At 47.8% G+C, this 70,348-nt stretch overlaps 3 protein-coding genes across 4 annotated transcripts; 1 reads left to right on the forward strand and 2 right to left on the reverse strand.

Annotated features, from left to right (window-relative positions):
- The first annotated feature begins 5,535 nt into the window (after positions 1 to 5,535).
- Positions 5,536 to 8,754, forward strand: Tcl1a (TCL1 family AKT coactivator A). The gene is made up of 3 exons (XM_071606232.1): positions 5,536 to 5,751; positions 8,158 to 8,328; positions 8,704 to 8,754. The coding sequence occupies exons 1-3, from the start codon at positions 5,536 to 5,538 to the stop codon at positions 8,752 to 8,754; spliced, it is 438 nt and encodes a 145-aa protein (XP_071462333.1).
- A 21,186-nt stretch (positions 8,755 to 29,940) lies between these two features.
- On the reverse strand, positions 29,941 to 30,680 carry LOC114104708 (chromobox protein homolog 3-like). 2 transcript variants are annotated; one of them, XM_071606451.1, is made up of 2 exons: positions 30,561 to 30,680; positions 29,941 to 30,477 (listed from the first exon to the last, which is right to left on the reverse strand). In XM_071606451.1, the coding sequence occupies exons 1-2, from the start codon at positions 30,582 to 30,584 to the stop codon at positions 29,950 to 29,952; spliced, it is 552 nt and encodes a 183-aa protein (XP_071462552.1). In that variant the 5' UTR covers positions 30,585 to 30,680; the 3' UTR covers positions 29,941 to 29,949. The 2 variants fall into 2 exon arrangements, with proteins under 2 accessions (XP_071462552.1, XP_034493233.2); XM_034637342.2 differs by lacking the exon at positions 30,561 to 30,680 and having other exon boundaries at positions 29,941 to 30,534.
- A 14,030-nt stretch (positions 30,681 to 44,710) lies between these two features.
- Tcl1b (TCL1 family AKT coactivator B) lies at positions 44,711 to 50,329 on the reverse strand. The gene is made up of 3 exons (XM_071606241.1): positions 50,159 to 50,329; positions 45,136 to 45,315; positions 44,711 to 44,764 (listed from the first exon to the last, which is right to left on the reverse strand). The coding sequence occupies exons 1-3, from the start codon at positions 50,327 to 50,329 to the stop codon at positions 44,711 to 44,713; spliced, it is 405 nt and encodes a 134-aa protein (XP_071462342.1).
- Positions 50,330 to 70,348: the final 20,019 nt, after the last annotated feature.

Genomic DNA, 70,348 nt, shown 5'->3' on the forward strand with positions numbered 1-70,348 from the left:
AGGGTGAGGCAAAACATCATGGCGGGAGAGTGTGGTGGAGGGAAGCAGCTTACATGGCGATCAGAAAGCAGAGAGAGATGCCAGATACAAATATGTACCCCATAGCCTCGCACCCCACCTGCCTCCAGTTACCACTCAGGTTAAGACTACACCCAATCATTTCTCCTCCAAACCTTCTTGCATTGTCTCACACAGGAGTTTTTGGGGGACACCACATCTAAACCACAACATGATGGGATATGAACATAGGCAACATGATTCCAAACCCATGCCTGTACCCCCAAAACACTGCATATCTGGGATATAATTTTTAAATGAGGATTGCTATCATAAAACACTTGCTTTCCATTACATGAAACACTTGCTTAAGAGACAGATTGACATAGGGGTATATAAGTACTGGAAAAGAAAAGCAGGGGAGGGGCTGAGGATGCGGCTCAAGCGGTAGCGCGTGCGGCCTGGGTTCGATCCTCAGCACCACATACAAATAAAGATGTTGTGTCCGCCGAAAACTAAACAATAAATGTTAAAAAAAAAAAAAAAAACAGGGAAAGCTATAATTTGCTGCTAAACCAATCATTGAAACTAATACAAGAGGGGCTGTGGCTCAATGGTAAAGCGCTTGCTTCTTACTTGTGAGGCACTGGGTTCAACCCTCAGCACCAAATAAAAATAAATAAACAAAATAAAGATATTGTGTCCATGTATAACTAAAAATTATTTAAAAAAACATAAACTAATATAAGAGTTTAGCCAGGCATGGTGGTGCACACCTGTAATCCTAGCAATTCAGGAGGCTGAGGTAGAAGCAAAGCAAAGTGGAGGCCAGCCTTGGCTAATTGGTAAGACCCTGTCTCAAAATAGAAAAGGTTGGGGATGTCGTTCTGTAGTAGCCCCTCGGTTCAATCCCCAGTACCTGAAAATTTGATGAATTTTTAATTCATGAAAACAACAATTGTAAAATATGAAAACAACAAAATCGTTAAACAGGAAGAAACACACTAAACAAAAATATGCAGCACTTCCATGGAGGATATTATAAAGTTCAATTAAAGAAAAAAAATTTCCCCAATGTATAAATTCAGTGAAATGCAAAAAAAAAAAAAAAAAAAAAGTCTTGAGAAGACATACAGAAATGCAAAAGTTCACCAATAGCTAAACGATTTTGAAAAAGACTGAAAAGGCGGTAGGAACTACCCCACAAGGTATTCCAAATTCATAATGATTTCTCTGGAAGTGTGTTTTTTGTTTGTTTTTTTTTTTTGAGAGAGAGCGAGCGAGCCCAGAAACAGCCCCGTTTCAACACAGGAACTATGTATCGAATAATGGTGGAACCTACTTAAGATTAATTTCTCTGTGTAGAATAATCTTTGAAATCTTGTGTAGAAGGACAGATTGTTCAGAAATCTTATATAAAAGGATACATTATTCAGCAGTGTTTGGGAGACTGGCTAAACAGTTGGAAAAATAAACAAGCTTGTTCCTATCCAACCCAGACCTATGGAGCATATGTCTATACTGCCCACATAAAAACAAGCCCCACACATATTAATCAACTAGAATTCCATATAAAAATCCCTAATATTAAGTTAGGTCATGAGATACTTTGCAAATACAAAGGACATTTTCAGTGTAAATCTGAATGAAATCCATAGTCAAGATATTATATCAGTTTATCTAGAAACATGAAGATTGTGAGCCAGTTTTTGAGGAGGAATAAAAAGATGCAGTATATGAAATATGTTTCTGAGGGAAAATTACTATAACCAAGTTAAATTTAAAGAAAGATTAAGAGTGGAACTAGAAGAAAAAAATAAGTTGATATGAAACACCAAAAATACTGTAGGAAATTTCCAAAATGTGCAATAATCTCAGGGTCAAGAAATGAATGACACAAATTCAGTGCTCACTCTACAGCTTCTCAGCGTCCACTTTGCATTTGTTTTGTGCATGGGGACAGGGTGGAGTTAGAGCCTTGCCACACAGTGGTGGTTCATAGCACATCAGAATTAGCCTCACCTAGAAACGTTTGAAAAATGCAGAATCTCAGGGACTGCCCCAACCCTACCAACTCAGACTCTGCATTTCAACAAGATCCTCGTGTGCACCTGAAAGTTGGAGAAGCACTTAGAACTTAAAGAAAACTCTTGCTAAGTTTAAAGAGAGAGATGGTAGCTAAGCGGTGGTAGTACTAGGACCAGTCCCCAAGTTCTACTTTAAATATCCTTGTCCCAGATTCTCCATTAGTCTAGAGGTACAATTTCATCCCTTATGTGTAAAGGTAATAGCATCGTTTTACCCTCACTTCATCTACAGTTTTAATTAACTGAAATATGGCCCAGATCTAGGAATAACCAAAAATCCCACTCCAGGCTGGAGCATGGAAGCTTGACATGGACCCTTCAGGGCTTCTAAGACGTGCCCAGTGGCAAGGCCTCAGATGCTCACAATGCCAATAAAGTCAGTGTTCTGGTTCCTTGCCCACAAAAGATTGGAAGCAGCAGATTTAAAGTAGGTCAAAGGGGAAAAAGTAAAATATGGGGTTGGGATGAGGGATACAAATGAGAACTGGTGGTAGAAAGAAGAGCTTTGAAATTTTCATGGTTAGTTTTATAAATCTGTTCATACCTCAAAACCAGCAACTCAAATCTAAGTGGTCCTCACCCCTGGCTGCATGTGAAATCACTCAAAGGGTCATTAAAAAATTAAGAAGAATACACAAGCCTGTTTCAGAGATTCTGAACTACCTGGATCGGGCTGGTTCCAGGTTTAGGCATTTTATGCAAGCTTCCCAGGTGATTCTTAGTGGTATAGGTCCAGTCAGAGCAGGAGCCAGAGGCCTGGGCACTGAAGGCCTTCTAAGCACGGTCTTCACAATTTGTTGCAATCACTGACAATAATTAGCTGGGTTGACTTTGGTTACTAGGATTTTCTTCTAAGAGGAAAAGCTGTACATTAGATGTGATTTTAACAGAAAACGAATAGCCTAGAGCTAAATGATACAGAAACACATATCTTCATCTTGTGTCCTCGAGAGAGCAAGCCAGCATTAGAGGATGAGCCATCTCCTCCCCCGCCCCACCCTTGTACGCCCACAGATCACCTGGTAGTCTTGTTATGATGCAGATTCTAATTCAGGAGGCCTGGGGAGGCTGGGATTCTGCAGTCCTCATGAGCTCCAGGTGATGCTGTGGAAGCTCCAGGGTCCACACTTGGTATACCAAGGCTGTAGATCATCCTGCTGACGGTGACTCATACTTAATCCCCTTCTTGGGAACCCAAACAAGAAGGATGGCTTTCTCACTCCAGAAGAGTGAATTTTGCAGGGGTCCTTGATATCCAGAGCCCTCAGTCCTGTAGTCTTTCCTGAACTAACTTCACAAGCTTCCACGTTTTATCAAATCCCTCCTCCCTGAGCCACTCTGTTGAAAGATCAGAGACTATTGAGACAGAAATGGACACACAGAACCTGGCCCATTCATTTCAAAAGTGGGGCACTGAGGCCGAGCTGGCAAAGGATCTTCCAAGCTGACAGGCGATAGTGGTCAAGTCAAAACTAGGCCTAAGGCAGGACTGAGAGCTTTAGCTAGGGAAAATAATTCGTCAAACATCTACTTCCATATTCTCAGGGGACCCTCAGACTAATAAGGAAAGAGTCAGAAGGGAACAGAAAGTTCAAAAGACTGACATTGGAGCTCTAAGACAGGCAGATACCATGCTGGGAGGCTCCCTGTCTACTAGGCCACACCAAAGCAGTTGTTTCCTCTGGTAGAATTTCCATGAAGAAGGGCCAAGGCCCCCACAGCAGCTGCCCAAAAGGCCTCAATCATCCTTATTTCATTTCATTTTTTGGAACCCTTTCTCAAGTAAGTTTCTAAATCCCACACAAGAATGGTACATACTCTTGCTCCATATTAAGAAGCCCTTGTGCAAAATTAAAGAAATATTCTTTTTCAAAGTGGGGGGAAAAAAAGGAGTCATTTTCCCAGAACATTCAGAAACTCACCCAACCAAGTGGATCTGATTCTTGGCCCATTATTTATTTCTTTATGGCCTCTTAGAAAAGCAGAGTGGTTGAACAAAATGGACAAATTCAGTAGCATTCTGAGTCCTGGGGCCATGGCTGTGGCTGGATCAGTGGCTACACTGGTTCCTGGAGGACCCCCTTCCCATGCCACAAAAGGCCATCCCGAGGCCTTTAAACTGGATTTAACATTTCTGACTTCAAAGCTTTGGACTTGGCTCAGACTTCCCTGACAAGAGCTTATTCCTGAGGTTTTCATCTCGTTGTGTGGCTATGTGGGACTGGAGTCAAAAAGCCATCCACAGGGAAATCGGCCTGAAAACCTCAAGTCTGAACATTATATACTCACATCACTTAGAGCTGCACGAGCAAAGATGGTTGCTGGGCTCACAGCTGCTCGGCCTCCAAGCTTGGCTTTGCTGTTGTCTTCTACTTGTGTTCCTGGTTAATCTAAGTATACCTCTCTGACCTTGAGCTACCTCAGCTTCTGCCAACCTGGGAACTGGGCTGTCTGGATAAGCGCAGAAGCAGAAACTCACCTGCCAGGTGGAGCACATGCCCCTTCCTGATCTCTTATTTTCACTTGAGTGGCATTTCAAAGATCACTAATGGTTTTCTCAGTACTTCTTCAGAGAGGAAAGAGCTAGAAGATGAGGCACCAAACTGCTACCAGCAGTGATGTTTGAGCAACCAGCCTGGAGCCGATCTTACATGTTTTTCATTATGCTTTACTTACTTAATTGTCTTAATGGGCATGTGTTACTGCAAAATAAAGTGAAATTGTTTTCCTTATTTGTTGTAATTTACAAAGAGATGGTTTGAATCATATAACCTAGGGACTTTTCAAATCCATTGATCTTGGGGTGGAGAAAGGGGTTTCTTTTTTTAAGTATTCATATTAAATGATGCGTTCACTAATGAACTCAAAGCATAAAGGGAAAAACCCACGTGTCCGCAACACCAAGTTTTGCAATAGCTAATAGATGACCACAGCATCCTCAAAGCCATGGAAAAGGCATGTCTTAGGGTGGGGGGTGCTTCCGGAGTTGCAGTTTGCCAAGGAAATTGATTGTGCCACACAAAAGCTCAGGCTGAAGGTGATTTAGTGAACCTGGGAAAACCTAGGCCTGGTTCAGGCTCCTGTGGGTTTCTTCTAAACCCCCAGGCTCTGGGTTGCTTTCTCAGTGCACAGATGAGTTCTGAGCCAAAGCCCCAGGGCCCCAGCAGTGGGTAGTGCCCAGAGGGCAAGGCCGGGTGGGAGCCTTGGGGAAGCCCCGGGGCCTGATGGGACCGGGTCTGCACTCCTAGATGCTACCAGGGTTGCAGAGACCAAGGCTTCGCGCCCCGCCCCTATCCCCGCCCACGCGTCTCGAGCCCCGCCTCCTCCCGCCCCGCAGCCAGGGGGCGCCGGCGCTGGAGACTATAAAGCCCAGCAGTCCTGCAGCCCAGCATTAGCGGGCAGCGGCACCTGGCTCCGCTCCCGTCTCTTTTGCAGGGCCACAAAAGGTGTCATGGAAGGGTTCCCATTCGAACCGGATTACCCCCCGGACCCCGACCACCTGTGGAGGTGGAACATGCTCTTGTTTGTGGACGAGACCTATCGAACCTGGTTGCCCATCATCATCAAGGTACACCTCGTGAGCCCTGGGCGGGCCCTGCCTGCGAATGAGCCTCGGCCCAGCCCCTCGCGTTCCTCGGGCCCAGAGGAGCCTCTCCTGTCCCGCATGGTGAAGGCACCGCCCGAAGACTTAGAAGGCTGGTCCGTCCAGGGCGGCCCCAGCTGAAACTTTTTAGAACTGGGCTCTGTAGGATGAAAAAGAGTTCTTCCAGGAGGCTGGGAAAACTGCTAGGGCATGTTGGCCAAGGATAGGGACCTATTGTCTCGGAGCATGCATGATGCTGAGCAAAAGAGGACTCTTCAGGGCTTCAAGGTCCTAGTTTATATAAAATGGGAATATCTTTAAAGGAAGTGATTAGTGCATGGGTCACTTACCAGAGTCTGCTTAGGTGGGCCCCAGAAATCTGTATTTTAAAAAGCACATTCAGTAGATAGCTATAAGCTAGTGTGAGAAGCTGTGCCCTGGACGGCAGGGTTTTTGTATCCCCTGGAAGCTTTGGAACAGATAAACTTAGCAGGCAACAGCAGTATCAAACTTTGACTTCATTTTATGTATGAGCCCTTAAGATTACTCTTTAGTGTTAACAGGTCTTTGTAAGAAATATAACTCTTATTTTTTTTTAAAAAGGTACTATCCATCAGAGGTTGGATTTGCTCAAAGAAATAGAAGCAAAAATTGTTGCAACTCCATACATAAACCTTAGAACATGCATGTAATATAGTATACAGGAAAAGGCTATTAAGGGTTGACTATGTCTCTAATTTGCTAATGAGAAACTGAGGCTTAAACATGTAAACCTGTCCAAGGTAGTGCTGCTAGCAGGTAAGATAAGGTTGCAACAGGCTCTTACTACCACCTAAATTTGCAATTTTATTATTCTTTAAAATGTCTAAGTATAGCCGGGCCCAGTTGCTCCAGAGGCTGAGGCAGGAGCATCAAGAGTTCAAAGCCAGCCTCAGCAAAACCAAGGCGCTAAGCAACTCAGTGAGACCCTGTCTTTAAATAAAATACAAAATAGGGCTGGGGATGTGGCTCAGTGGTCGAGTGCCCTGAATTCAATCCTGGTACCACCCCCCCAACCCCCCCCCCAAAATTTCTAAATATACATATAGACCTTTTCCAAAATCAAGTTAAATATTTTCTTTGTTTTAAGTCAAGTATCTGAAAAAAATTTAGGCAAATATCTTTTTTTAATCTCTAGTTGGGGAACATCTGCTCACCAAAACCACAAGCCAGACAGTTTTTCACAATCACGATAAATGCTACCTGAAAAATAACACATCCTCACACAGTGGGGCAGGATCTGACTCGCGTAAATCCAAGAACCAGTATCTCTAATATGGAAGGATTTTCTTAAATTAATAAAAAGGAGGAATAATACAAAATGAAAATAGTTAAAGGATATAAAAGACTATAAACACAAGAATGGTGATTTCCAGGGCACCGACACCTTGCACTGTGATCCAAATATTTTTTTTTTGACAGTGATTTGTAACAATTTTATAGAACTATTTTTCACTTGTGGAGAAATACTGGCTGAACAAATGTGAGTGCCTAGTTTATATGCCAAGTACAGTTCTGGGCTTGAGGATTTGCAGTAAAGGTGACAGAAACCCACTGTATCAAAATAATGAAGCTAGTACTAAGTTGTGCAGGAGAAAAATGGGGCTGAGAGGCTGAGAGTCCCTAGGGTTGGGCTTTGTGGATATTTTTGTCCTTGAGTTGGTGAATGAAGCTGATGTGCAGTTATTGATAAAACCAGTGGGTTTCGTCTCCACTCTGTCACATTGCTTTGTTATATTTTAACAGACATGCATTTGAGTAGAGACCCCTAAAAGAAGGGTGCGAGTCCCGTGTAGCTTTGGGGAGAATGTTCCAAGCGAGGAAGGCAGTAGATGCAGAGGATTTCTAGAAGCAGGCAGAATGGTACAGGTCCCAGAAAAGCCAGGAGCCTGTGTGGCCAGAGTGAGGTGGAAGGTGGCTAACAGGGCAGGGCAGCAGGGGCCTGGCTGTATGGGCCTTTGGGACTTTCAGAATTGTTCTGCCTGTGCTGGGAGGTGCTGGGCAGAGAGCAGGCACAGGCCCCGGCAAGTCAGGAGGTTGTCACCACAGTCCAGGCAGGAGACAGTGGTAGGTAGGGAGTGAGGTTGGTCTGTCACCAGACTGGGGAGCTGAGATACTGTGTTTAGAAGAGGATCTTGGACAAAATGTTTAAAATGAAAGGAAATAAAATCCCATGATGGCTGAAAGGGCTCCAGGCAGAAGGGCCCCCGGGTCTAGCCTAGCCACTGGCAGCTTGGCTGGAAAAAGTGTGCTTTTACGGCCTGCCTGGCTGGCTAGACTACTGGCCACCAGAGTCCCTGAGAAGAGCATATGTGGCTGGAGCTGAGTGTTGGGGGCAGTGACCGCCAGCCTCTCGTGCTTGGCCCCTGTAAGTCTAGGCCAGGGCTGCTGGGTGGCCTGGAGGAGCTGGTGAGCGGGACCTGAAAGTGTTCCCTACTTTTTCCTCTGCAGATGGAGGGTAGCCTCCAGGTGCTCATGCGCCAGGAAGACTACCCCTTGGATAACCCTCTGAGTCCCACTGAGATGACTCCGAGCCTCCTGCCTTTGTTGTATCAGCTGTACCCTGAAAGAAGATACCGAGGCTCAGACTCCAGCCTCTGGCGCATAGTGTACCACATCGAGGCAAGCACAGGTCTCCCCCGGGGACAGAGTGGGGGACCTTGGGCAGCCCTGCTCCCACCCCATGTTGGCCTCTGTGTTCTGTGTTCCCTGTCCAAGCACCAAAGTTAAAATAATGGAGGGGATTAACAACGTGGGTGGCAACGGGCTGGATCAGAAAGTAGTTACAACTGGAAGACTGGTTGTCCTCTCAGGTCCCCAGGGAGACCCTCTTTGGCCAACAGTCACAGGCCAAGCCTGAAGGGGAAGACCTGTGCCACCCAGGTCCCGCCTGCTGCCCAGGCCACTAGAACGCCTAGGCAGGGATGGAGGGAGAGTTGGCAGGGCGCTGGTCTGATCACTCCTTGTTTCTCTCCCTTCCTGCGTCCCCACCCTCAGTACAACAGGGTAGAGGACATGCTCCTGGAAATGCTGCCGACCCCTGAATGACATGGTGAGCATCCTTGAGGGCTTAGTGGACCCCTCCCCACCTATTGCCCAGAGGGTCCCGGGGTTGGGCCAGGCTTCTGGAGGCCCACCCCCCCCACCCCAGGCTTTCCTTTGCCACCTAGAGAGTCAGAGCCCTCTGGTAAATTTTTGCTTCACACCCATCTGAGCAGGGCTGCACAGGTCACAGCTGACACTTTTATAGACATCACTGTATTAAATAGCCGTGTGACTTGATGGTCCCATCAGCCTAGCTGGGCCTTTTAGACGTCAGAGGTTACAAGACCAGTTTGAAGCACTACAGTGACTTCTGGTGGCAGAGCCAGGTTTCAAATCTAGGTCTTCCGACCCAGCCACCCCCACCCCCACCCCCCTTCATGCTTTGCCTGGTGCCGATGCCAGGCCTGAGCCTCCGGGGGCCACGCCCCCAGCAACCCCCACCCCAAACCTCCGTCCTGCGGTCTGCCCTCCTGGCGCTGAGCACGTCTTCTCTTCTCTCCCTTCCCAGGTCCTGCGGTTCCTGCCTCCACTGGCCCCAGGCCTCCAGTGGGGGCTCTTTGTGTTGTGTTCACCTCGTTTGCTAGTCCGTGTGTTCGTTGCCACGCGCTGTGGTCCAGGAGGAAGCAGATGGCTGAGGACGAGCCCACCCAGGCTGCCGGACCTGCCTGCAGCCCCCTTGGCTCCCTCAGCCCTCAGGACTCCGGGATCCCTGTGGGTGGTGCCAGGGAGCCCTGGGTCCCTGTTGCTTCCTCCAGGTGTCCATCTGCACCTGTGTCTCTGGTTTTCTCAGCTGACAGATAATTTTTAGCCTCTCTCTCCCCCTGTGTCCCTCAAAGCAATTAGCGTCTTGTGCGGACACTCAGGGGTGTTTTTCTTCTGTTCCCCTGGCTTCCTGTGCCTCTTGAGAACAAGATCTACTTGCCTGAGCAGTGGCCTTGGAGACCTGGGCCAGCCATGGGGTGTTGTAGCTGCAAAACCCCACCCACCTGCGAGGTTCAGGTGCAGTTCAAGGGAAAGCCTGAGGGAAGCCATGTCTGTGTCCAGGACTTGGAATCCTGCTGGCCAGTGACTGCCGCCCACCAGGTAGCAGGAGGCCAGGTGAGTGGGCACTGCCTTGGCTCTCAGGTTGCCCACCTCCAGAAGAGAGAGAGATTGTGTTTACCCCCTGACAGGTGCCCTCACACTTGGTATCATGAGGTTTCATGTGGCATCAACACGTTGTAACATTGCCTGATTTAAATGTAAGAAAGTTCATCAAACTTGTGCTGTATCAGCTTCTGTCCTTGACCTGGGGCTAGTGGGGAGAAGGGGGAACAGGCAGTTACCCAAGAAGAATACCCACTCTTTCTTTTCCTTGCCCATGGACCAAGTTCTGTCCTTTTCTCCTTCCCAGCAGGAGTCCCCCCTGCCTGAAACTGTCCCCTAGCACTCATGCCCAACTGGACTCCCTCCCCCACCTCCATGACAGCAGTCACAGCCTATCCCACCCTGATTCCCAAGATCCGCTGCCCTCCTGCTCTTTCTAAGAGGATGTCTTCTAGAGAAAGGATCTGTGAGGGAACTGTGGAGTCCTGGGTCCTTGTCACACAGATGGGGTGGAGGAGATGACACCTAGAGGCTGCTCTGAGGACTCAGCAAGGTGCTGTAAGGAAAATGCTCCCAGCATCTACTAAGAGAACCATGTAGGAAACGTGAGTGTTCTCCCAGCTTGGTCTTGTCCCAGGTCCTGACTGGTACTAGGCAGATAAGCATTGCCATCGCACACTACAGCTTGTATTGCTTGTCATTGTAACCCAGTGCCTTGCACAGGGCCTGGCAAGCAGGTTCGGTCTGTGGGAACAGTGACTGATAGACACCTCTCTGTGGAGATAGTGTAATGCCAGACTCGAGGGATGCCAATAGACCTTCAGGAGCCAAATCCGATGCAATCACACAAGAGTCTTTATTGCAAGCTCGAGCCTGGACTCAAAAACGTTCCGACGCAGCTGTCCCAGGGAGTGAACCCTGGTCCGTTGTTCAGTGAGGATTTTTATAGGTTTTCAGAGATACTCTACGTGTCACAACATCACACAGCAAATCATTTCATACTGTGGGAAAGCCAAACAACAACTCTTAACATTGATTAAGCACATTCACTGGTGGAACAAGTTGGGTAGGGGTGATTGGTTAGTACAAGAGGGGGATTCCTTTGAACTGATTGGTTTAGGCCACGAGGGGTGTATGTGCTAAACTACATGGTTTCCCAACATGTTATCAACCACCATAAACTACTGTGGGGTGGGGGGGGTCGTTTGGCATCCCAGGTATTTTCCCTGTCTCATGCTGATTGGTGGTTGCTAGGCGGTTGCTATGGGTCCTTGTTGGGAAAAGTATAAACGGCAGCCATACCCCAGAGAAAAAACCCCAACATGGCGCCTAAGCACCTCTTCTTCCTACCTTCTTTTCTGCAGTGGCGCGAAAAGTTCCCGCCCGTGTGAACTCTCCCGCCGGCGCCAATTTCAAATCTCGCTGGCGGGGAACCTTAGCCCCAATGAGAACTAATTCCTGGGCTCCGGAGCTGATATCTGAAAGAACTTGCCAATAAACGGGTTGCCTGCCATTTATCTAAGCCCTACCATCTCCCCCTTAGTTCTATATAAGCACACTGCTTTTTGCAATAAAATTGGAATTCTCCCGGCGAAGTGTCTTTGCGTGGGGAATTCTTTCAGTCCTCACTTAGCCTAACTGAGTCAAAGACACCTGGAGCTGCAGATCTTTCCTGTTATTTGCAAACAACTCAGCAGGGTGGGTATGTGCCTAGGAGTGCTCTGTGGGTCTTTCCAAGGACAAGGGTCACGCCCCCTTCCTTGGACAGGCTTTGCTCTGAGGTAGAGGCTGGTTTCTCAAAAATGGAGTCACATCAGTTTCTCAATAGAGCAGGAGGAGAGACCAGCTGGATGCCTCCTTTTAGTTAGAAGTCTTTAGTTAGGAGCAGTCCTTGCAAGATTGTTGACCAGATAGATATTCACCACCTCCAGGAGCTGTGCTGGGCACTGGGGACACAGCAGTGAGCAAAGCAGAGGCCCTGTCGACATGCCCATGTTATTCTGGGAGAAGATAAAGGAGAAGCTTAGAACCTGCAGAATCCCAGAAGAAAACAGAACTGGTGGCTTGGGGCTGGGCTGGGCTGACTGGCTAAGAACTGCTTGCCTGAGCAGGTGGCCTTTAAGATGAGCCTTGAAAATGAGGGCAGATTCATGAATCCAGAAGAGAGATTGGCAAGGCCTAGGCCGGTATAATGTGTCATTTAGAAAACGGAAATACAGCAGAAGGATTTCTTTTCACTGGAAGCAGTGCTGTTTTGCAAGGAGGATAAGTGGCCCTAAGAAATGAACTGTCCATGAACTTGGTGTTGGGAAAAGTATAAACGGCAGCCATACCCCAGAGAAAAAACCCCAACATGGCGCCTAAGCACCTCTTCTTCCTACCTTCTTCTTTTCTGCAGTGGCGCGAAAAGTTCCCGCCCGTGTGAACTCTCCCGCCGGCGCCAATTTCAAATCTCGCTGGCGGGGAACCTTAGCCCCAATGAGAACTAATTCCTGGGCTCCGGAGCTGATATCTGAAAGAACTTGCCAATAAACGGGTTGCCTGCCATTTATCTAAGCCCTACCATCTCCCCCTTAGTTCTATATAAGCACACTGCTTTTTGCAATAAAATTGGAATTCTCCCGGTGAAGTGTCTTTGCATGGGGAATTCTTTCACTTGGAAGCTGTTTTCCACAATAAGAATGACCTTAGGGCTTTGGTTGGAACTGCTGGGTGAGCCATGGGGAAGGGTCAGTTTGGGCAGGGAGAAATCAGGAGTTCTCAGGCTGCATTTGAGATTCCCAGAACCCCTCCATTTGGAAGTGTCAATCGGCCTTTGGTTGAATATGATTGTTCTAGAACTCAGGTCAGGACCAAAACAATTACATTCAGGAGTCTAAAATATAAATAAATAAGGGGACTGACTGAGGTCTAATGTGGAGATGGTGACTTCAAGCAAGAGAAGTTGCAGCTGTGTGCACATGTGCAAGAAGGGTCTGCAGAAAGGGGTCATCTGATGAGAGCACAGATAGCTGGGTCCCAGGCAGACCCTCGTGGAGGGACCCTGAGCCACAGTGGGTATGTGGGCATCTGCCTGGCAATCCTCTGTTCTGCCACTCTTGTTCTTCCCCCAAAGTCGAGGTTTACTGTTTGGTTGAAATCCTTTAAGTACTTCATAATTTCAAGTACTGTACATGAACATTTATTTACATTTTCTTTAATTTCTTTCAAGCAGGTGTTGCAGGTTTGGGGGCTTAGGGCTTGCAGTTCTTTTATTAACATGATTCCTAAGTATTTTATCCTTTTTTATTGTGATTTTTTTTAAAAAAAGATTTTGAGAACTTTTTAAAATTTCATGGCTAAAACTCTAGGCCTTTGGAAGGGAATACCCTATTTCCCCTCCCTTGCCCCGGGCAACCACCACTTCATTTTCTGCTTCCCTGAGTTGGAGGACTTTAGCTACCTCATCTGAATAGAATCCTGCAAGTATTTGCCCTATGATCAAGGCTTATTTCACTGAGCTTGTTGCCTTCCAGCTTCCTCCACGTTGAGTGGCACAGGATTACCCTATTTTCTAAGGCAAATAATATCCCACTCTTCATTCATTCAGTGGACATTTGGGTAGTTTCCTTATCATTGATCATTATAGGTAATGAATGCTTCAGTGGACGTGGGAGAGCCAATGTCTCTGCAAGTTTGGGCTTTCAGTTCTTTTGGATAAATGCCCAGAAGGGAGATTCTGGTACTTCTGTTAATTTTTTGAGAGAAGAACCTCTATCCTGTTTTCCATAACAGTTGTACTGTGACAGCCTAGGGGTGCTGGGTTTGTTGTCTCCCTTCAGCAAAGAATTGAAGAGCAGGACACAGAGAGAGCAAGCAAGCAGCAGGTTTATTGCCAAAGCCACAGAGACAGACTTCTCTACAGAGAAAAGGCCCCAGAGCTGGGAGTCCAGAGCAGAGTTTGGCCTGTTCTTTTTATGATCTCTGGAATTTCCTCCTTTTCTTGTCACACCCCCACCCTCCATGCTCTCGTCATTATTACTGACAGGTGCCTCCTCTGTCCACACGCTTATGTTAGTTTTTCTGTTGGATCCCCCACTTAGGAGCACAGGTAGGGAAGTGTCTGTCTGAGTGGGTCCCCTGCTGTGTCCAGGAGGGCTTTCATCAAGCAGGAAGTTGACCTCATTGGAAGGCCCTCTCCAGGCTCCTTTGTTCTGGCCCTACCCCGACATCCTCACTGCCATCTCGCCCCCACATGCCTGCACCCTCCTCTCTCTGCCTTGAGAAACCAGCCTCTACCTCAGAGCAAAGCCTGTCCAAGGAAGGGGGCATGACCCTTGTCCTTGGAAAAAACCCACAGAGCTCTCCTAGGCACATACCCACCCTGCTGAGTTGTTTATCTACAAATAACAGGAGAGATCTGCAGCGCCAGGTGTCCCTGACTCAGGCTAGGTGAGGACCCATAGCAACCCCCTAGCAACCACCAATCATGAGACAGGGAAAATACCTGAGATGTCAGGTGACCCCCCAGTAGTTTATGGTGGTTGATAACATGTTGGGAAACCATGTAGTTCAGCACGTACACCCCTCGAGGCTTAAACCAATCAATTCAAATGAATCCCCCTCTATACTAACCAATCACCCCTACCCAACTTGTTCCCAACAGTGAATGTGCTAATCATGTTTTAGAGTTGTTTTATGATTTTCCCACGGTGTGTGATGATTTGCTAAGAGATGCTATGATGTATGTGGAGTCCCTGTCTTCCCCAAAGAGTGTTTAAAACTGCTGCAAACCCTGGACTCGGGGCCTCTCAATGTCACCAGTTGCTGTGTGCACACGGAGGACCGAGCTAGCTCGCAATAAACACCTCTTTGCTGCTTGTAAGGGTCCGGCGAATGACGGAGAAAGAGACCACCAAGAGACCGACTCATGCAACAGCAAAAGGGGGTTTATTGCAGATCCAGCGCGCTGGGGCTCCAGGCTCACTCAAGAAGGGAGAGCGGCCAAGAGCCCCGAGCAGGGGTTGAGCAGTGCTTAAGTACACTTTTTTAGGGAGGGCAGGGACTTTACATACATCACAGTCCCCTTTAACAAATCACCATACACCGCGGGAAAATCAAACAACAATTCTCAAACATGATTAGTACATTCATTGGCGGGAACAGGTCGGGCTGGAGTGATAGGTCAGTCCTAAGGAGGGGGATACATTCAAACTGATTGGTTTGGGCCCTGAGGTGCCAAGCTGCACAGGGTCCAGGTTGTTAAACAACTAAGTGGTCAGGGGGAATTATCTAATGGGCAGTCCCGGGAATTGTCCTAACAGCTACAGGAATTTCAGGCTTTGAGTGTAGCTTAGAAACTTAACAATACCTGGTCCTTTACATTTTAACTCAGGCTTTGCAGCTTAGAAACTTTACCCTTTCACTGCTTACATCGATCTTGGTCTTTGGTGGCCTTTTGGGGGTCCCGAATTCAAGCATAACAGCCTCAGTGACATTTTACATTCCCACCTACAGTGCACCAGGCTTCCATTTTCTCCTTGTCCTGCCTCACCCGTATTTGTTACTCTCTGGGTTTCATTTTTTTGTTTGTTCTTTTATTTGTTTTGTTTTGATTTTACCGTAGTCATGCTAATGGGCAGGAGGTGATATTTAATTTTATCTTTTCTTTTCCAGTCTGGATGTGAGAAACTGATGTGACTCCATTTTTTAAGACAGCTTCAATCTCAAGGCCTGTCCAGAGGGAGGGGGCATGACCCTTGTCCTTGGAAAAATCCACAGAGCACTCCTAGGCAAAAACCCACCCTGCTGAGTTGTTTGTCTGTAAGTAATAGGAGAGATCTGCAGCACCAGGTGTCCCTGACTCCCTTAGGCTAGGTGAGGACCCATTAGCAACTCTCTAGCAGCCACCAATCAGCATGAGACAGGGAAAATACCTGGGATGCCAGATGACCCCCCCTCCCCAGTAGTTGATAACATGTTAGGAAACCATGTAGTTTAGCACGTACACCCCTCACGGATTAAATCAATCAGTTCAAACCAATCCTCCTCTTGAACTAACCAATCACCCCTAGCCAACTTGTTCCCTCCAGTGAATGTGCTAATCAACGTTAAGAGTTGTTTGACTTTCCTGCGGTGTGAAATGATTTGCTGTGTGATGTTGTGACTCATAGAGTATCCCCAAAAAACCTATAAAATCTCACTGGACAAAGGACCAGGACTCACTCCCTGGGACCACTGTGTCGGAAACAGTTGTGAGTCCAGGCTCCAGCTTGCAATAAAGACTCTTGTGTGACTGCATCAGATTCGGCTCCTGGAGGTCTGTTGGGGTCCCACGAATCTGGCATTACAGAAGGCTTTTCTTTTGTTTTCTTGCCTGGGTTCTTCCCTGGCTAGAGCCTCAGTACCATATTGAAGAGGAATGGCGAGAACAGTCATTCTTTCCTTGCTCCTGATCTTGAGGGAGGAAAGCTCAGCCCTTCCCCATTCCGCAGGATATTAGAGAGGTCTTTCAACACTATTGTGGGTGGGGGGAGGAAATTCCCTTCTGTGCCCAGTTAGTTTAGTGTCTTATCATGAAGGGATGTTGGATTTTGCCAAATGATTTCCTGCTTCTATCGAGATGATCATATGGGGCTTTTGCCCTTTATTCTGTAAATATGTCACAGCACAGTGGTTGGGTTCTGTATATTTGACCACCTTGCTTTCCTGGAGTGAATCTGATGAACCTGTTATGCGGGATTTGGGGAACCCAAAAAAAAACACCAGGAGCCGAATCCGATGCAAGCACACAAGAGTCTTTATTGCAAGCTCGAGCCTGGACTCAACTGTTTCTGATGCAGAGGTTCTGAGGAGTGAGTCCTGGTCCTTTGTTCAGTGAGGATTTATAGGTTTTGGGGGGATATTCTATGCGACACAACATCACACAGCAAATCATTTCATACCCCAGGAAAAATCAAACAACAACTCTTAACATTGATTAGCACATTCACTGGTGGGAACAAGTTGGCTAGGGGTGATTGGTGAGTTCAAGAGGTGGGGGCACGAGGGGTTGCAAGGGTGTATGTGCCCACGGTTTCCTAGTATGTTATCAATCTCTGAGACTCCTGGGAGGGTCACCTGGCATTCCAGGTATTTTCCCTGCCTCATACTGATTGGTGGTCGCTAGGGGGTTGTTATGGGTCTTTCCAGGAACTAGCATAACTGAATCAGGGTCACCTGGCACCACAGATCTGTCCTGTTATTTACAGACAAACAACTCAGCGGGTGGCTAAGTACCTAGGAACTGCTCTGTGGGTTTTCTAAGGACAAGGGTCACCCTCACCCTCTTGGACAGGCTTTGCTCTGAGGTAGAGGCTGTTTTCTCAAAAATGGAGTCACATCAGTTTCTCAAACCCAGCCTAATTCCATCTTAAGATTGGGAGCCATCTCGTCACAAAGTCACAAAAAGTTCATTTCTGTTTTACTGTAAAATACTAAGATTTCCTTTTGGTCTGACCATAAACTTGTTTGGAATTTCTGCCTGTGCTCTGAACTCACCTATGCCTGGCTCTCCTTGACCAGATAACAACCCTCCCTAAAACCTCAGCGGCTCCTCGTGAATTCCGATGTTAGAACCTCAATTTACTCTCTACTTTTGATAGACCCAACCTGATCTTTTCTTAAAATTGGGAGCAATCTTGCCACAAAGCCATGAAAAAGATAATTTCGGCTTTACTATAAATTACTGCAAATTCTGAATCTGCTTGGAATGCTTGCCCGTGCCTTGAACTCACCCATGCCTGGCTCTCTGACCAGATAGCAGCCCTCTCTGAAACTTAGTGACACCTCATAAATATTGGCCTTCCCTGGCCAGACAACGACCCTCTCTGAGACTCTAATGGTCCTCATAAATTCTGATGTTGGGGCCAGCAAAAAATGTAAACTACCATTAGTGTGATGCTTGTCAGAGTTCTGTTATCTGTAACCCCCCCTTTGTGTAACTTTCTGGGCTATAAAGCTGGGCTGAAGGAAAGCTGGGGTGCTGTCTTGTTCCTGCCGTTTTGGGAGGGAAAGGCAGCCCGGCCGGTCGAAATAATAAGCTTGCTTTAATTTGATTTTAATTGGAGTCAGTGGTCATTTCTTGCGTCCTGGTCTAACACTTTGAAATGTTAAGCCACATAGATCAGTGACCTGCTATTTGCCCTTGTATTATGCTTGCCAGGAATACATAATATTATTAGCATATTAATAATAATAATAATAATAATAATAATACCTGTTAGCTCTAAGTTTCCTAAGACACTTGCCTTTGGAAATTTTTGTTATAAAAGCCTTCTACCCTTAGATTGGGGCTGTTCTCAGCCTGGCTTTTGGGTGAGACAGTCGCTGGCCAGCTCTCTTGTGTACACAATATAAACTAACTTTAATTTGGTTTAAAATTGGAGTCTTGTCTTTGCGTCACGGGTTCAACAAATCCCACTTGATTACAGTGTATTAGTCTTTTCATGTCGTTGGATTTTTTGATGGTATTTTTCAAAGGAGTTTTATATCTATGTTCCTAAGGAGTAAGTGTTCTGTAGTTTTCTCTCCTTGGATGTGTTGGGGAAAAGTATAACGCAGCCGCACCCCAGGAAAAAACCCCAACATGGCGCCTGAGGAGCTTCCCTTCCTGCTTTTCCCTTTCCCTCCGGCGCGAAAAGATCCTGCGGGCGCCAACTCTCCTGCGGGCACCAATATTTCAAATCTCGCTGGCAGGGAACCTTAGCCCCAATAAGAACTAATTCCGTGGGCTCCGGAACTGATATCTGGAAGAACTTGCCAATAAACAGGTGGCCCACCATTTATCTAAGCCCTGCCATTTCTCCTTAGATCTATACCAGCCCACAGCCTTTTGCAATAAAGTGGAACTTTCTCCAGTGAATTGTCTGCATGGCTGCTTCTTTCAGGATGTTTTTGTCTGACTTTGGTAGTATGTAGATTTTTCAGATTGCAAATTTTCTTCTATTCACTCTATGCCATACCTCTGTCATTTTTATTATTTTCTTTCCATCTCCCCCAGATCTATGAGGTGTTTAAGAGAGTGTTTTAAATTTTTTAGGGAGGGGTAGAGCTCAGTGTTGGGGTAGCTGGTGCAAATAGCCACGAGAGACACAGATCTGAGTTCAAGCAAAGGGTAATTGACAGAGAATATCTGCCAGGCTACCCTTCTGCAAGGCGCAGAGCCTGCTGGGAAAAACTTCTTAACTATATAGTCATGTACAATGGAGTAGTTAAAAAATAATCCATCTGGTCCTGTGATTGTTATTTGGAGCCTTTGCTATAATTTTGGTAGTTAGGGAGCCTGTGGGGGTGGGGCTAACAGGAAGGTCATGCCTGATGGACAGGTGCTAATTTTCAAAATGGAGTTACATTGGCCTAAGGACCTAACACTCAGTGTGCTCAGCATTGCAAGCCTGTCTTGAGTAGCACTATTAATAATTATTCAGAAATGGATTGTCTTTAAATGCAAGTGTATATTCAATCACACCAATCATCAAATATAAACAATTAATGCTAAAAGTGTTGTGTGTGCAGGAGCACCCCAACTAGCATTCAGTGCACACCAATTAAACAGTATAAGCAAATCACATAATCCTAGGTCAACCATGAGCCCCAAAATACCTCCGAGGCCACAGGACTTCTCCTAGCCAAAGAGCAGACGTTGTCCTTGTCTGGTGGTTCTCTCCAGCTGGACGTCTGGGAATGGTGGAGTCAGTCTCACCCAGATACCTTGGAGCAAAAACTCTTCAATGTGGCAGGAGCAGCAATTTAAATACAATTCCAAGTTGGTGGTATATGTTGGTGATTGGTTATACCAAGTGAAAGTCAGTGTCCTTTGGCTATGTCCAGTGAGGTGATGTAATTGCAGCTGGGCATGTTCTTTGCACATGTCCATGGAGCTGTGCTCCCTATCAATTGTAACCAGTCATTGCTAAGCATGCCTGTGGCTAGTGCCCCTTACAGCTCCTTATCAATTACAAGCAGACATGACTAAGCAGTCCAGTGGCTGCTGTTCCTTATGTCTATGCATGTCTATGGCAGCTGTTCCTTACACAGCCTTTGGGTTAATCCCTAGTACTGTTATGGGGAACCGCTTCAGAAAACATTCTAAGGCCGAATTCAAATCAAAGAGAACTTTATTTACCTGGCCAGGGACTGTCACCCACCCGTAGAGTCTGAAGCTCTGTGGGAGAACAGCAATTTTCTGGCCTGTGTCTTGGTAATTTAAGGATGAAAACCACAGCTCAGGGGCTTTTCTCAGCATCATGCAAGCAAGCCAATAGTAAGCAGGACCTAAGCAAGACTGGAATGTTCCAGTTAGCAAGCAAGCAAGTTACAGAAGCTGAAAAAAGCCGTTAGCTTAACTGCGTCTTGGGTCCGAACAAGTGTTAGACAACTGTATCCTGAGTTTCAGCTGAGCGGGGGGCAATGATCTATTTTAAAGTCATGTAGACCCATAAATGTACTCAAACCCAGGATGTAGCCACTGCAACCACCACCGTATCCTGAGTTGGGTACATTCTGTGGGGTACAAAGTACAGAAAAACAATTTTTTTTTTAAAAGAAGACAGCTTTCGTTTGTGTTTTTCAGAAATGGGCCCTCCCACAGTCCTCTCTTCACAGAAGCAGTAACAGGAAAACTAAGACGGAGTCTGGAACAGCTAAGATGGAGTCCCTATGGCCACACCTCTTGTTCAGAGAGCCACAGTGACTCCACTCCTGCTGTCCCGTGCGAGTAACTTATGTGATGCTGGCAGTTACCTCATTTACTCATCGCTTTACTCCTGATATCTATAAGCCTCATGTCTACAAGATCAAGCTGATACAATTGTTCACAACTATATTGATTTAACCTTGTCCATATCTGTATTAACCTACCAGCCTACATTGATCTATTACTATAGTGGCTACGGACTCGTCACCTTTCACTGTTCCATATCTGTTTCCTGTGGCTTAAATCCTAAGTCTTACAGTTACATGATTTTATTACCATTACTTAGCCTTACTCCTGATGAACTTAACTGTGTCTTACCGTTGCTTATCTATGTTTTCTAACCTTATTCCTATGATCTGTAACCTATGACTATGACTTATTGATTACACTGATCAGTTCACACCACAACACTGGCCGTAAAGGTGGTGGAGGCCAGGCAGGGCCAGGCAGCTCTCGCAAGGGCCTTCCACAAGCTCCTTTGTATTCAGGTAGCCATTCGGGGCGGTGTGGACCTCCTCAGTGTTAACCTCCTCCCTCCGATGGAGAGTCCCCAAGGACAAAAGGTGGGGTTTGAGAGCACACAGATGCCTCCCTGGCCTTCTAATAAGAAAGCTAGGGCACCCCGATTTTTATCACGACACTGACCAAGAGGCCAGTCATATAGCAGCTATGCTGTTGGGTTTTTTCCCCCTCTTTCTACTTTTTAAACAGTTTTTCTTAAAGCTTTAATTTTACTTTATGGGAAGCAAAGCTGCCCCAAGGAGCAAGAGATGCAAGGACTGCCCCCCGCCCCGCCACCCAGAGAAGAATGTGAGGGAGACAGAGAGAAAAGATACACTGTTCAAATAGAAGCCCCAGGGAACTGTGGGGACTCAAGAAACCCCCAGGAACAGTCGGAAAGTAAAACAAAGTCCTGAGCCACCAGCCTGACCCCTGCGCCCTTGTCTTCACCCATAGAAAGTAGCATGATGTGAGGGCACCTGGTCTAAAATTGCCTCACATTGCCCTGACTCCACCCCAGTGCAGTCCCTAGCCGCTGACCCTCACTACTATCAGAACCCCAGTCCAAGATGTTGCTTCTCACTCTCGAGAAAGCCCCCACTCACTGTCCTATAGAAACGTCCGTGCCTATCTGATGCATCCTTGAATTCAATTCTGGGACATTTGTCAAGAACACTACTCATGCTGAGTTGAGGCCCCTCTTTGCAGCAACTCCTCTACCTCCTCCAGTGACACCCCCATGACTCCCACAAGAATCATTCCCACAGCACGTTTACACAGGTGTGTGTGCTGGTTGCCTGGATTTGTTCTAGATTTTTACCTGTGTAAGAACAGCATCTCCCAAGATCAATTTAGAGGCCTCATCAACCAATAGAGCCAAATAGCCTGGCTAACCTTAGGCCGCAGAGTGTAGCAATTTGAAGAAACAGGCTACTAGTCTTGGAATAGGGTCCAGTTTGCAGGTAAAGACCTTCTAAAGTCAAATCTAGCCATTTATTTATGGCTTTTACCCAGCAATAGCTTGTTTGCTTTTGGTTATATTTCCCTGCTGGGTGTGTAAGACTAAGTGGACAATTGTCCCTGTGATGGCCCCAAATCAGCACCTTTCCTTCCTACTGTTAAGGTTTTTTGAGGCTTCTCACGGATTGAGTTTTAGGGTGTTGGGAGGAATCCCTTGGCTCCTTTAGCTCTTTCCTCTATCCGTGTGCCATCTGCTAGGATGGGAAAGGTATTGGTGACCATGTGGCTCTTTCTTGGTCCCTCTCCAATGACCCTCCTCTTTGCAGAATGCACCCTGGGTGGCTTCCTGTTCTCTAGGGCCTTTTCAGTCCCCTGATCAGCAGGGTGGATTCATCAGAGTTGCGGGGCCCTTTTAGAGAGGTCCTGTTGAAAGGTTAAAGAAATTGAAATGCAAAGGATAAGATTTGTTTCAAGTTCTCTAAAGTTTTTAAGTTCTGTTAAGTTGCATTTGGAACCTGAAATTCATGTGGAAGTTAAAAACAACTCCTGGAAAAGCCGCTGAAATGTATGTTGAAATCTCCCCTGACCATCTGGTTGCTCTGTAAAAACAACCCCCCCACACCCAGAAACCGTGCAGTCCAGCACGTACACACCTCAGGGCTTAAGCCAATCTTTGTGCTGACCAATCACCCCTACCCGACTTGTTCCCGCCAGTGAATGTACTAATCATGGTTAAGAGTTGTTGTTTGATTTTCCCGCGGCGTGTGATGATTTGCTGTATGTGAAGTCCCTGCCCTTTCCAAAGAATGTATATAAGCTCTGCTCAAGCTGTTCTTGGGGCTCTTTGCTCTCTGCTCCTCCGAAGTGAGCTCTGAGCCCCAGCATGCTGGTCCTCCAATAAACCCTTTGCTGTTGCATGAGACGGTCTCTTGGTGGTCTCTTCCTCTGACGCTCGCCCGACCTTTACACTGTGATGACCTGGGTCCTGGCTGACCTCAGAGTGCAAGGACCATAACTTTGCCTGTCCTCTCAGCACTTTTCTCTTCCTTGGTTTTGGCTTCCATGTTTCAGTCACTGGACCCCCCAAAAGCTAGTTTCTTCAGTCTTGAAGCAGGAGCAGTGGGTTTTAATCGTAACCTTTCTAATTTTCTAGTCCCCTTCCATCGGCTCAGGGGCAGTGTGCGCACTGGGGGGCAGTGTCGTGTCCTACCTGTCCTGTGGGTGATGGCTGACTCAAAACCTGCCCAGGGTTGTTCCGTTAGAAGTTGTACTTCTGCAAAATGTTAGCAGGCCACATTACAAAGCTTTACAAGGAAAATACAGAACAAAATAATGAGAGCAAAACAAATCCAGTTTCACATAGTAATTCTAAGCCAAGAAACATAATCTTTACAGCAGGATCAATTTCTACCAGATAGTTAAAGGAAAAAAAAAATGTAAAAGCAAGTCTGGTTTTGTCAGAAAGCTGTATTTAAGAGTACCTGAGAATCCTTTTTTGAACCTGATTGTAAATGCTTTAGAGAAGAATGAAAACTGGGGACAGAAGCTGAGAAAAGCCCTGGCCGAAAGCTTAGGAGAGCTCAGCCCCTGACAGAGCCACACTACTGTTCCACGCGGCCCAGCACTCTGCGGTGGCCATTCTGCCGCAGCATGAACCACAGCCACCAGGCTCCTCCTAGCGTTCCACTTAGGTTTCCATTTGTGTCAAAATAACCATTCTCTCTAGGTATGACTTACAGGTTACTCTTATCTAGTTACAAACTAGTAAGTGAAATAAGTCCCCATCTAATTAGTCTTTTAAGAAAAAGTGAGGGGGCATGGGGGCAGGAAAGATGGAAATCATTACTCTAGGTACATGGATGACTGACTGCATGTAGTGTGTGACTCTACATCGTGTACAACTACTGAAATGAAAAGTTGTGCTGCAATTGTGTACAACGATCAAAATGCATTCTGCTGGCATATATACCTAATGAAAATAAATAAATGAATTTTAAAAAAAAGAAGTGAAATGTTTTAAAAATAAAGGGAGACTGTCCTTGCATTCAAAGGAATTCCCTGAGTGACCAGTAGCCAATCTTTTTAATTATCAAAATGGCATAGTTTGGAATGCCAAATGTTTGCGCACATCTAATTATCTTTGTCCAAAGATTTTAATTGTAAACATGGCACAAACATAAACCAGGAAAAAAGCTGTTCCTACAATCAATTTTAGTTTGGAGGACACTAGCCTGGTGAAGGGGTCTAGGCTTTGCACTGTAGAAGACTTGTACACTGGGGGAACATATAAAGTCGCCAATAAGCACCACAGCTACGCAGAAGACCTTTTTATATAAACTTAGTTTTTACTTTTGAATCAAAATTTATAATTCAATAAGATAACTATAGTTATGTAGTTTTCCTTTTCACAGGTCTACATAGGTCAATAGCACCCAAATTGTTTTTTTTCAAGAATAGCTTTAGACTTCTGATAAGTTTAAGAAACAGTGATAGAATCACAGACAGACCAATTACTTATGTGCTAGTGCATCTGGTGTACAATAACAAAACACTCGTTTAGCCAAAGGCAGAAATGCCAAAAATTTTATTGGTCATTTTATATGTTTAAAATCTACATACGATGCATACTGTATAAAAGAGAGCACTTACGAGTCACCCCTAGCATGTCTTAAATTTACGTAGCTTTAATTCCAGGTTTGGGGATAACTTTGAGACAATATCCAAACATGCATTGTAACAGTGGGCCACTTCGTGCTGGGAACAGAGCTGTGTTTCAGCCACGAGGCTTATTTTAAAATGGACACCTTTGTCTCTTCTCCCTAATCTTCCCTTCCATAATCTCAAAGGAAACAAGATTACCATTCCTCCCCATCCTAGGCCAAGTTATCTGTCCTGAGCACACACCCACCACAGGTATGGAAGCAGTTCAGACTTGGGGGATGGCTCCAAAGATCTAAGAAGCCTCCCCAAAGAATAAGTGAGTCACAACCCCCATCAGGGCACACCTTGAATGAAGCCTTTGAATCACCTTTTCAAAAAATCCTGGTTCCCTGGTGGGCAGAATTGTTACCGAAAACTCAGTCCTTGTCCCTATGCCAATTCAATAATAAATACAAGACTTTGAGAAAAGAAAAAAAAAAATATTGCTTTGGTAGCAAAGGAGAAACAGAGGGGACTCCTGCCCCAGAATCTGTGATTCTGCCCATGATGGGGAACAAAGAATTTTTAAAGAGGTGATTCAAATGCTACATTCCAAGTATTCTCTGTCCATGTTGCGGGATTCTTATGCAGAGAGACAGGGCACCAGGGCATTCAGCAGGAAGCAGCGTTTATTAGTGCCAGCACCAGCCCAGCAGATTTGCATCCAAAGGCTGAGCCCTGAACATAGCAAATTGCCTTATCTACCTCCTGTTAATTCCTCTTTACTTGCCAGTGCAATGGCTCTGATTCTGATGGGGATTTCTATTTCTATAGTAAAGAGTTGCAGCCGTGTTACAATAGAGCTGTGGGCTGTGCACATTGGTACTGATGGTGCCATGTTATCTTTCCTTTGTTCTGAGAAATTCCCTACCACATCCAGAGTTCTAATTCAAATGTTAATTTGGGGGGAATCATTTTTGCCATTTTCCTAGAGCCATCCCCAAGTCCAAATTACTTCATTCCTTTGGAGGTGTGTGCTCAAGGATAGATAACTCTGCCTAGGATGGGGAAGAAAGGTAATCCTATTTCCAGGAGATTAGGGAGGAGAAGATTAGGGAGAGGGAGGGAGAGAGGAAGAAAAGTAAACGTGACCCTTTTAAAAATAAGTCACAGTGGCAGAGCAGCAAGGGCTATATTCAAAGCATAATGTGGACCACTGTTACATTTTCTCACTGTCAATTTCTCATTCCATTTCTATGGAAAAAATGGGCAACTATGTCTCTAAGCTGCTTCCTGCTGAGAGAGGACAACGTTCGTTCGGGGAAGAGGCTCACAGTCAGGGCAGTCCAAAGGTCCATAGTGGCAGTTGGCAGGTGACTGGACAAGGCATACATAGGGCAGAGATCATTCTAGGACAACAATAAATAAGACAGCAAAGCATTACTTTTTTTTTTAACAAACAATTAGTACAAAAGCAGTATTACAACCAGTCTCTGAACATCATGAAGACAGTAACTCATTAAAGCTTAAGGTGGGATCCAACATGCCATTGATTTGTGAGGGAGGTCACTTAAGTCTTTAAAAACATACACAACATTTAGTTTTTATAATGGCACATGTCCCCTTGAGCTGTAGTTAAGATATCTAATGTCACCTGATTTATGCAGAATAACTTTCTTATTAGCATTACCTCTAAGTTTAGAATTAGAGATCCTTCTAATTTTGTCATTTAGAGTGCTCTTTGTGCCACATTGCATCTTTTAGACAAATCTGAGGAATAAATATCAGGGATAGATAATCATAGCAGTGAAAAATAAGTGGATTTTATTTATGTAGGAAGTTAGGAAGATTTGTAAGTCTATGAAATCTGGGTCAGATTGACTCAGGAGAAACTTGTGACTCTTGAGTCCTTTGTGATCATCATTTTTTCACAGTCTCACACAAGAACCAGTCCTGTAAAACCTCCAGCTTTACTTACTTTGGTAGGGGTGACACAAGTGCACATTTTAAGTCATTTTTTAAAAAACTGTCTTTCCTTTTAAAAGGAAAAGTATGGAGCGTACTTTCCTGCCAGGGTTTAAGACCCAGTTGGTCAAGATTGGCCTTGTTCTTATCTTCTCTTTGGGTCAGCTGAGATTTCTGAGATCATTCTTGGGAATATGTGAGAAGCCTTTAGGCTCCTTTAGCCTTCCTCTCTAGTCATGTCATCTCGGGATGGGTCAGGGTCTTGCTGACCACATGTGGCTTCCCTTGGAATCATCAGGGATGTTTCCCTGTCTGGTGACCCTCCTACTTGTAGAATGTGCACTGGTTGGCTTCCTGTTCTCTAGGGTCCTCTCAATCTCCCTGATTGGGAGATCAGGTGACTCACTGGAGTTGCAGGGCCCTTAGAGGGGTCCTGTCATTCCCTGGGTCCTAACTGACCTTAGAGGGCAAGGGTCAAAATGTTGGCTGATTTGTGTTTGGCCCTTTTACTTCCCTGACTTTTGTCTGTAAGTTTTTTCAGTTTAAACATCCAGTAGGCCAGTTTCACCAGTCTTACAATGAGAGTAACTGATTATAACTTCATCTATAATTTTACAGTTTCTCCCTTTTATTTACTTGGGGTAAATATTAGTACTGGATGTCACCATTATATTCTGTCTGTCCTGTAGGTAATGACTTACTGTTTCAAATTAGCTCAGGTTGTTCTGTTAGAAGTAGGACTTCTGCCAACACTAACAGGCAACAGTTATAAGATTTTACAAGTAAAATACAAAATGAACACTAATGTATCCTTGATATCTATTTAGCCTCCACAAACACCCAGATATTTATCAACTCAATTACATACAAGTTTGTCTTTTTAAAAACTCTTTTATTAACCTAAACACCTTTTATAGTTTACCAAAACCTTCACTTAAGTTTTGATTATGTCCCTTGTTTGATATCATACCAATCTTCACAACAATAAAAAATCATGTTTGAACACAACTTTAAATAAGCTTACTTCTAGCCTATTTTGGAACCATGCTAATATGGAGAAGGACAAGAGGCAAAATCTTAACTCAGGTGATGCTGGCCTATGGACAAATCATCAAGTATTCTACTTCTGAAGCTGAAAATTGCCTCTTTTAAAAAAAATTTTTAGTTGTAGGTAGACACAGTGCCTTTATTTTTATTTATTTATTTTTAGGTGGTGCTGAAGATCTAACCCAGTGCCTCACTATACTAGGCAAGTGCTCTACTACCGAGCCACAATCCCAGCCCCACCTCTTTTTTTTTTTTTAAGTATCATTCTAAAAAGTGTGCATGTATTGTTTCCTGAGTCTCTCTGAATATCAGTTAACATAATACAACATTATAACTGAAACATGAATCAAACAGAAAGGATAATAATGTTTTCATGTCCCACATTGTCAACTTTTGAACAAATCAGGCTCTCTCTATTACCTTCTAAAAAAGTGTATTTAGATTAGGCGCAGTGTTTCATGCCTGTAATCCCAGCAGCCCAGGAGACTAATGCAGGAGAATTCCAAGTTCAAAGCCAGCCTCAGCAAAAGCAAGGTGCTAAGTAGCTCAGTGAGACACTGTCTCTAAATAAAATACAAAATAGGGCTAGGGATGTGGCTCAGTGGTTGAGTGCCCCTGAGTTCAATCCCTGGTACCCCTCCCCAAAAAAAGAAATATATATATATATCTCCCCCAAATAACCCCTTTCTTGGAAACCTGCCCTCTTTGGGCGCGCACTTGCTTTCTTTTAGTCTGACAAATCTTGTTACTTTGCTCTCTTTCTGTGTCTGTAGATTTTATTCTTCAAATTCAGGAGTCAAATAACCCACCACCTGACATCCACCCTCCAAGTTACACCTTCATAGTCACAAATTTGTTTCCTCTGGGACAGGAGCCTCCTGTGTTTCTCCTTTGTTAGAAAACCAATAAAACTCTGTTTTCCTTTTTGTCAAAACTGTGTCCTCATTATTGAATTGGCATCAGGGACAAGGACCGAGCTTTCAGTAACAATGACATATTTAGCCCTCAGATATATACTCATTTCTAATCACAGATATCAAGGGTGTCAAATATACCACAATAGCCTAAAACAATAGTTGTTTATTTAACCAGCTATAAAGTGTTTATCCACAACACTTTAAAACACATACTTAAATACACCTTTTCTTTTTTTTTTTAAAGGAATATAAAACTATTTATTGACCATTGTTCACCAGTATTTACAATAAAGTAAACAATATACAGTTGGGTAACATTCTGATTACTACAAAGTTATTTTCCTGGCTTGTGTTGAACCAGTAATCCAAATACTGAAAAGACTGAGCCTACATGTTAAGGATGAACTGGGGTGAGGAAAACACATGCAGGTCAATAGTTTAGACTGTAAAAATTCCCTCACCAATTTATGTGAGCAGGCTATAAATTGCCAACATCTTTAGCCATCTGATCAGGTTTCTATGAGCCAAATCTTAAAGACATTCCATGAATTATGACCTTTTAGTATGCAGATTTCAACTTTTAAAAAAGGAATGGCTAACTAGAAGAACTCTTAACATGCCCACTTCTTTCTTCAATAATTTTAAGACAAACTAGGATTTGTTTAGTTTACTTGCCTGGGTGCAGAAGTAGCATAGTGATAGTATTTTTCCTTTCAGGAATTTTGCAAATAAAACTGTTGCATTTATGTGATGACAGATGTAAATTTAATGTGCTTTTAATCATCTAATTTAAAGTGTCCAATTAACTACAGAATCACTTATTTAATCTGAAAGGTTAAGTTTAGGGAAAATTTCAATTTAACTTGAAGTGACATTTCTTAGGTTGCAGAGGATGATGGCATCTCAGGAACTTGGGTTTACTACCCATTGTTTTTGTGTTGGTGAATGTTTAAAAAACCAAAACCATTATGTAAGTATTTTATGTGCACATGCACACACACACACACACACACACACACACAAATAAACAAAACCCCCAGAATGGTCCTTAGGCATATGAGTTAAAAACAAGTTCTGAGTAATGACTACAGAAATTTCCCCAACTTTTAGAAAAGCAGAGGAAATATACCATCATATCAAATGCTCTTTTCTGATAAAGGAAGCAACTACAGAAAGCTTTTATTTGTTCAAAGTAACCAGTGCTACTGATGCAAAACAAAAAATAAAACCCAACAACTCCCCAATACTACTTTCAAAACCAACATATCAAACTTGATTTTCATTAGAATGTAGTTATTTTTTTCACACTAGGAAATCAAAAACCAAGACCCAGATTTTATATACATATATATAAAACAATGCAAATAGTTATTGAGCTTCATCTTCTGGACAAGAATGCCAAGTTAGTCTCTCTTCATAAAAAGCAATTACAATTTGAGGACACTTCATATTTGCTTCTTTTGCCAGCACCAAGTCTGCCTCATCTGAATCTTTCCATTTCATAAGAAACATCAATTCTCCACTGCTGTCTGTGGCACCAATTATTTGTTCAGGATCAAGACCTCTGGCAAAGCCTCTTGGTTTGTCAGCAGCATCTCTTTTCTTCTTTGACTTGCTATCATCAGATTCGCTGTCAGATAAAGATTTTCTTTTGGTACCATCTTTTTCTTTACCAGCTTTTTGAGAATTAAGAAATGCTTCAATTAACTCTGGACAATCTAAATTTTCTTCAGGTTCCCAAGTATTGTCAGCATCTGTAAATCCTTTCCACTTCAGAAAGTATTCCACCTTTCCATTTACTACACGTCGGTCTAGGACTTTTTCTACCACAAATTCTTCAGGCTCTGCCTCTTCAACTTTTTTACTCTTTCCATTCTGTTTCTTTCCCATTTTTTGCTTTGTACGCTTATGATTATTATTAATGCAATGTGTTATAATTAACACATCTAAATAGACATGTTCTTACACTTTTGCACAGCCAATGTAGTCTTATTGGAGGCCATTTTTTTAAATTGCAGACTTGAAGAGCTACAATCACCACCTCCGATGCTCCAGGTCGCGGATCTGCAGCGTCTCCAGCCCTGCGCGCCTCAAGCTCGAGTCACCAATACACCTTTTCTTAACACTTCGTTTCCCTAAGTAATGAAATCCCAACAGTCAGCAAAAAAACACAAAATTACTTTAATAAAGCTCAATACCTCTGCTCTTTACCCTAGCTCCTTCCAGATGTTACCAAAAGCAGAGCAGTATGTCAAGAAAACCTTGTATCTGTAAATACAGAGAGCGAGACAGTGGCCCCACATCAGCGCACCATGTTCTGATCCTCGAGAACCTCTCAAGGAACTTCTAAATTAATGCCAACTCAATCACACTAAGCCCCACCATGACACTTCACAGCCCTGTGCAACCCCCTGGACCCTCTTCAAAGTGTTTGCCCCAGCCCCAGACGTCCTTTCCGCCCCCCATCCATCTCATATTAGAGTAAAAATCTTGTTTTGCCATACAAAACCCCTTCTTACCCAAAAGCACCATTCTAAATAGAACTTCTTGGGGGATTTTTATTATGCAAACATATCATATAACATGTATCCCAAGGGGGCACATGGAAACACACAAACCAAGGGCATACAACCCCCCAGCTTGTAATTCCAACCAGGAGACAAGAGTATTTCAGTGGTATAGATTTGCCAGGTGTATAAGTAGAACCAAATTCCTTAGGTGGAGAGGTTGGGTTTTAGAAAGCTGACTTCCTTTCTTTTAGACTTATCAATCTGATTACTTCCTCCATACCATAGCCCTAGATAACCCTTAAGCCTACATTTGCACTTTCAGAGTAGGACTTACATGAAACAAAGTGGAAAATTTATATCTCAAAGACACAGAATGTAACTTAAACATGATTGAGAAAGGCCCAGCAACACACACAAGGTTTAAAAGTGAGATTATGGCTCATTATGGAGATTTTAGTTAATTTCCCTATTATTTTGCAGCAGAAGGAGAGGTCCTTGATGAACCCAGCCTAATTCCATCTTAAGATTGGGAGCCATCTCATCACAAAGCCATCACAAAGTTCATTTCTGTTTTACTATCAAATACTAAGATTTCTATCTGGCCTAACCACAATTTGATGTTTTAAAAACTTGCTTGGGATTCCTGCCGGTGCTTTGAACTTACCGGTGCCGGCTTTCCTTGACCAGGTAACAACCCTCCTGAGATCCCAGCTGCTCCTCATTAACTTTGGTCTTGGAATCTGAGTTTGCTCCCTACCTTGAGATGCTCAACAATGTAGATCATTAACCTGCTCTCTGCCCTTGTACTAGGCTTGCCTGAACTCTGTCAGCTGTAAGTTCCCAAGACCCCCCACTTTTTGTGTTATTACAAACTTCCCTGTAATCAGACCAGCTGCTGTTCTCTGGCCCTGTTTTTCCGGGCGAGACAGTTGCTGGTCAGCTCTCCTGTGTACACAGTGAAAGCCTGCTTTAATTTGGTTTAAATTGGAGTCAGTGGTCTTTTCTTTGAGTTGTGGTTCAGCAGTCCTTAGAAATGGAAATTTCTCCTTTAAAGGGTCAGGAAGTCCTAGTTGGGAGAACTACCTAGTTGATAAGTCCTTTAAATCTGATTTGTTTTTAATCAGATGTAGCCCTTCAATGAAGAGAACAAAAAGCACTTTTTATGTTCGCCCAACTTAGGAAAGCTTCCCTTGAGCTTTGTGAAGCATTTTAACTAGATTCGATCTCTTTCTATTTTTAGGACTCATTCTGTTGGAGGCTTTAATGCTGGAGCAAGAATCAATATAAAGGAAGTGTTGGGGCCAGTAAGCTGTGCTGCTTATGGGGATTCCTTACCCAACAGTCACCAACGGACAGGACACCCCAAAAACTCCAAACACCAAGGGGCTTCAATGCAGGTGGCTATGCCCCTTAGGTGCACGTGCCAGGTCAGATGCTAGAGTTCCTTCCAACCCAGGCATGGGGTGTGCCTTCCTGATGGGGACTCCTGAGACTGCTGTGCATCACGGAGACCCTGACACCTGCTCCAAGACTTAAATCCCGTATGGTCCCCCAAAGTGGGTCAAAGGTAGCATTTTGTCTTATCTTTGTAGTCCAAGATCAATCTCTGTTGCTACAGCCCTCAGATTTTTCTCTATCATCAAGCCCGTCATAGAAACACACACTAACAGCCAGACCCAATGGTAAAAGAACACATAAAACAGTTACCTTAAATCCGAGTGAGCTCTCCACACAGAGGGAACCTGGGAGCCAGAGTAGGAGAGGAGAAAGGATAAAGGAGAGAAAACACTTTACCCCACAGTCAGCCAGGGGACTTGAACCCCTTTTTCATCGCCAGCTACATCAGGGGGAATCAGTCCTGTTTTCTTGCTAGTGGCTTTTGGGGTGATTGGCCCTCATCAGGACCCCTTCTCCCAGCACCCACTCAAAAGGCTGTGGCTACAGAGGTCTTTTTCTGTGATGGATGTCTGTTGTTCTGACTCAAACAGGGCTAAAAGAGGAGGAAAGAGGAAAAGGAAAGGAACTTCAAGGAAAAGGACCATGTGCTTCTGGTTAGAGTTCAAAGACTCCACCAGGTCACAAGGACACTGTCACCTGGCACCCAACTGCCATCTGTATTTACTTGGTCCAGACACTGCTCGGCCACCAGAGAAGAGGAGCCCTGGCAAGTCTGGCAGACCAAGCCAATGCCCTTCAGCCTAGGAGGTGGGAGAGAGCGAGGTCAGAGAGGAGGACAAGGAGCTGAGGATGGGGAAGGAGAGGCAGCTTTGCTGGCAGGGCAGGAGAAGGACCCACTAGTGGGCTGGGGAGGAAGCAGGCTCACTCGGCACAGCACAGTGGCTTTGGAGGAAAGAAGGTCCTGGCAGCTGGGTAGTCACTGGTGGAGATGGTCAGAGACGCTGAGCCAATAGGTTTCCCCCTGAGTTCATCTCATTTCCTGCCGGAGTCACCAAATGAGACTAGAGATGGGAGCTTTTGATTTGGTAGCAGTAAAATTAGAATCTGAGTCCAATGAGCAGAATTTTCGGGCAAAGCTTTGATTGGGGTTGGGAGTGGGGAGAAAAAGGGAGGAGGTGGCTTCACCTCTAGGTGCAGAGGACAGCCCTGAATGAGAGAGAAGTCAAACCTGTCTCTGTCTCAGACTCATCCTGTTGTTTGAATAGTTTCTCCTGCCTTCTGTTCCTCTTCTATTGGGGTTGTATTATGCCTCTGTTGGACCTTCTTTGTCTGTTTTCTGTATCCATCACTTTTTCTTAAATAGTTTTGGACTTTTCATTTTACTGACTTTTTTGTTCAGTTTTCAACTTATGTTTTTCGATTATTTTCTTATATTACTAGTAGTCAAAAAAATTACTTTGTTATCTTCTCTCTCTCTTTTTAAACGACTTCATTCACAAAGGGGAAATGCCTTTAGAGATATGCCAATTCTAAACCTGTCCTTGCATACAAAATGAGTTAACTTGAATCAGTCCAGGGAAGTTACCATCAGTGAGTGAACCTTTACAAACTTAAGGGAGAATTTTTCAAGAAAATGCTCTCGCAAATACTTCCCAATCATGACTGTTTGTTTTTGTTTTATGATACCAAGGATGGAACCCAGGAGCACTCAACCACTGAGCCACATCCCCAGCCCTTTTTAAATATTTTATTTAGAGAGAGGTTCTTGCTGAGTTGCTTGTAGTTTTGAGATTAAAAAATCAACAGCTCTTGAAACCATTAAGCCCAATTTCAGTAATGCAGGAGAGCTCTTGCATTTCAGCTTTGGATCTTGGTGCATGGGACTTACAGAGCAGGTTCATGGTTAAGATGCCAGTTACTTGAGGGCCCACAAGGACAAAATCCAGAGAGCTTGGCTGTTACAGCTCTGACCAGATGGCATCTCCCCTCAACACTGGCTTCACCACCCACCAGAGGCCACACCCAGTTGAGCACCCGAGGGACCATACCAAGTCAAGTGTCTGCGGTGCCTCATTTCTACCGGTCTTCTCACTCTCGAGAGTCATAAGCAATACAACAAATCTTCATTTTAGAAGGGACACACACATATTTAGAACAACTTATGTAAAACTATAGACTATGGCCATAATTTGGTAATCCCATCTGGCTCACAGTGAAATCCCCAGCCCCGGCTGTACCTCCATGTCAGCTGGGGCACTCTATCCTTTTAGACTCAGTTTCATTCAGCTTGGGTCACCCCCACTGGGTCACTCCAAGTCATATATCTCAGTCCCCCAAAGACTTCCATGGGGTCTCATACTGCTCAACATCGCCCGACTCTGAGCTCCAGTAGTGTCACACAGAGTGTGGAGCTGGGTGGCTTCTTTGTCCTGCAGATTCAAAGAATGGGATTCAGGGATGGCAGGGTTGAGAGCAGAGTGTAAGAATTTATTAAAGCAAAGCAATCTGCCCCAGCTGAGAGGGGACCCGAGAGGGCTGCCCGTGAATGGCTGTGGTCTAGGAGTTTATGTGGATCTATAGGTTTGAGGAAGTCAGTCCCAGCCCAATCCTGGGCAAGATAGTTGGTGTCCACAAGGCATTCATGCTGCCTTTAGTCCAAGATATTGACCAGGCCTTTCCTTTGGTCACATATGTTCCGAACTCCTATGAACTCCAGGTCACATAGGTCCTGATTTTAAAATAAAATCTTTGTAAGTTTCTCAGCAAAATCTGCAGTGGCTATTTGTGCTCTGCTGGCCAGGAATCGCCCAGGCCCATTTCCCTGTCTGCCTGGACTTACCTCTTCCTCTGACCTCAGCAGCATTTCTAACCTAATTGAGTTTATTAATAGTGCTGTTCCTGTTCCACACAGACCACCCCGCCTGCCCTGTCCATCACTCAAATTCTTTCACCTCAGGGCTGTAGATGACAGGCTTTGGGGACCTATTAGGGGTTCAGTTCGAGGGTTTGGGCAGATTTGTGGGTTCACATTCAGACTGTAGCATGAAGTGGGAAATGAGATGCTCTTGCTTAGAGAAAGCCCCTGAGCCACACATCAGTCCCCCCACTTTATGCCTTCCACGTCCCTTGGGCTCCTCCCAACTCACAGATCACATACCCTCCTCTTGAACAGCCGACAGTCTAACTTCATGTGCAGAGCAACTTGCTCTCCGACCTGGGCCAGCTTCCTTGACTGGAGGCCACAGCCATGTGATTTGCTAAATAAAAGAAAGGCTGTGTCTCCCCACAGCAGAGCCACCATGGCTGGTTACTAGCTTGCCGTGTCCTTCTGAGGACGCCTTCCTCTGAGAAGGAAGAAGGAAGGGGAAAGCGTTTCTGTGAAATGAGCTATTCCAGAACTCTCCTGAAACTCCTGAACTCTCCTGAAAGCCGATGGGATTCAGGTCCCCTGAGGGAAGTGGGGGCGGTCAGCACAGGCCAGGAGAAGAGCATGCACCTGGCCCAGGACGGAGCACCCTGCTGGGCTAGCAGTGCCTTCTCTCCTGCCTGTGGGGAGGTGCTATGGGAACTGCCTCCTTCACCCAGTGAGGACAGGGCCTAGAGAGACACCCCAGGCTCCAGGGTAGAGCTAGTCAGTGGTAGGCCTGGGTGCTCAGGCAGGCAGCCGTGCTCCAAAGGCTGTGCCCTCAGTCCCCGCGTGTTGTTGAGAGCTGGAGAGAGAGCCACACCTGGACGGAAGCCCGGCCCAGCCACTCATCAGACCCTAAGCAAGGTGTTGCCCTGCTCAGAGCCTCGGTTCCCTCCTAGGTGCACTCGAGTCGATGTCACGGTGTTCCTGTGGATACACAATCAGCTGACCGACAGAAAGTGCCCAGCACAGCCTGACACTCCTCCTTGTGATATTTTCTACTTTTAGTAGAAAGTGTCATTAATGGTGTTCTTAAGGGGAGACATGAAAAACTTTCCTAAGATTATTTTACTTTGTTAAAAAAAAGGATCATAAGAAGCACTGAGGGGCACCCCAAACGTCAGTCAGTCCTGTTCTTGTATTCTTAGTGGTACAATTTAAACTGAGGGAAAGAGTTTGGGCTGAGGTAACTAGCCTGAGAATATTTCAAGAACAATACAACTTGCTTTACTTAAAAAAAAAAAAAAATCAAGTGTTTGACTCTTTCGCGGGCTTCCCTTAACAAACATGACATATAATCATAAGTAATTAGGCTGATTTTTGCTCCAAGTTACAACTGCCTTTTTTCAACATTTCTGCTTCCCTTGGAGACTGTTTAGCAGGGTGACAAGCACCCTCATCCACGTGTGCTCCGGGCTACCCAAGGACAGACTTGTCCAGGTGCTGATGCCCCTGGAGGAAGAGCTCAACCTGAAATAAAACTGTCTTGCTAGGCTCACAGCTACTTCAAAAACGGTCTCTGAATGAGCGAAGAGAACAACAAACTTGTGTGCTACTCATTTCCCCGTATTTCCAGGCAATCCTTTCCATAAAGAAAGAGATTTGTAGACACTGTGTCCAGAATTTTGCTGATCCCAGTATTGGGTGGTTTTAAAATGTGCACAGCCCTTCAGCTGCAGGCACACTGCCCACCATCTGGCAACGTGAAGCTGAAGGGCACAGTGCCACACAAGGAGCTGTGGGCGGGGACTTTGGCCCTGACTTGCCTGAGGACTAAGTCCTAACAGCCCTGTTCTTACCTCAGCCACCTCCTCGGTTGAGAAAGGGAGTGAGCTAGAAAATAATTACAGCATCCCGGCTACACGATCCACAGAGGTCTCTCCTTAAAGCCTTATGAAGAAGTGTGAAGTAAGGTCACAGGAGGCCGCTGGTTAGGGCCGAGTTCCTGCACATGGCCTACAGCAGACCAGACCAAAATGGAGTCCCTATTGCTAAAGTCTTGGTCACGAAGCCACAATCAAATTGTTCATCTGACTTTCCAAGAAATCCAGGAAGAGAGCGAAGAGCCAAATCCCCAAACGTGATAAAGAAGCTCCCTCTGCTTTAACCTCTGCAGGAAAAGTGCCGTGGACACACCTAAACCTCGTTTTGTTCTTTCCCATTTCCCTTAGCCCTTTTCTGTCTATAGAACCAACCACTCTGCTCTGCCCCTTGGGACACTCATTCTGGCTTTAGAACAAGGGGTTGCCAGATTTTGGAATCACAAGTAAAAGCCAATTAAGACCTTTGAACTAACTTTGTTGTAATTTTGTCTTGGTGGAAGTGGATACTCTTGTTATCCCCAATTTCCTGGTAAAGAAACAGGCTCAGAGAAGAGCGGTGGCTTGCCCCAGGTGAGACACGGTGGGGCCTGGATGCTGCCAGAACCTGCCCCCCTCCGGCTGGGAGTGCTCATCTGTTCTGCTAGGCCTTGGCCCTGAGCCCCGCACAGAGGACACAGCAGCCCCCGCAGCAGCAAACACACCCCAGCACAGAAAGACACGCGGGCACAGACAGGAGCAGGCGGTGGTCAGAGACAGGGAAGGACCTCCCGCGCACAGGCAGTCAGCGAGGCCTTGGGAGGAGGTGACACCAAGCTGAGGCGGTGCTGGAGGCCATCCTGGGAGCTGGGGAGGGCTTCAGGGCCACAGAATGGTGAGCACTCCTGGCAGACAGACGAGAGCCCCATCTTCCTGGGGGTGGACTGAGGTGAGAGCAGCAGGACTGGCTGGTCAGGGTGAGGATTTTATGCTAAGAGTCTTGGGCAGCCAGGAAGGAACTGATTTGGCCGACCTCCAGCTGCTGTGAATAGAAAGGGTCGTCAGGGGACAGGAATGGACACTGAGAAGTCTGGGTCGGGGGTTGGCAGAACCTTCCCCACAGGGCCAGGCAATGAGCATTTGGGGCTTTATGGGCCATAATGGGCTCCACTGTAGCAACTCAGTCCTGCCATGTAAATGATGAGTGTGGCCGAGTCAGTAAAGCATGGTTTACAAGTCACCGGCCATATGCACCCCATGGACTGCAATTTGCCGACCCCTGTTTAGGTGTTAAACGCTGAGGTACAAAGATACTGGCAGCGAAGACACCAGGTGAGTGGATGGAGAACCCTCTGTAGGTATTTATTTGGGGGTAGGGGGTGTTTTTCAATTCATTAATATCAATTTTATTTTCATATACACTTTTCTTATAGGAAAATAAAACATTACAAATAAAACCCCTTTGGTCCGGCAGGGAAGGAGGGGGCTTTAACCAGAGAAGAGGCTCTTGCCAAGAAGCATGCAGATGGACAGGCCTGGGCTCGGGCAGAGGGGAGGGGAGACAGCTCCTGTCACCAAATGGAGGAGGAGGCAGAGCCGTGGCAGTCAAGAGAGGAGAGGTCCGACGTGGTCACAGGAGAGTGTGCTGGGCTGAACTGTACCCACCCCAATCTTCATGGCACAGGCCCGACCCTCAGCGCCTCAGATTTCCACTGCGTTTGGACATAGGGTCTTGGAGGAAGTACTGAAGGCAAAGTGAGGTCACAGGGGTGGCCCTAGTCCAATGTGATTGGTGTCCTTATTTAAAAGAAGGTGATTAGGACCCAGGCACACATGGAGGGAAGCCTACGGGAAGACCAGGGGAGAAGACGCCGTCTAAGGACACGTTCTCAGAGAAACCAACCCTGCCTCTCCTGCCTCTCGACTTCCAGCTCCAGGATTTGGAAAGACGCATTCTGCCTTTTGGGCCGCCCCATCTGAGCTGCTTGTCACAGCAGCCCTGGCACAGCAAGTCCCCAAGCACGGAAATGACTACCTCGGGAGGCTGCTGAGAAGGCCTGAGCCCACCTGAGGCTCAGAACAAGGGCCAGCCCAGAGTCGCGCTCTAGAAGCCTGCGTGACATTGTCGTCATTGTCACTACCATGTGCTGTGGAGACCCAGGCTTCTCATCTCTCTGGAAGGAGAGGCTCCAGCTCTCAGAAGTGGGAAGGACCCACCTCTGAGAGGACCCAAGCGCGAGGCAGAGACATCTGGGCTGCTGTCATGGGCCCTTGGAGGGGCACCCAGCTCCACCATGGTTTGCTGACAGTCGCCCTTTCCTTCTCTGAGCTCCTGCGGCTCTCGTGATTCTGTGGGCGCCTCGTGCTCCTCCCTCTGCGTGCCCACTCTGTTGCCCCCACTTCCTCGGTTGGCAGTCCCGTGTTCCCTGCTCAGATCTGCACGCAGGGTGACTTACCTTTGTGGACCTGGCCAGGGTCCCCATCTGTGCCCTGGGCTGTTCCCCTTTCAGCTGCAATCCTTGACTTCTTACCCCTGTGTTCCCCTCAAACTGACCTTCCAGATGCAAGTTCCCCCTCCCCACACCCACCTTGCCCTGGGCCCAGCTAGACCCCTGGGCCTCCGGCACAGCCCACCTTTGGAGAGTCCACCGAACCCCGTTCTGCTTCAGGTGGCTCAGCTTAAGAGATGGCCTCAGGGGAGCAGGGCTGCCTGGGACTCGGTGCACTGCTCCCCACTGGCTGGAGCAGATCCTGACCAGGCAGGCCCTCATCCCTGCCCCTCAGCGGCCTACCTGCTCAGTGGGGTGCACGCAGAGGGTCTGGCTGTGCCTTGCACTTGTTCGTTCCTCAGCTCCTGGAAGTGACGGAGCCCACGGAGGTTTCCTCCCAGCACTGGTTAATCAGACTTTACTGCCTCTTGTCAACGTCTGTGTGACTTGGAGCCTGTCTTCACTCGGGTGCTGGTATGGAAGGCAGCAGCTGGCCCCCAAGTCATGGTGACATTTCAGCTACCCATTCTGTGCTTCTCCATACTATGGGAAATGACCACGGTTGGCTGCAGCAGGGCCCCACAGACCACTGGAAAGGGGGCTGGGTGGGCTCAGGGGGAGCTTTGCTGAGAAATGCCACAGGAGATGTGGCAGCCACTGGAGAACCTGAGCCAGAGAAAGCCTTCAAGATGGATGAAGAGACACCGCATCGCAGGAGATGCATCGGGGCAGGCGAGGGGGAGGGGTGTCCCTGGGCGAAAGATGAAATGACCGAAGGGTGGAGTCCTTGAGCTGGACACCAGGGGCGCAGGTGCCAAGCAGGCTGCCACTGAACCAGAAGAAAGAGGAGGTCTGCCCGACAAGGTGGTGGCAAGAAAAGAGATTCCTCCCGCACACCATTCACAGGAAGAAATCACAATGGATCCAGACCTTGACCTTACAGAAGGAATCTGAAAACATTTATAAAAGTTCAGGGAACTATGTTAATGATCTTGGGCTGGGAAAAACCCTGGAAGAGACAGCGAAGGTGAGAGGTGGTGTAGGACAGTGAACCTGACCGATGAAGCATTTTTAGAACTGCCTACAAACAACAGGGTGCAGAAGACAGAGAGTGCCTGGGAGTCTAAGGAAGAAAACTGGGAAAGTGGCAGCCACTGGCAGAAGAGGAGGTGCCAGAGCTGGGAGCAGAGAGCTGCAGGTTTCCAGAGGCAGATCTTTTTATCCTGGGTTTTGGTAGAAGTAGGCTTGGCGGGAATTGCCTACTGGGGGAGTGCAGGTTGGTGTAGCCACACTGGAGACAATTCAGAGGATTTAGCAAAATTTAAAATGGCACCAGGGGCTCGGCAGACCCCGCTTCTCTCCTTACCAGGAGCAGACTTTCCAAGCTGGGTGCTGAGGACATTGTGGGTAGTGCCCTGCTGAGGGTCCTCTGCTGTGGGTCCTCTGCACATTGCAGGTGTTCATCAGCTTCCTTGATCGCTCCCCACCGGATGCCAGGAGCACCCCCACCCCACCCCATGTGGTGACAGCCAAAAAAGTCTCCGATACACTGCCAAATGTCCCCTGGGGGGCAAAATAGCCTCCAGCTGAGAGCCACTGCTCTTGAGAAGCCCTCGCAGGTGTGGACAAGAGGGCAGAACAAGAACCCCATGTTGGGTTCTAATTGCACCAGGCACGAGGCTAAATAAAGGGGCGCTTCTGAGTGGATCTGGGAGGAGCCGCAGCCTGGCACCATCCCTTCCGGTGAGGAGCTTAAGTGAATCTGGCAGGAGGGTCCCTTAGGCAAAGCCTGGGATGAGGGTCTGGGGAGAGGGTGTGTCATGTGCAGGGGAAGATTCCCTAGTGACCCCGGCAGTGAGGGAGAGGAGGCTGGTTTCTCCACCCTCAAGAAGCTGTGCTGGGGGAGGCTCTGCTGGTCACTCAGTGGCTGTTCACAGCTCTCGCTCGTCTTGGGGGCAGCCTCTCCCCTGGGAAATAAGCCCTGGTCCCTGTCACCCAGCATGGGGTTTGGACAGCCCTGATCTTTGTTTTCTGAGCATCATTTATCCTGTGGCATTGGGAAGGGTCCCCGGCCTCAGGCTGCTCTCTAGGGATGCCCACAGCTGCCTTTCTGGGTGCTGTCATCAGAGCTGGTCATCTGCGAGCCCTCCTGATGCCACTGCTGATGTCTGTAGCAGGACAACCGCCATACCTCCTGGGCCCGTGACGCTCAGGGCCGGGGTGACTTGGCCTCACCTGACTCCTGCTCACTCTGCCCGGCCCCAAGTGCTTGCAGTGACCCCTTTTGGCCCCTGTCTGGTGGCTGGCCTGGAGCCTCTGTTGTGGGATCTGCTTGCCCTGGCACCACACTCAGTGCCACATGGGTAACAGTGACTCTGCAGGTGCCCTTCAAGGCCCTTACCATATTGTGCTCTTCTGCTTGTGGAAGCCCCTGGGACTCTTCCCAGGCTACCTTTGCTGTTAAGTTTCTGTAAAATTGAGACACATATATATATATATATATTTGGTTTCTGTCCCTGTTCCTGGCACAGAGCTCCTGTTGTGATTAATTAACAAACACCCCACTTTTTTGTGGTTCTTGGGGTTGAACCCAGGAGCACTCCACCACCAAGCTACCAGTGCTTTTTATTTTTTGAGACAGGGTCTTGCTAAATAGCCAGGTGGACCTCACTTGTGATCCTCCTGCCTCAGCCTCCGGAGCTGCTGGGATGACAGGTATGCACCACTGCATTCAGCTGTATTAAGAAACTATTCATTTAGTTAGTAGATGATGGTTAATGTTTTTTGCCATAATAAGCCCTTTCAGCCAGAAATATGTTCCTACAAATGAGGGGAAGCTTGGGGAATGGGGACTAAGGCCAGAGGAACCAGCCTAGTGATTAGTGGTGTGAACTTTCAGTTCCAGGATGGGGATTGAGTTGATCAATAATGGCCAGAGATTTAATCACGATCCATAAAACCCCTAATCGACAGGCTTCAGGGAGGCCCCCAGGGCTGCTTTCCCACCTCAACCCTGGGCAGAAAATGTAGCAGGCTTTCCTGTTTTCCCCCCTAGGTCTCTGAGCTCAGTTGTTTGAATACTTAGGATAGAGAAAGAACCTCCAAGTCCTTTCTTGGGATGGCATCCTGGCTGGCACAGATGCTGCCCTTCAGTAGAATCCAGCTGCCTGTATCAGAAGCCAAAGATCTCTCTGCCCTCCCCTTCAGGAAGCCGATGTCCAAGGCCACCCAGGAGGGTTTGGTCTTTCAGAGAGCAGAGGGAAAAGCACATTAAAATGTTGACCGTCACTCCTGTTGCATATCTGGGACGGCCACCAAGGGCGGTCACCAGCTAAACGTCGGCCTCCTCCACCGGCAGGTGCTCAGGTGGGCGTGGGCACAGGGTGCAACGTAGTCGAGGCGGGAAGACACAGAAAGGCAGATGGGGACTTAGGATGTGAAAGGGGAGGCCGGCCTGGGGCCCCAGAGCAGGCCACTCTGGCACAGATGCTCTCGTGATGAGCCACACGTTCAGGAGGGGCTCACACACCCGCCCTGTTTCCTCCTGAAACAGGAGGTGAGGCCACATGAAGACGCCCTCCGTCCACCAGGAGGAAAGGAGCACTCGTCACCCACTGTGGCCCCGGGCCAAGAGCCGTCTGTGCCAGGCGCCTTGTCTTCAGTGACTTCTCCACTGCTAGGGTCAGCTGTCCCCGCCACACCCCTGTCCCCTCAGAGCTTACGACCCTGACCGGCTGGAAGCCTTGCACTGTTGCCTGGGTCTTCATGTCTTTCCGAGGCTCCTGCGTGGCATCAGCTTACACTAAACAAACATGAAGGCCTTTCTCCTGCCGATATGGTTATGTCCACTTAATTCTCAGGCCCAGATGAAGACTAAGAGGGTGGAGGTAAGACCGGTCCCTCTCCTGCACAATCAAGGTGACAAGGCACTGGTAAAGGACATGCCAGGCCATAAGCGGAGTCCTAATGACCGGCCTGGCATTGGAAAACAAAAGAATTGCTTAGATTATGACTTTATTTCTCATATGAAAATAAGTTCCAGATGGATTAATGATTTAAACAAGTGAAGTTATAAAATACTAGAAAGAAAAAAATGAAAAAAGTCATAATTGCCGAGCAGAGACGTCCTTGCTTAAAAAGAAAAAAATAAGAATACACAAAGGAAGAAGCAATAAATAGGACTTTATTAAAAATGAAACATTTCTGCGTGGCAGGAAAAAAAAATCCCAATAACAAAAACAAGAGAAACCACAAAACAACCCGAACACAGTAAAAACACAAGAATGGGAGGAAATACTGGCAAAGACGTCACTCCCTCAAAGACGTCACTCCTGCAGTTGTTCCCACGCTTGGTGACCCCTCCCCAGCCAGAGTCTGTGCCCTACCACGTGACTTGGCCAACACGTAGACCTCACACCCCTTCTTCTGTATTGTTGGTGGCAAAATGTCAAATCTGGTTGAACCCAATTTTGACTTATTTTCTAAACCCGACACCAAAACATTACCAGGAAGAAAAGACGGCAATAAAAAAAAAGAGGATTCCGTTTCCAATTTGAATTCCTGTCTGCAAGTGGCCTGCTTCAGCGCCGCCTCTCTGGAGAAGCCCTGAGTGGGTCAGAGCTGGATCCTCAAAGGCCAGCCACACCCCAGGACCAGGGCAGATGACGGAGCCAAGACCACTGGACTTTGAGCTTGACTCCAGACTCTCTGGTCTTGGAAAATCATTGTAGCCCCTGGCAACCAGTATTCTTGTCAACCAAGTGGAACCTTAATGTGCACGCCTTGCAGAATTCTTTCAAGGATGAGTGATGGCTGCTATCCAGGGACTCCCCTGCTTCCTGGGGGTGCTGCATGTAGAGGACAATCATATCCAACGGAGGAGGGCGACAGGGGGCTATGGAAGACAAACTCAGGGACAAGCAGTGAGGGAGGTAGACCCACATCCTGACCCATAAAGAGGCGAGTTTCCAGCTGTCCTCTGATCTCGGCACAGGGAGGCTGGGCCCGCCATGCCAGCCCCGTCACTTACTCTCCATGGTAGAGCTGCCGCATGAGGGTCAGCTGCTCCGTGGCCCCGATCTACAGAAGAAGGGCAGCCATCAGAGGCCCTGGGTGAGGGCAGCCCCCAGACACACAGATCACCATGCAGACTGGCAGCAGGAGGCGAGAGGCAGCTGGGGACCTGGGTTCCCTGGATTCCACAGCCCAGGGAAGCCATCGCCTCCACCTCCAACGCCCCCCACCCCATGCACGAGTGCCCACGTGCACATGTGTGTGCCCCTAAACACACACACACACTCAGGCCTGCGTGTTCTCTGGTGGACCCTGCTAGAGTTGCTTAAGGAAGACAAGAACCCCCCCAGGGGGTGGGGAGAGTGCAGAGGAGGGAGGGGCCGGGGCAGGCATCATTTGTCGCTCACCACTCTCACCCACAGCCACCCCACACTTGCCTGGTCATGGTCCACTATTCGCCAGGTCCTGGAGTCACTTCCTTGGTACTTCTTCCCTGGACAGAGCTGCCACGTGAGGGGCAGCTGGGAGAAGGGCAGCTGGTTGAAGAACAGGGTGCCCTGGGGGTGTACAGGTATCTGCCATAAGTGGACTCTGATGCTGTGTTCACACTGAAGGGACCAGAGAAGAGGGGCACATCAGGAACAGGCTCCTGGCACAGGGTGGCACTGCGTGACATACAATCCACATGGTCCTGGATGCCCCCCAGCTGGTGGGCTGCTGGGGTCAGAGGTCAAAGGGCATCTTTTCAGAATGCCAGCCTTGACGCCATCTCCTGGGGGCTCCATGTGGAGCTGGGTGACGGTGCTCTTCTGGCCTGCGCCCACCACACCCACTCCACTTCTCCCAACTCAGCCCCTCCACCCTGCCAGCACCCCGGGCTGGCACTCAGTGCACTCTCCAGCTTTGTCTCAGAAATTTGCATAGTTTTAAAAATCCTCTTTTAAAAAACAAAATATCCAGGAGGTGATGGCTCTTCCCCAAGAGAAATGTGCTGCATTTTTGATCCTGACTTCACAAGCTTTTAGTGAACTCAAAGGTCATGAAATCCAGCCAACGCCCAAAGGTATGAAGGTAAAAATTACAACGATGAACCGCCACCAAGCTCTACATGCAACAAAATAGCCCCACACAGACACCCGCCCAAGCGCCTGTCCCCTTTCCTGGTGCCCAAAAGGCTAAGCCAAGGCTGTTCACCCTTCACCAGGCTCTCAAGTGGCCAATGGCTGTTCCCTTTGTCATCCTGAGTCTCGTGAGCCATTTTTATGAGAAAAGCCTTAAATTACATGGCAAACTCTCTCCTTCACTTTGGATTTGGACCTGAGATCAGGGGTCCGTAAAAGAAGGGCCATGGGCCCATGTGGCTTGTCAGCTGCTTTTTAAATAAAACTTTATTGTAAATAAAATAGGGCCCCTTCCTTCACACGCCGACTGTGACTGCAGAGCAGTTGCCAGAGTCTTCATGGCTTGCAACAGGACAATTTCTGCTATCTGATCCTTTGCAGAAAGAGTTTGCTGATCCTTGCATTTGGTCATGCTCAGGGGGTCTTGTTCCCACCCTGAGAATATATGTGAAAATACTGATCTACTTAAGAAATAATTTCTTTTTGAAGAAAAGACAGGCTTTTTAACAAATGGTGCTGGGAAAAGTGGATATTCATAGGTAGAAGAATGAAAAGAGACCCTTATCTCCAACCCTGTACAAAAATCAACTCAAAATGAATCAAAGACCTAAGAATTAGACGAGAAATCACATGATTCCTAAAGGAAAGCATAAGGTCAGGGCTGGGGTTGTGGCTCAGTGGTAGAGCACTTGCCTTGCCTGTGTAAGGCACTGGGTTCAATTCTCAGCACCACATATAAATAAATTAATAAAATAAAGGTCCATCAACAACTTAAAATTAAAAAAAAATAAAAGAAAACACAGTCAGCACTCTAGCATTTAAGCACAGATAATGGCTTTCTTGAGAGGACCTCTACAGCTCAGGAAATAATGCCAAGAGTTAATAAAGAGGTGGCCTCAAATTAAAAGTCTTCTTCATGGCAAAAGAAACAAGAATGTGAAGAGAGAACCTACAGACTGGGAGAAAATCTTTGCCAGCTACTTTTCTGACAGAGGATTAATATCTAGAATATATAAAGCAAAAATGTTTTTATTTTTTATGTTTATTTTTATTTACTTATTTGGAATTTATTTATTTATTTGGAATTCAACCCAGTAGTGCTTAACCACTGAGCCATATCCCAGCTTTTAATTTTTTGAAACAAGTTCTCAATAAGTTGCTTAGGGCCTCACTGAATTGCTGAGGCTGACCTGGAACTCACAACCCTCCCATCTCAGCCTTCCAAGTCACTGGGATTAGAGGTGTATGTCACTGCACCCAGCAGAATTTTAAAAAAAAAAATTAACACCAAAGAAACAGATAACCCAATTAATAAATGGGCAAATGAACTCAACAGATACTTCTCAAAATAAGAAATACAAATGACTATAAATATATGAGACATGTTAACATCAGCAATTAGGAAATGCAAATTAAAACTAAACTGAGAAATGGATGGCATTAGAGCAGATTATGCTAAGTGAAGCTAGCCAATCCCTAAAAAACAAATGCCAAATGTCTTCTTTGATATAAGGAGAGTAACTAAGAACAGAGTAGGGTCGAAGAGCATGAGAAGAAGATTAACATTAAACAGGGATGAGAGGTGGGAGGGAAAGGGAGAGAGAAGGGAAAATGCATGGAAATGGAAGGAGACCCTCAGAGTTATACAAAAGTACATACAAGAGGAAGTGAGGGGAAGGGGAAAAATAATACAAGGGGGACAAACGAATGTCAGTAGAGGGGGCAGAGAGAGAAGAGGGGAGGGGAGGGGAGGGGAGGGGGGATAGTAGAGGATAGGAAAGACAGCAGAATACAACAGACACTAGTATGGCAATATGTAAATCAATGGATGTGTAACTGATGTGATTCTGCAATCTGTATATGGGGTAAAAATGGGAGCTCATAACCCACTTGAATCAAATTGTGAAATATGATATATCAAGAACTATGTAATGTTTTGAACAACCAACAGTAAAAAATAAAAAAAAAAAATAAAAAAAAAATAAAACTAAACTGAGATTTGATCTTATTTCAGTCAGATTGGCAGTCATCAAGAACACAAACAATAATAAATTCTGGAGAGGGCAAGGATAAAAAGGAAGTGAAGACAGAACTGTAAATTAGCAGAACCACAGTGGAACTCAGCACGCAGGTTCCTCAAAAGGCTCGGCATGGAGCCCCATATGACCCAGCTGTGTTCCTCCTCAGTATTTACCCTGAAGAATTAAAGTCATCATGCCACAGTGACACACGCATACCTAGGTTTACAGCACCACAATTCACAATAACAAAACCATGGAACCAGCCTAAGTGTCTATCAGTGGAGGAATGCATAAATAAAATGTGCTGTACAGATATAATGGAGCTCTTTTCAGCCATAAAGAAAAATGAAATTATATGTTTTGTGGGAAAGTGGATGAAAAGTTTTGCAGGAGAGCTCCGGAGGTCAAGGGTCATGTGTATTCTCTCCTGTGGAAGCTAGAGAGGAAAAAGGAAAAGAAAGTTGGAAGTAGTATTTCAGGAAAATTGAAGGGAAATCAATAGAGCAAAGATACCGGGGAGGGAGGAGGAAGAGAGACGGGAAATACTGGGGATGACTGTGGCCAAGTTACATTGTTATACTGTGTGCATGTGTGAATACATAAATCCAACATGGTGAATAACTGTAATGGACCAATCAAAAGGAGGAAACAAAGAAATCTTTTTTTTTTTCTTTTTTTACATAGGAGGGGAAAAAACCCCATACTCCACCCATGACTAAGTGGCTTGAAGAATCAATTCTATTCTTGCTGATACTTTCTTTACACCATTTTAGTCATCCTGGGCCACACTCCAGTGGCGTTAAGGACACCCACATGTGCAACCATCACCACCAGCATCTCCAGAACATTTTTCATCTTCCCAAACTAAAACCCCTTCCTACTATTAGACACCACCTCCCCAGTCCCTCTGGCAGGCTGTGGAAACCACCCTGTCCTTCTCTGTGACTGTGACTACTCAAAGTACCTCACGGAAGGGCACATGCGGCCCCTTAGGACTGTCTTCTTTCACTTAGCCCCCGTCCTTGGGTTCTGCACACTGCAGTCCGGCCAGGAGTTCCTTCCCCTTGGAGGCCTCATCCCTCCTGGCACACGCCTTGTCACCACCCTCATCCATCACTGGGCATTCAGGCGGCCTGCGCCTTCTGGCTATTGTGAATAGTACTTGCACAACTTGTTCACGGCAGTATCTGTTCAAGTCCTTGCTCTGGATTCTTGTGGATCTGCTGGATGATCTAAACTACTTTACTTTCTTCTTTGGTATGGGGGATTGAACCCAGGGGCGCTTTACCACTGAGCCACACCCCCAGTCCTTTTTATTTTGAGACAGGGTCACGCTATGTTACCTAGGGCCTCACTTAAGTTGCTGAGTCTGGCTTTGAACTTGCAATCCTCCTGCCTCAGCTTCCCTGGCCTCTGGATGACAGGTGTGCGTCACTGTGCCTGGCTCTATTTTCACTTTTTTTGAGACCACTCTGCACCTTCCCTACACTCAACACTTTCCTGGGATTTTTTAAAGCTGAAAATATTTGGTCCAGAACTTTTTGAGTATCTCCCCTATTTTCCACAGGGAAGAAAGGACTTTCAAAGTTCTCTTGCAAAATTTTCAGAATAACCTATTTGTTAAGCAATGTGCTATGTTGTTTAAAATGCCCATCGATTGTTTATTATGTTTTCAGTAATATTTTAAATACTTGGAGAAGTACTTACCATAATACATAGAGGTATTTGTTTTATCCTTCAAAGATGGGCTCTGATCTAAATCCCTTACCTGGGTTTCCAACCTGATTATTGTTATCACCTGGGGAGCTTTTGAAACACAGCATGTAGGACTCCAGCCAAGCCTCCTGAATCAATTTCCAAAGGTGGGATGTGTTATCTCTTCAGGGCTCCCCAGGCCATTCACGCCCTGGGCCATGTCTGCGGCTCATTTGCAAGAGGTACCTTATTCTCCCTTGTCAGACTGGGAATCTGGACCCAACCACACGGTCACACTTGGGTCCATGGGCTGCATCCAGATGGCAAAGCCTTCATGCCAGTCCTAGCCCCTTTCATCTGGAGAACTTCTGCTCATCCCAGAAAGCCCAGCTTAACAGCTGTCCCAAGTGAAAGCCTTCTCAGCATGCCCGGCACAGGACTAGGCCCTGAGTGCTCTCAGCCTCCGACCTTAGCATGCTGGACGGCAGAGCTCTACCCCCAGGCCGAATCCAGGCTGTTTGCCCTTCCCCCACTCCCACCCCACTCTGGACCCACAAGGGTGGGGTCCGCTGTGCATACCCCGCCCCTCTCCTCGCAGCCTCCCCTCTCACCCCAGGACTCACTGTGCTGGCGGTGGGGAAGCACCTGGCCTGAGCCCGCTGGGAGGGACTGATACACAGGGCCACTGTCACCCAGCTCCTCCCCTCCTCGTCCCTGTAGATGCCAGGCCTTTGGACACACAGGCGGTGGGGGGGCGCCCTGAGGAGCAGAGAAGGCGAAGCAACGGAAGCCATGGCAGGGTGCGCTCCAGGCAGGCCTGCAGGCCGGTGTGGGGTCCCCCAAGTGCGCAGCCTCCTTAGGAGGAGCCTATCCCACGCAGGGCGGGACCGGCGAGGAGGCGGGGCAGCCTGGTCAGGGTGCAATTAGGGGCGGGGCCTAAGAGCAGTGGGTGAGAAATAGGGGCTCACTGTCCTGGAGCTGCGTGGCAGAAGGGCAGCCCCTGGGGACAGAGCTGCCCAGGCTTGGGCTCGGGCCTCTCCTCACCAGGGCTGAGCGATCTCCAAGACCAAAGCTCCGGCTCCCTTTGGTCCGCTGCAGCTCCTCTCTGGGCACCTTCCCCCGCCCCCATTTTCCCATGGGTGATTTTATTTTTCCCCTCTGACACCCGCTGCTACCTCCCTGCACAGACTCAGAGCTTGCAGGCACTGCCCACCCTTGGTCTCCGGCACCCTGGGCCCAGTAGTCCAACAGGACTTCGAGTCACGAACCCTTCTTGGTTTTAGAGGTATTGGGCGTGGGGCTGTGAGCTCAGAGCTTGGGTGCCTACCAGTGTCTGGTCTGGACCCATCCCGGCAAATCCATTTCCCTCTCCTCAACAAAGAAGCCAGCAACCGGGAGACTTGAGATCAGGATCCTGCAAAGCGTGAGCTAAACAGGCCATGGAGGGTGGGGGGCCGGCTTTTTAGCACTATCCTTCCCACCTGGACTGGCTGCCTTATCGGCTCAGCTTTGCTAAGACGTGGCAGAAGCTCAATCATCTAGCAAGAAGCAGACCCTCTAGGTCAGCACGGAGGGTTCACTTCCTGCACAGTGAACACCATCATCTTCCTTTTGAAAACTGCAAACACGATGAAAATCACAAGCTGGGTGGCAGAAGAAAGAGGAACTCAGCTGTCCTTGCCCACCTGGCCACATGGGCTCACTACTTGAAATGGGCAGACTCTGCCCTAGGGAAATCCATGGTGGCTGCTACGAAATGGCAGTGGGGTTCCAAGGTAGTGGCCAGGAACACCACCCTGGGAGGCAGGTGATATGCAGAATCCTTTGTCCTTCAGCTGGCCTTTGTCCAGAGCACATCTGAGATGTGGTTATATCTCCTTGACAAGTTGTCCATCTCTGTTACTTGTGACCTGAAGGATTCACTCTCCAGACTGGACGTCACCAGTGTCTCTGGGAAGCACATAGATCTCTCCAGAGTTTCTCCCTCTCTTTGTCCCATACTGACAGTGTAATCATGTCCAGCTCAATGCAGTCCTCCTCCAGCAGAGGAGGCCCTTCCCAAGCCCTGCCCCAGGTGTCATGGTGGAGGGCACCCAGCTGGGGGATGATTCCAGACCATGCATGGGACACTGTGCAGGCTTCGGAAGGCTGGGTAGGAGTCACAGAGCCCTTCGCACATTGTGCACAGCTCTCCCCAGGTACTGGGACAAAATGTCAGGGCAGACATGGTGCAAGAGGTAGAGAGCCTAGATATAGCATGGCACCAATGGAATGGGGACAGTTAGGCCACTGGGGAGGCAGCATGAATAAAGACAGGGAGGAGAGGAAATTCAGTGTGTATTTGGAGACCAGGGCACAATGGGAATGATCCAGTGTTAAGGGTGCAGGCTCTGTGGTAAGGATAGGGATGTGGCTGAGCTCTGGTGCCCCAGGGTAAGGACTGGCAGTGCCAGTGTGGGCAGAATGAGGGGCAAGGACAGGGCTCAAGAGGAGTGATGGCCATACCCACCTGCAGGAGCTCCTACTAATGATAAGAGTGACCTAGCCATTGAGCCAGAGCGTGTCTGCTAGGAAAGGATCAGATGGAGAGTGCAGATAATAACTCAGACCAGAAAAAGGTCCAGCTCGGCTGGCCTCAGTGACCGGAACAAGTTGTCAGAATGACAAAGAAACTCAACCCAACCGTAGAAATGGGGGTTTAGGGGAGTTTTCCTCCATCCGGAGCTTTGAAGATGCACTGTTTTCTTCTAAAGATGTTATTCTGTCTAGACGAATTCTTCCCTGTTATTCTGTTAATACCACCACTTAAAGACTACTTTCTTGGCTGCACTGTTATCACTTCTCTCATGAATATGGGCCAAATGTGCACAGATGTTTCTGGACGCACTCCTGTTCCAGGAGTCTGCTTGTCCATCTTTATGTTGATACCTCAGTGCTAGTGACCGTCGCTTTAAAGAGGTCCTGAGATCTTAGAATGTGAGTTCCCCGCCTTTGTTGCTCTTCTGGGTGTCCTCGGCAGAGTTATTGTTTTTGGATGAGATTGACATTTAAATTAGTGAACTTTGGGCATAGCACCTTCCCCTCCATAATGTGGAGGTCCTTGCCCAATCAGTTGAAGGGTCCAAATATAACAGAACGACCAGCCTCCCCAAGCAAGACAGAATCCTAGTTGATGGCCTTCAGACAGGAACTGCACCATTGGCTCTCTTGAGTCCACCAGCCCATGCTGCAGATTTGTGACTTGTTTGATCCATAATCATGTGAGCCCAATTCCTTTTTTTTTTTTTTTTGGTACCAGGGATTGAGCCCAGGGGAGCTCAACCACTGAGTCACATCCCCAGCCCTTTTATATATTTTATTTAGAGACCAGGTCTCACTGAGTTGCTTAGTGCCTCACTAAGTTGCTGAGGCTGGCTTTGAACTCTCCATCTTCCTGCCTGGGCCTCCGGAGCCTCTGGGGTTACAGGTGTCACCACCACACCCTGCAAGCAAGTTCCGTATAATAAATCACTGTCTGTTTGTGTTCATGCGCAAACACACACACACACACACACACACACTCCCCTATTGGTTCTGTTTCTCTGGAGAACCCTGACTAATCCAGCTATCCTCTGCCCTTTACATTTCTATATGAACTTTAAAATAATTCTGTTAACTTCCCTGCTTGTGCTCCACAAAGCAAGCCTGCTGGGATTCTAGTTTGGTTTGTGCTAAATCTATGGGGATATTTTGAGGAGAATTGACATCTCACCATACTGGACCTTATAATCCACTGATATTATATGGTCTATCCCTCTACATCTTAGATTGTCCCTCATTTTTCTGTACAGTTTCATTAAATTTATTTTTAGGTATTTGATACTATTTTAAGTGGTGTTATTTTAAATTCTGATACACACACACACACACACACACACACACACATATGATCAGAGAGAGAGAGAGAGAGAGAGACTGGTATAGAAAAGTACAACCGATTTTTGCACATTGATCCTATTTCCAAAGACCTGGGTAATTTCACTTAACTCTAATAGTAAGCTATTTTGGAATATTCTTAGCCACAGTGTCTCCAATTATTTTTATATCACCCTTTCTCCCCTCTGTCGGGAAGTCCACATTTTTGGAGCTTTGAAGTTGTGTGTCGAGCCTCCTGTGCTTGGTTTGAATTGGTTTTCCCTATTCTTTCCTTTCTGAGCTTCAGCTTTGTTCTTTTGTACTGACTCATCTTGCAGGTTATTCATCCTGACGTCTGCTGTGTCCGATCTGCTCTTAAACTGGACAATTGATTTCTTAACCGCAGATATTATATTTATTAGTTCCAGAGTGTCAATTTGATGCACCTTTCAAGCATTTCTTTGGTAATCTCCCCCTTTCTAGACATTTGTCCATCATTCTGCTTCCTTGGACATACTAATTGTGTAAGTCAGCTTGTCATCTCTGTGACCAAAATACCTGACAAGAACATTTTTGAGGAGGAAAGATATTTTGGCTCAGGGTTTCAGAGGATTCTGTCCATGGTCGGCTGGTTCCAAGGCAGAAATTCATGGTAGTCAGGTATGAAAGAGGAAAGATCCTCAGCTCACGGTAGCCAGGAAGCAGAGAGAGAGAGAGAGAGAGAGAGAGAGCGAGCGAGCGAGAGCGAGCATCTGGAAGGTGCCAGAGATAGAGTCCCCAAGGCCACACCCCAGTGTGCCCCACCTGCCTAGAGTTACCTCCTCCCAGTAGTCCATTCAAATTGTTATGCCCTCAAATGACTGATCCACTGATGAGGTCAGATGTCCCGACCAGCAGGACACATCAACGTGGGCAGCGAACCTAGGCGGGGAGGAATGAAGGGACAAGAGACACAGAAGGATGACAGCAAGACAGGAGTTCTGATCAAGCTGCAAACTTTTATTGTTCACACAGGGGTATTTGTACGCTGGGGATGGGGAAGCTCTCTTATCAGCAGTTGCTGGATGTCTGCACAAGGTGAGATAACTGCAGGATGTTTCAGGAAGATAGGTGGCCGCAGGATGTCTCAGGGAGATAGATGGCTGCAGGGTGTCTCCCAGGCAGGATGTCTCCCAGGGGGCTGTTTCTTGTAAGTGTCAGGCTATTCTTTGAAGGAGAATTTCCTTCTAGCCCCTGACAGTCAGAGCCCTCGTGATCCAATCGTGTCACCTCTGAACATGGCTGCCTTGCCTGACACATAAGCTTTGGGGGGACATTCCAGATTCCAACCAAATCCTAACTAATACCTAGTAACTAGTGGTAGTTTTTTGTTTTTGTTTTTTTAAGTTTTTGTCTGAGTACTCTGGTTTCTGGTGGGTCTACTTTTATCATCTGTTTTTCTCTTGATTTTCAATTCATTGGTCCTCTCTCCCAGCATAATTTTAAAATGTCGTATATAAGAACACTGTAAAGGCTCTAGGTAATGTTCTCTTCTATCCAGAGAGAGTTAGGCACTGAAGAGCACCATCTAATCTCAACAAAGATTCAGCCGAGTCCAGGCTGGGTTGTGGTTCCACTAGGACTGAAGGGGCACCCCCTTTCTCCACAGAAAAGACGTAACTGGGCCTCTCCAGAAATCTTCACCCAGACTGATTTTGGGACTGTCAGCAAAAGAGTCTCTGCAAAAGAGTTCAATGTAGATAAACTATTTTTGTGTTGCCCTGTTTTACTTGGCCACTGGCCAAGAAGATACCAGCACTCCAGGTGCTGGAGACCCCCTTACTAGTTTTTCACAAACATATCCAGTATAGTGCTTTGAAGAAATGTGCAAACAAGGCCTCTAGCCTTGATCTGGGCTTCACAGAGACGTCTATATTCCTAAGAAAGAGAAGTTACAATTGTTCTCCATGGTAACAGCTGACAAGGGGAGAATAGAAAGGGGAGAAGAAGCTCCCCCCTTCTCAGGTGTTGTCCTTGAAGGGTTAACTTGCCCAAAACAGTGAGAGAAAAAGCTGCTTTTATGTGAACTTCTGCAGACTGTGAACTTCTGAGCCCCTCCCTTACATGCTGGGTGTAAAACTCTGAAACTCCCTGAACTCGGGGTTCGGGGGATTGATTGATTACAGCAAAAGCTGTGCCCTCAGCATTGGCTGCAGCCAAATAAAGCTGTTTCCTGCTATCTTCAGTACCTTGCCTCGTTTGTCCCTACAACAGGACCAGTCGTTGGCCGCCGGTTTGCCCTGCTCCTAGAGGGCGCCCTCAGTCAAGATCCCGGGGAGCCCTCGGCTCAGCAGAGTCTGCAGGAAACTCACTTTGCCTGTTTGGAGGTTTGGCTGTGCTTGTCATCATCCCGCCCTGAACCACTTCAAGTGGGAAGAGGCCTCTGGAGAGAGGAGCCACCACTCGTCTCCACCTTGGTCCAGCGTGAGCCAGTTCAGCAAGTTTGCTCAGGAAGAAGCAGCGCAGGTGTCTGATGGCACCGGTCAGGCCACCGTCCTCCAGAGCCTCCAGCTCTTGCCCCATTGTTCTCAGGGGCTGTACCTTTGGCTTCTGAGGAGATCACAGAAACTCCGCTCTGCTTCCCAAGGAGTCCTTGGGGGGCTGTATAGCCACCCACTATACAGCTTCGTCCTTCTACACGCCCTTCACGGGGGGCTGGCCCACAGCAGCAGCCCTCCTCTGGCCTCTGGCCTGTGCCCAGGCCATCGGATGGCCCTGGGGAAAGTCACAGCCATGTGGCCCTCAGCTCTGAGCATCCTCTCCCCACAACTTAACTGCCTCTGCCCCTTGTGGCTCTCACAGATCCTGATGCTTAGGAAAATATGACTTTCATCTTTACCCAGATGTATCCACAGCCTGGCAGTTGAACTGGCCTGCTGTAAGCAACGCCTTCTTGTCCCGGGGGACTGAGGGTTTCTTTCTTTCTTTCTTTTTAAGATAGAAGAATTAAACTACATTTGTTTGTGCTGAGGGAGGTGGTTTAGGGAGAACAATGACAGGCCAGGAATAAATTGAAGGCAGCTCTTGAGGAAAATAGCACTGTGGATGGCGTGGTCTCGAGGGGAGGGGGCTCTTTTCCAGTGTCACTGAGGGAAGACGAGGAGCGAGGTGTACAGAAGGGCTCAGGTTAGCGGTGCTGAGAAGAGGAAATTCCCTTTGTTTCCGTCTAGGGGTGCTGGGTTCGTTGTCTCCATTCAGCAAAGAATTGAAGAACAGACGCAGAGATGTGAGCAAGAAGTAGGTTTACTGCAAAGGTGACAGAGACACAGAGATAGGCTTCTCCAAAGACACCCCAGGGCCGGACAGTAAGTAGGTATTTTGGCCTGTTGTTTTTATGATCTCTGGAATTTCCTCCTTTCCTGATCATGCCCCCACCACATGCTCCTCACTATAACTGACAGGTGCCCCCTCTGTCCACACATCTGTGTTAGTTTTTCTATTGGATCCCCCACAAATACAGAAGTGTCGGTCTAATTGGGTCCCCACTTGTGTCCACCAGCACTTTCATCAAGCAGGAAGTTGACCTCATCAGAAGGCCCTCTCGGTGCTCCTTTGTCCTGGCCCTGCCCCGACCTCCTCACTCGCCATCTTGCCCTGGCTGCCTGCGCCCTTCTGGATCTCCCTTACTTAGTTCCCCCACCTTTCACAAGATAAAATGACAATGGCTTAGAGTGGCCTCACCTTGAAAAATAAGTAGGTGAAAATATTCACAATCACAGAAAACATGTTTATGACCTTGATATGAATGACCTTCTTAAAGATGATGCACAAAGCAAATGAAGAGGGTATTAGTTCTGAGACACCGAGCAGTGGACCTTCTTATGGCAGTAGATGAAGTTAAAAAAACCAGTGACAGAGTAAGAGGAAATACTAATGTCACATTGCAAAGGATTAGTATATACAAGGAACTCTTATGAGTCAGTAAGTAAAAGGTACCAGCCATTAGGAACATAGGGGATGACCAGAATAAATCCACAGAAAAGGAAATGCACATGACTGATGGCCATATGCAAAGATCTCCACTTCAGAAGGAGTCCGGAAAATGCCAACTTCTAAAAATAAGATACGTTTTAAAAATCTACAATAGTAGCAAAAAAAAAAGCCCACTTGGTAATATCAAATGTTGTCAAGTGGTGTGCTTTGTGGTATTGGCCAGGTCCCTGCTCCACTAGGAGTGGGTGGGATGGGACCTGGCTCCTTCTCCCTTTGTCACCTGGCCCATCAGTTTACCAAACTAGCAGACCAGGATGGGGCCAAGAAATACAGGATTCTTTACTGAACGTTGGGTCCATTTCAGGAGGAAGATTTTGAAACAGAAAAGACAAATACAAGCATTCTAGAGGTTTTTCCTTGAGTTTGGTGAGGCAGATGACCCCAGTAACTTAGGTATCCTCAAGGAGAGATGATTCCCCAGTGGACTGTCACCTGTCTGCTAGCCTGCCCGCTGCCTTCTGGGCAGTCCCTTGACTCACAAGCATCCATTTCCTACGTCTCCCACTTGAAGAGATGCTACCAAGCTGTCCCTTCCTATGTCCCTCTCTCTCCATCATGCAGAGTCCCCATCCTTGGTGGAGAGCAGGCACAGGCTTGGTCAGGTGGTGAGTGGTGCCCAGCCTACAAGCCTGGGTAGGGAGGGTGCACTTAGAGTGCCAGGCTCCAGGCTGTTGGGCAAGGCTGAGCCTGGCCGCTGCCATTCAAGCTTCCTGTGGCAAGGGCTGCAAGCCAGCCAGTTATGTCACTAATAGATCTGTAAGTTGGAACTCCTCCCAGGGACAGACACCCCCGCCCCCATGGTGTAGAACAATCTAAAACCACGTCGAGGGGCAGCACTTGTGCATTAGCTGAATATGGCTCTGCCCTTTGCAAACTCTGGTCTCCACTGTTATGGACAGGTACTCCCAATTGTTTGGCTGTTCCCACAAGGAGGGGACAGGGAGAGGGGACAGGATTTATTCACAGCTGGGCTTGGTTGGAGGAAGACCCAGGGTTAAGCCCATTTAGTCCAGCCATTCCTTCTGCCTCCCCCAACAGGTGGAGAGAGAGGGTCCCTCCAATGCGATCACAGTATTTTCCACTTGCAAACAAGTTAGGAAACCCAAAGGGCAGTGTCCAGCCCACAACAGGACCTCTGGCCTCTGCTTCCTTCAGAATAACTTTCTCCCGCCTTTTCCTCAGACTTCGGTTGAAGCATCAGCCTCACTTGGCCTTGACATCTATTGCCTGGATGCTATTTCAGGATTTCCATCTCCACAAGGTTCTGGCTCCCAAACCAAGAGGCCGCTCAGAGCCCTTGAAAGTCTCTGGGGTTTGCTGTCAAACAGCGCTGAACACATAGCTTGGCTCTGGCACTTGGTCACTGTGTGACCTTGAGCTTATAACTTAACCTTTTGGGGCTTCCTCTTCCTCACGACGTGGTGTCTGCCTTATAGGTTGTTACAAGAAGTGTCAATAACACTTGTAAAGCCTCCAGCACAGGGGAGGTCCTCCATCAATGGCCATATATCAACGGGGGGACAGAGACGCTCTCTTACTCGTCTCAGTGTACCCAGCATCAAATTAGTGCCAGAAACATTGGAAGGACACAGTGAATACTTGTTGGGACGAAATATCCTTTAGCCAAGTTGTTTCATGTTTCAAAACCATTCCAGTCAAGCCCAACATGAGTGCAGAGGTGTGCTGGAAATATAACTCATTCAGAGACACTCTTCCTGCCAACGTCTCATAAAAATGTCCTTGAAAATAAAAGTGTTCACAGCCGAGTGTCAAGAATCTGCAGTGAAATCAAGAGATCCAAGGGGTTGGGAGACACAAAATATCCTCTAGTGCAGATGGTCCCCCAGGGTCCCCATGATTGTCATGTCTTCTTTAGGAGGTCTGCTTTGTGACAGGTCCATTTAGGTTGGCAGAGCTGCCTAGGTAACTTGTGCCATTTGATTGGCTGCTTTAAGTTAGCAAAGTCACCAGCCAAGGTGACACGAGGGATCTGATTGGTCATGGGGGCTGCATCCTGTGCCTGGAGCGCCTTCCTGTCTTGGAGTGGAGCCTCCCTGGGCACGTGCAGGGCTCCACCTGCATCTTCTCTCTGCAGCCTCTCCCTCGGGCTCCTTGGGATGTGGCTTTTAAATGATTCTCTGTTTCATCTATCAGAATGACCCAGAAGGAAGCAATTGTCTTTAAGTGGGTCATTCCCTGAAGCATGGTGGCAGCCTTCTTATGCAGAAGAAAAGTGGGTCTTTGCAAAGAGCAAGCATCCAACCAAAGGCTGGGGTGAGGGAAGGGAGGCTGGCATGTGTCGGAGCTCCTGGTGGGAACCGTGCTTCAATCTTATCCTCGTTTTGGAGATGAAGAACCAAGGCACAGAGAGCAGCCGTCCCTCGGCCAAGATCACAGAGCTAGTTGGTGTATCTGATTCCAAAGTCCCAAGTCCCACCCACTACACCACGCGCATGGTGAACACTGAGAACTCTTAGCAACCTGCACAAGCTGCGCACCTGTGCCCTAGTAACTCAGCAAACCTTGCACTGCCAAGGACTGATCGTTGGTGCAATCCATGCAAGGCACCGGGTGTCCTGCTCCAAGCGACTCCAGCACAACAGAGGGCATCGTCTTATTTAAACCCAGGCTCTGTCGGATCCAGTTTGGGAGATGATCTGGGGATGAGGTGGAGAGGACCTCACTGCACAAACATACTGTGTGGAATGCCCGATGGACAAGCTCATGGCCATGGTTGCTTAGAGATCCTGGGACCCAAGGACACCAATCCTTATATGTAGCCTTTTGGGGTCACTGTTCATGCAGATATCATGAAGACTCTGCTGGTTAGAAGCAAGCCTTGCCCACCACCGCATCCTGAGCACCTTCCAACCTGAGATCAGCTCCTCAAACACATATTGATCCGTCACAGAACCAGAGGCCCATGTCTGACCCAGCTTTGTTTTGAGCCCTGCTTGCTGACCATCTCCTTGATGTGAGCTGGAGAGATACACGCCCTAATTCTCAGGGCTTACAGTGGGCCTGGCACATGCTGGTGCCTAGTCAGTGAGTGGGAACCCACATCTTCCCCTGACAGCCTTGAGCCGGCTGCAGGTGAGGCCACACAGAGCAGCCCAGGGAGCGTGGAGTCAGAAGGAGACACCAAAGTTCAGATTTGGGAATGGACACCTACTGGCTTCGGATGGTGAACACATCCCTGAAGCACTCTGAACACGGTGGGTTGCTGAGGAGAGAGTATGGTGGCCCTGTGGACAAGTCCCTGTAGGCCTGACAGCAGGAGACCAGCACACACAGGAGGCTGCTGCAAAAGTCCTGGGGAGGTGGCCGGTGGCCTCTTGAGTGGTAGAGACACGTGGAGAAGGGACCAGAACAGGATGTACTTCAGAGGATGATTGGCAGGTTGGGTGGGGTGTGAAGGAAGATAGCTGACTTGGCCTTCCCAGGGCAGGCTTCTCGGCCTCCCTGCCCACACACCCTCCTCAGTCCACGCCTCCCGTTGTGGACACTCGGACACTCTCCTCTTCAGCTCCTTTCTCACGGCCCAGTTCCAACCAACTCCATGAGCGTGTGTGTGGGTGGGGGGTCCATGACTAGATTCTGCAGCGGTAGCTGTGCTCGGCCCAGTGTGACTGTATCTGGGACTGAGTCCATTGTCTCCGGATAAGGAGAGAAACAATTAGTCATGCAGATGAAATGCTTTCCTTGCTCTCCTTGACAGCCAGCATCTCAAGGAGGCTTTTCTGTGTCCGTCCTCCACTGAGATAGAAGCTGTGTTTTCCATCTGCAGACTCCGGATAATGTAAGGCAGCTCCTGGTTTAATAATGAGCTTCCAACTTTTGGCAGGGCCCGGAGTTAGGAGGCAGGGGAGGAGGGAGGCGAACAGCAAGGGCACTTCCAGGAAAGTGCACCGAGAACTGCAGGGAAAAGTCATTTTAAAGTCAGGAGAAGTCAGACACGGGCTGGCCCAGTTACAGAGCCGATGTGGGGCTCTGAGAAGGATGAACCAACAGGCAGCCTCTGGGCAGGGGACGGGCCCAGCACCGGCAGTCAGGGCCTGGTTCCAAGTCAGGCTCATCATTTCTTTCATTCATTCATTCGACACTTGCGTAGTGAACCCGCACAGTGTGCCAGGCCCTGTGTGGGTTCTGTTTCAGGAACTGGAGGGTTGAGCAGGGGGGCTTGTCAAGTAAACAGAAAAACTGCAATGCAAGCTGATGAGGGTTACAAGAAACCTGCCCAAACCTGGGTGCTGCCAACAAGCTCACGAAGGAAATAACACCTGAACAGGGGCTATCAGGTGAGGCCAAGGCAGAGGTGGGACTCCAGGCAGAGGGAACAGCACTTGCCAGAGGCACTTGGAGAGCCTGGGAGTTGCTAGGAGTTCGGTGTGGCTGAGGTGTGGAAAGTCGGATAGGCTGCTTCTGAAATGGCTTCCAACCACCCTGGCCTCCTAGAGTTCCCACCAACGCATAGTCCCCTCTCTTGGGTATGGGTGTGACCTGTGACTTGCTTCTGACCCATGGATTACAGGACAAAAGTCACATGATGTATGGGATTTATATATTTATGGGATTGCATTACATAAGATTATGGTGCCCAGCTGGTGAGATATAGGAGGTGGGGTCCCTCTCTCTCTCTCTCCTTTGCTGGTTGGAGGAAGCAAGGAGTCTGTTGAGAAACACCACATACCCAGAAGTGCAGGCAGCCTCCAGGAGGCGAGAGTGGCCTCCAACTGACAGCCAGAGGAACTGGGCCCTCAGACCCACAAGCCCAAGGACACAAACCCTTCCAGCAAACATGCGAGCTTGGGAGCAAATGCGTCTCCAGGCTAGCCTTTGGGTGAACACAAGCCCTTGTGAGACCTTAAGCAGAGGATGTTGTAAAGCCATGCCCAGAGCCTGACCCACCGAGACCATGAGACTACATATGTGTGTTGCTTTAAGCTGCTAAGATTGCAGTAATGGATTCCATGTCAATCAATAACCGATAGGGAAGGGGAATGGGCAGAGAGGAGGGGCAGAGGGTGGATAGTCTTGCAAGTCACAGAAAGAGATTGGGACTGATATGCTCACTGGCTGCAGATAATCCCGTTACCCTCCTAGGACCTCAGGAAGTCAGATAAATAACTTCAGAGGTAAAGTATGGACCTCACCAGATAGAGCTCGGTGGGCCTGCTGTAATGGGGCAAGATTACAGAATGGACAAGAAGGATGACCTTATGCCCATTCTGGAAAGACAGTGGTGGCCCCAGAGCCAGCAGAGGGACCCTGAGGACACCAACTCAACCGGTTAACTTCATTTCCCTCCTTAAGACGGGAGAATGGATCCATCCAGGCCAGGAAAGAAAAGCCTGGCTTAAAACAGGGCAAGACATGACAACAAACAACGCCAAAAGCTTCCAAAGGTTTGAGGTCTAAAACAAAGCTATAAAGAGTACAGATCACAGACCTCACATGTTCCCCTCTAAACAATAACAACTGCAAATCCACAATTATGTAACTCTTTATGGCTCATTCCATGTCAACAACGCTGGCTTATGTTTGCTGGTCACCACAATGGTGTGAGTGGAGAAGCCACCAGAGAAAGGACCCTGCCTCCAGATTTTCTCTTCCACGTATTATCTCTCCATCAACGTTCATTCTTTGGGGTCTTGAACGTGTGTGATCTTCTAGAACAAGTGTCCCAGGTCGTCAAGGACATGGGAATCAATCACCTGGGAGTCTTGTCAAACTGCAGAATTGCATCCAGTCGGTCTTCCATGGGGCTCAAGGCTGCATTTCTAACAACCCCCAATGGAACAGGCCAACATGGCCCAGCTAGAGACAGGTCCTTTGAGAAGCAAGGATGTCGTTCTCACTTTGGCCACACAGTCATTAAAGCATGGGGAAGCTTTTTAGAATCCCAGTGTCCAAGCTGGACTTCAGATGGAGCCCATCAGAGTCCTTCGCCGCAGGTCAGGGCATCCAGACTGTTTACATCGATTCCGGTGGGTAGCTGAGCCTGAGAGCCACGCACCATACTCTGGGTTAACCTGGCACCACAGTAAGCAGCCTCTGGGACCTCTCAAACTTTATATGCCCACAGTGGCCAGGAACTCGCTAACTCTGCCAGCTCTTGGGGCACATCTGCAGAGGTTCTAAGTCCCCTGGATTCAGGCAGGAGTCCTGGAGTGTGTTGGTTTTTAATGCACCAGGTGATTCAGATGCAGGTAGATACCTGAGAACCAGCTGCCTCCATATATACTCAAGGCAAATGGTCAGAAAACACCAATCAGTAGTGAACTTATTTTTCAACTAAAAGCTGAGTAGCACAGCCCCATGGTATCAGCAAACTCCACGGTTACCAGCTCAGGCTTAGCTAATTACCAGCTTATTAACACCAAAATTCTAACTCACTTCCGGCAAGGAAGAGTTGGCAGCTGGCCAAGCCAAGTGCAGACTGATGGACAAGAGCCAGACAGCGCTGGACACAGGAACGAAGCTGGCTAGGGAGGCGGGTCCACTAGGGGCTGCCTCACTCCTGGGAGCCTCGTCCTAACCTGGTCTCTCTGCAGCATTTTACTCCGTTTTCTATTTTTCTCTCCATTTCCCTGAATCAATTTGTAAGTGACTCTGTCCATCTGTCTGCCTCTGCATTCCCAGCCCTGGTGGGATCTGCATCCCCACCTGGAGGAGGCTACAGGCAGGACTGTCTCATTCAACTCCAGCTGAGGGTAGTTTCTGGAACAAAAGGGGCCCCTGGAAACAGAGGGGTCCAGGGAGTGAAGCCGAGACACCTCCATCCTGTAGCCCATTTTGCAGACAGGGAACTGAAGGCTGGAGATCGTGTTTCTTGAACTTTGTTTGAGACTGGGACAGGGAGTAAAAAGGGCCTCCCTTGAGCCAGGTGCAGACCTGGGCTTTAGTGTGGCTCTGCCACCAATGCCCTGGGAGACTTCGGACAAGCCGCATCTTCTCCAAGTCTAGGGGAAAGTCAGAAATCCATGACCCCCTCATTCACTTGAGAATCACTTACAGAGCCTCTGCTTAGGGCCAGCCCTGGGGCTAGGAGCGAGGGAAAAACGTGGCCTCTCAACTTGGCCAGACCACTCAGTGGAGGTTGGTTTGTTTCTGTAGCCACGCGTCTTGGTGGGTTTTGGTCACATTTTCTCAGTGAGTCTTGTCCGTGTAAGTGTACATGGAGGGCTAAGAAGGCCCATCTTACAGTCTGCTGTGCAGACCCGAGGATCATGTATGGAGGTCTCCAGAGCAACCCTGGCCTGCAGAAGGATCTCCATGACAGGAGACCACACTGGTCAGCAGGAAGCTGTAGAGAACTGGCAGTAGGCACAAAATTCAGCAGACCAGGGTCAGCCCTGGAAGCCGCCTCATCCAAACCATCCACCTCTGGAATTTGGTAAGAGTGTGCTGAGAGCCACAGCCGAGTCGGAATGACGCATGGCATTTTTGCCAGAACAGAGTGGTTGAGAGGTGACACCAGCAAGCCGTTGAGATGATGATGGTTATGTTAAGCTGTGTATGTTAGACCCCTGCTGTCCGCCTCGGCCTGCTACTTTGGAGTTCTCGCGGGGATTCCTGGAGAGTTCCCATTGGGTGGGGAAGTGCCGGAAGCGGGATTTCTGGTTGGTGTGTGGTGTGTCCGGAGAGAAGGCCGCGTGCGTGGCATTCGTGGCGTTCGTGGGAGTGCGGAGAATAAAGGAATTCCTGTTTTGAGCTGTATGGCGGTTAGGTTATTTTGTGCCCAGCCAGACTGCGGCAAGAGTGCTTAACCCAAACCTCCTGGTCATGTTTCAGGGTTCCATGGTAATTCCCACAGGTCTCCCAAGTGGGGAGTTCCACACCCCAACAATTCACAGCTCCAGCCTACTCAAAACTATAGGGAACAACATGCGTTTGATGTTAGTAACATATTTTTAAAAATACACAAAAACACATCTCAATAGTGTAATTATCTGTCTTCATGGTAATTAAGCCTGTCAGGGAAAAATTCTAACTCGTGGAAAAGCACTGTAGGTGGGAGAGAATCCTTACCAACAAGGGTGGACGGTGAAACTTCCCAAACGAGTCCGGTGAATGGTAGGGGTGGCCTGGGCTCCCCAGAGGGTCTCTGACCACAGGCCAAAGCAGGAGGTTCCTGGTGAACCCAGAAAGGGTGAGAGTTGGGGTTGGGCTTCTGGCTGGGATCAGATGAGAATCACCTGGAGCCCTGAGCACAGAGAAGGTGGCACAAGACCTGGCCGGGTCCTCACCCCCAAACTGCCAGAGCCTCCAGGGCCACGGTATCCTCACTGGGCCCAGAGGAGCTGCAGGCAAAGCACCCATCAGGTCCCACTGTGCTTACTGTGCACCCCTCCTTCTTATGGAGAGGAAACCAGAAGGGCCATTCCAAGCCGCAGCCAGGGCAAGAAGACATGTGTCCTGTCTACAAGATGCGGCCTGGGGCTCCAAGTCAGTGCAAGACAGATGAGATATGGAGCTCCACAGATCCTGGCTCTGCCCCTTGGTGACCTTATGACCTTGGGCAATTTCCCTCACCTCTGGGGCCTCAGGCTCCTCCTCTGCATTGGGGTGAAGCCGTTCCTGTCACAGGGTGTCTGAGGATAGAGATCGACACTGTGAAATCCCTTGGTAGGCAACTAAACGTGCCCTGGAAGCATAAGAGATCTTCTTTGTCCTTTCAGGTTTTCTTTCTGGAACTAGCTTTTGTTGCAGCCACTCTTAACATGCCAGGGCACCACCATCCCTGGAAACACGCTCCAGCTAACCTGTTGGGGGATGAGATGCACATGGAAGGAGAATTGGCTCATCCTATCCTGACTCTTCTGGACCAGCTAGCACCAGCCAGCCTGCAGCAGGCCTTAGATACATGAGGAAAGCCAGCCAACACAGGCCAAGATGGGCAACCCACACAACTGACCCCAGGACTTCTGAGCTCCAGTGAATGGCTGTAGTTCAAAGCCACTACATTTTGGGAGATGCTTGTTATGCAGCAATAGCTCACTGATGCAAGCAAGGATAGCACAGTGGTGGGCCTGTAAGCAAAGGGCGGTTCAGCTTGAGAGGGGCTTGAGCATTTGTCAGCAAGAAGCACCGACAGAGTCAACCGCTCACAAGAAGGGTAGGTGTGCTGCAGGATACCTAGGGTCATTCTGCCACCACGAGAGAAGCCAGCCTGAGGACAGAGCTGACTCTCCAAGGAGGAAGAACCAGAGGATGAGGAGGACCCCACTGTTGCACCTGTCCATCCTCCTGTCCTTCCACATGGCTGAGATGCTGATGCTCAGAGCTGGGACAGCCATCTTACAGAAGTAAAGAAAGGAGAACGTCTACGAGGGACGCCAGCTCAGGGCAACCATGAACCGACGCCAGGCTTCTGCTTAGGGATAAAAATAAGCCCTTCCTGAGTCAGACACAGGGGCCAGACTTTCTGTTACCTGCTGCCGGATCACTCCTGCCTCACACATGGCAGCTGCTTAGTCCACGTGCCTCCCTGACTCCTGCAAGACCAGACCCAACACCTGAGGCCACCATTCCACCTCCAGGCCCCAGGTCCAGGCCTGATTGGCAGATTCCTGACTTTGGTAAAATCTTGTTTGGTGCTCAGCCTAAAGGCACAATGATATCTGGTTCAATTTTATCTATCTATCTATCTATCTATCTATCTATCTATCTATCTATCTGGGGGGTACTGGAGATTGACCCCAGAGGTGCTTAACCACTGAGCCACATCCCAGCCCTTTTTAATATTTTATTTAGAGACAGGGTCTCACTGAGTTTCTTGGGGCCTCTCTAATTTGGTGAGGCTGGCTTTGAATTCAAGATCCTCCTGCCTCAGCCTCCCGAGCCGCTAGGATTACAGGTGTTCACCATCCCTCCTTGGCTTAATTTTATTTTTGCTCAACTTATTCTTTATGAAAAGTTCTTGAAATGCTGGGTCTCTTGATACACCCTGTTGCCTCCCCCAAATGGCACTACCTACCCAGGTGCTGCTTCAGATCTAAATGGCTGTCTACTTAAGACTCACATGAAGTCCAAAAGACAGTTTGGGGGTAACCACAAGATACAAAGATCACCACTGCCTCCCACCTCTCCTCAGCTCCACACACACATTTAAACCTTATCACTTCAGGCAAATGGACATGGGGTTGAGAATAGGCAGCATGGGGTGTAGAAAGACCACAGAGTCAGGAAACCCAGACCACCTGGTGCTTGGACACTGGGGCTGTGTGACGTTGGACTTGGCACTCCCCTCTCTGGGCCCTGTTTTTCTTCTCTGTAAAGGAAGTGCTCACTAAACCCCCTTCCCACTCTGCTCTTCTGAGTCTAGTGAGAGTCTTTTTCTTTAAATTCCACCTTATCTGCAGCCTCGCTGTGTCTGGGGAGCAGACCTGAGCTTCTGCTCCAGCCCCCGGGCTCGGATGTTGAGTTCATGTTGGGCAAATTCTTAGCCAGTCTGATCTTCCGTTTGTTGTCTGCAAAGAAGGAATCCTACTGCTTCGTTCTGATGATTAAAGGCAATGCATGAAAGATACAAGCACATAGTAGATGCTCTGTGGACGGAAAATACCATTCTTCTTTTTACTTTTATCACTGTGTTTCTTGTTATGGATTATAAGGGAAGTCCGGTGAGCCTCTATATAAACCCAGATCTCCCCTGTCCTGGGACCTGTTCTTGGCTGGAAATGATGCAGTCTGCAGTTGGAGTGTCCTTAGGAACTTTCAAAGGATCAGAGACAACCCCGTGAGCTGGCCCTTCCATCTTGTGAGAGGGGGCGAGGCTGGCCCAGCAATGAGCCTGAAATGGAAGCGAAGTCACACTGGGCTCATCCCTAAGAAAGGGGCATGTCCTGGATGCCCCCTTTCTGACCCCCAAAAGCCTGTCCAAGTTAAGAGAGCAGGCCTGGGCGAGAAAGTCCAGGTACACCTTGCAGGCCGCTGGCTTTCTCTCATGCCCTCCGGGAACCAGGCAGGTCATCTGTGGAGAGCGACTTCCCTGATGTACCCTGGGAGAGCTGGTCCTTGGAATGCTGGTCATATAAGCAAGCTAATGCTGATGGGTCACCGCTTCTGCACTAAACCACGCCTCTGCGTGGGGACGGCACAGAGCTGAGGGGACTGCGGAAGGGATATGTGTCACTTGTCCAGCCGTCCACCACTGGACAAATCTCCATGAGGCAGCGCACCTGGGCAAGTCACTGTGGGGGGCAGAGGTGCTACCTGTCCGCCCGTCACCACTGAACTCTGCTTGGAGCAGTCTCTGATCTCTTGTAAGCTTTTTCCAATAAATCATACGCTGTCCAAAAAATCTCAATAAATCCCCTGTTATCTCCGGGCACTTCCTGTGGCCTCTCTGAACCTGCCCCGCCCTGGCACACACAGGCTGTGCTGAGTCAGCACTTATCCTGCATCTTGTCGCCAGTAAAATTAGGAGTCAAGTTTCTCAGTCTATTTACTAAGGACAAGAACCTTCAAGTAATAATGAAGGGTTTGTTGCCAGAGTCCAAGGACCTGGACATCAGGATGTTTTTAATCAGAAACCACATTCGTGAGCAAGTTTTTTGTTGAAAAAAACCTGCTTGCTCAGTTTGAGGGCAAAACCATATTTGCGTAGGTGGTTGGTTCCGCCCGCCCCGCCTGATGGTAATTAACTGGCTTGACCTCCATATTCAGATCTATTCAACTCACCCTGCAAAAGAGAAGTTTCTATTTACCATTAAAATTAGGAACACAGCTAAAGACACTTTTCTCCAGATGAGCCATTGTGTTGTGAATAAGAATAAAATGGCTTTAAACAAACGTAGAATAACAATTTGTTTCAACACAAATTGCCCGAAAGCAGGTGGGAGGGACCACTTTTAAGTCCAGCTGCTGTGGCTGCAGGGACATCTGGAAGCAGGCCTCAGGGACATGCTGAGAAGAAGGTTCAAAAACACCAGCCCAGAAGCTACTCCTTCCTCGACCTGAAGCCAGGGAGGCTGTGCCCTTGTGGGGGCCCATGCCTGTCAACCTAGCGAAGCTGGAAGGACATTTTCCGGAGTCCCTTCTCCTGAGTGGCTCTGGGCTGGCTGAGGAGTGCAAGGTGCCAGGCCCGTTCCTCCTGAAGGAGCTTGCGCTTGGCGCTGGCCACGTTCCCACAGCTCACACTGACCGTTGCTGACCTGCTGCCCCCGTCGTGGGTGTGGGGCGGTTGGTCCCCACAGTATGACCCAACGAGTCAGTTCTCACGTGTACCACTGGCTTCTGCACGAGTCCTGCAGCCACCAGCATTTAGACTTCAAGTTCTGGAACCAGAGGCACCGTCGCACCCACATTGGTTGATCTGAAAGGGTAAAGTTTCTAAGCTGCAAAGCCTGAGTTAAAATGTAAAGGACCAGGCATTGTAAACCTGCTTCTAAACTGCAAAGCATGGGTTAAATTCCTGAGGCAGTTAAGACAAGGCCCTACTGGACATTTAGCTGATTTATGGCCTGGGATCCTGTGTAACTCCTCACGTAAGCATTCAAGACCCTGTGTAGCTTGTCACGTAGACATTCAGGGTCCGAACCAATCAGTTTAAATGTAACCCCCTCCTTAGGAAAGACCTATCACTCCAGCCAGCCCTGTTCCCGCCAATGAATGTACTAATCCAGTCTAAGAATTATTGTTTGATTTTCCCGCGGTGTAAGGTGATTTGTTAAAGGAGACTGTGATGTATGCAAAGCCCCCGCCCCCGTCCTCCCCAAAAGGTGTACTTAAGCATTGTTCAACCCCTGCTCTGGGCTCTGGGTTGTTTTCCCTTCCTGAGTGAGCCTAGAGCCTCACTCAGCGCGCGGAATTGGATCCTCAATAAAAATCCCCGTCTGCTTATTGCATGAAGCCAGTCTCTTGTGGTCTCTTCCTCCGACGTT

The sequence above is a fragment of the Marmota flaviventris genome, chromosome 2 (assembly GCF_047511675.1).
Source record: "Marmota flaviventris isolate mMarFla1 chromosome 2, mMarFla1.hap1, whole genome shotgun sequence".
NCBI lineage: Eukaryota > Metazoa > Chordata > Mammalia > Rodentia > Sciuridae > Marmota > Marmota flaviventris.

Bases quoted from the DNA above. Each gene is read 5' to 3' on its own strand.
- Tcl1b (XM_071606241.1), bottom strand. From the start codon at position 50,329: ATGGCTTCCGTTGCTTCGCCTTCTCTGCTCCTCAGGGCGCCCCCCCAC. The intron at 45,316-50,158 runs GTGAGTCCTGGG...CCTCTTCTCTGG, and splicing joins GCTTCCCCACCGCCAGCACA to TCCCTTCAGTGTGAACACAG. The intron at 44,765-45,135 runs GCAAGTGTGGGG...CTTCTTCTGTAG, and splicing joins GAATAGTGGACCATGACCAG to ATCGGGGCCACGGAGCAGCT.
- Tcl1a (XM_071606232.1), top strand. From the start codon at position 5,536: ATGGAAGGGTTCCCATTCGAACCGGATTACCCCCCGGACCCCGACCAC. The intron at 5,752-8,157 runs GTGAAGGCACCG...TTTCCTCTGCAG, and splicing joins AGCCTCTCCTGTCCCGCATG to ATGGAGGGTAGCCTCCAGGT. The intron at 8,329-8,703 runs GCAAGCACAGGT...CCCCACCCTCAG, and splicing joins GCATAGTGTACCACATCGAG to TACAACAGGGTAGAGGACAT.
- LOC114104708 (XM_071606451.1), bottom strand. From the start codon at position 30,584: ATGGCCTCCAATAAGACTACATTG. The intron at 30,478-30,560 runs GCTGTGCAAAAG...AAGCGTACAAAG, and splicing joins CCTCCAATAAGACTACATTG to CAAAAAATGGGAAAGAAACA.